Here is a 72,089-nt window from a genome sequence, read left to right as displayed (position 1 = left end):
ATAACCTCAAAGTGTTGCACACAAAAATTGAGGACAGCACACGTGCAATATTTGGGGTGCCCTTCCCCCCGTTCTCGACGCGTTTACACATCACCACCCTCTTCACTCTATCCATCCCGCCTCCCCAAATGAATCTAAACAACAGCGATTCCAGGATTCTTGCCTCCCTCCTACCTGGCGGGTACACATGCGAGGTAGTTGAGTTGGTAAAACCACCACCCTCACTACCAGAATCCTCCCTTCCATCGTGAGCTGTCTCCCGGCCCACTTGCCTAACTGTCCCTTTACCTGCTTTATCCTCCCGTCCCAGTTTCGTTCCGCCGACCTCTCTCGGAAAAAGGACACTCCCAAGACCTTGACTTCCTCCGTCTTTATCCCCAACTCAGGCGGCCGGCCCTCAAATAGTCTCGGGTCCCCGAAGGCCATCAATTCTCTCTTCCTCGCGTTCACCTTCAAGCCGGAGGCCAGGCCGAAGCGGTTTGTCTCCTTCATGGCCCCCCACACTAATGCCACGTCCCTACAGAGCACGACTACGTCATCCATATATAGCGCCACCTTCCCCTGTTCCTTATTCCCGGGGATGGTCACTCCCTTAATCTCCTCATTGTTTCTCATTGCCTGTGCAAGGGGTTCCATACACATTACAAATAGAACCGTGGACATCGGGCACCCCTGTCTCACCCCTGACTCTACTGGAATTGTCCCCGAGAGCTCCCCATTTATCAGTAGTCTGGTCTTGAGCCCTTGGTAAAGACGCCTCACCCAATCGACCAAGGGTCCCCTCACCCCTATTTTTTTCCAACACTGCGAACATATACTCGTGCGAGAGGCGGTCGAAAGCCTTCTCAAGATCTAGGCTAAGAAGCCCTAGGGGGCATCCCCTCTCTCCTTCTACCTCTATTGCCTCCCTTAATCAAATCATGGAGTCCGAAATCCTCCTTCCTGGCACCGCACACGTCTGGTCGGGTTCGACTACTCCCTCCACCACCTTCACCAGGCGCGTCGCAGCTATTTTTGCCATAATCTTGTAGTCCGAGTTCAGGAGTGTAACTGGACGCCAGTTTCCCAACTCTCTCCGGTCCCCCTTCTTATACATCAGTGTGATGAGCCCCTCACACATTTCTTCTGGCACCAGTCCGCCCTCCAGCATTTCCCTATACATCTGCAGCATGTCCCTTTTCATTAAATCCCAGAATGTAATATAGAATTCTGCTGGAATTCCATCCAGTCCTGGCGTCCTATTCCTATTCTGCCTCCTCCACTTCCTCCATCTGGATCCTCCCTCCCAGTACCTCTGGGTTCTTAACCTCATGTCTTAGCTCCCCTAGTAGTGCCTCCCTTATTCCCTTATCCGTTCCCTTCCTCCCATACAACTCCCCATAGTACTCCTCCGCTATCTCTATCATACCCTCTGTCGTCGCCTGCCTGCCTCTAACCGGACTCACCAATTCCCTAACTGTGTTGTCTCCTGCCTTGCATTTCTTAAAGAAGAATCTCGTACATTTCTCTCCCTGTTCCGTTGCCCTGACCCTTGCCCTGTATGCCATTTGTTTGACTCTTTTCTCCAATACCGAGGATAACCTTCCTTTCATTCTCTGTATATCCTCACCCACCGGGAATCCCAGCTCAAGTAACCTGTGCTTCTTCTCGATTCTAGCGTTTCACAGCTGCAGTTCCCTGTTTACACTCCTCCTTCTACTATGTGTCTGGAAGAGAGCCTTTATCCGGCCCTTCACCATGCTCCACCACTCCACCCTCGTGGCAAAGCATTTCTTTAGGGTCGTCCAGTCTTCGTACTTCCTTACAAAGTCTTCCACGACCCTTCTGTCTTCCAACAGGCTTACATTCATTTTCCAGGTTCCCTTCCCCATCTTCAGGCCACCTGGAATACCGAGCTTTGCCTTCACCAAATTGTGATCTGACAAGGGGAAGGGTTCCAGGTCTGCTCCATCCACCTTCACATTGGCAGACACAAAGATGAAATCTATTCGCGATTGTGTTCTACCGCCCTTATCCGACCACGTGTATCCCGGTCTCACCAGGTGTACCTTTCTGAAGGTGTCAGTCATTTCAAAATCCTCTATCAGCTCCTTCAACTTCCTAGAGGAAGGGTCGAGCCTCCTCCTCCCAGCCACCGATAATAGGTCTGCCAGGCACAACGGGCAGTTAAAATCACCCCCCATTATGACTTGCCGTCTCGTCACGAGCAGGGTCGCTACATTATTCCATAGGTCCACTCTTTCTGTGCACGTCGTGGGGGCGTAGACATTTATTAGTCTCAGGTCTGCCTCTCCATAAGACACGTCCACATAATGGAGGTGGCCCGGGATCACCTCTTGGGACCCGACTATCTGTATACCCCTCCTGCCTAGGAGGGTAACCACCCCCGTGCATCGATTTTCATTATTCCCGGACCAAAAGTAGCCATCCCAGCTCTCCAACAGCTCCTCCCGGCCCAGGGTGTATGGTAGGTGGCATTCTTGGAGGAAGACCAACCTCCCACTTGGAAGCCTGTAGTAGTTGTATTATTGCTCCTCTCCTTCCCTTTTCCTTCAAGCTTCTCACATTTACGGACGCCACGGAAAGTTCCATGTTGGGATGTGTCTCAGTCCGAAACGGCCTTCTCCGCTCGTCCTCCGTAACCGTCTTCATTCACCAGTTCCTGTAATTTCATTTTGCCCCTTGCTCTCAAGGGTTTCCCCCTGCGCCGGCTCCCCACCATTTCCTTCATCCCCTCCCTCGAGGCCTCTGTCCAGCGAGGAGTCCGAGGGTTCAGAGCTGTCTGAAGGGGCGATTCTTTTTAGAGCTCTCTGTATCCTCCTTTTTCTTCCGATTGGTCCCTCCCATTTCTCGCTATCGCCTTCCTCCTTTTGTCGTTCCCCTTTTTCTTCATCCTCCTCCACCACCTCCGCCCAGTCTTCTTGGTGATGCTTTCCATGCCGTCGCTCCCCTCCCCCGTCAGCCCCCCTTCCTGCTCGCTCGATGTTGATTCTGCTCTTTCTGCATGCCTCTCCCCTTCTCCCCCTCCGTCTGTCGCTGGTAGCTGCTGCTCGGTCACCTCCCCTCGTTCTTCCCTCACCAGTTCCTTATCCGGGTCCAGTTTGGTCCCACCCCCTTCCTCATCCCTCGCTCCTCCTACCCTATACGCCCTAACCTTGTTGGCGTACGACTCCGGACAATTTTTGTACAGATGTTCTCGGCTACCGCAGAGGTTACATTTGTGCCGGAACACTGCATTCTTCTACCTCGTGGTCCAGTGCCTTGCATCTATAGCAGACTTTTGTCTTGCACGCTGCGGCCAAGTGACCGCTTCCCCCACACCTCCTACACAGTTTAGGTTGTCCGACATACACAACATATCCCCGGTTGCCTCCTATGTTCAGGGCACTCGGGATGTGTCTCAAGGTCCCTCCCTCTGTTTTCAGCCGCACCCTCCATTGTCTTGCCCCTGTCCATATCCCCACTGAGTCCCTCGCCTTTTTACAGCCCGACAGTACCGGGCAGTGCTGTCTTAGCCAGACCTCCACGTCGTGGTCATGTAGGGCTTCATTGTATAGGAAAATAGTCACCACCTTCGTGTCCAGCTCTGATAACAGTTGTAGCTTCATTGATGTCAATGGCTTCTCCTCCGCCTTTTCCTAGAAGCGGGTCATAAATCTTTGTAGCAGGGGGCTTGAGTTGAAGCTTACATCAAACGCCCTCCCTCCCGGCAGAGTTATCAAACAGTACAAGTCTGTTGGCTCTTTGTAGCAATCCCATCATTATTGACCGTACAAAGATCGCTCGGTCGATGGTCACTTCTTCTGCTACCTCGTTCTTCATCACTACTCTGACGCAATTATGTCGTTTGACATGAGGTGGTGTCAGACTCACCCCTGCCCCGCCTCGCCATTTCCCGGCTCGTTCCCGGGGCCTCCCAGCTCCCACCGGTCCAGCGTCCACTGTCGCGTTCTCCCTCCGGGCCTCCCCCTGCCCCAGGGTTGCTGGCGTCTCCCTGGCTTCGTTCCCCACCCTCCACTCGGGGGCACCCGCCTCTCTGCTTCCGGACGCCATACCTTTTTCTCCTCGGCCTCCCTCACCCACTCAATCAGCTCCCGCCCTCCCATCCATTTCCTCCATCCTCTCCTTCTGCCGTGCCTCCGCCGCGTTCCTCTCCATCCGTCTCCGTGCCTCCTCCACGCTTCCCCCTGCTGCCGGCGGGTCGGTCTGGTTGCCCCAGTCCCCTCCGGCGGCGCAGGTGGTGTCGGTGGCCCTCTGCTTTCGCTGCGTCTTCTTCTTGTCTCCTGCACTCACCGTCTGGCCGACTCTGTCGTCCCAGGCTCCCTCAGCAGTGCAGGTGGCGTTCATTTCTCTTGGCGCTCTCCCTGCTTCCTTTTCATCTGCTGCGAGCATAAGCTGGGCGGCTCGGTCATCCCGGTCTCCTTCAGCAACTCGGGTGGCCCTCGTGGTCCTTGACTCTGGCCATTTCCCCTCTTCGTCTGTTGCAATTTCCGTCTCCATTCTCTAGCAGTCCCCGCTTCTTGGCAGCGTGGTCATCCCTGGCCACACGGTCAGGGTCCTCGCAGGCCTCGGGGCTGGTGGCTAGGTCTCACTTGAGATCCAGACGGGCTGGAAGGATCACCTCGGTGCTCCTGGTATTTAAGGTTTTTATTTCATTTCAATCAAGAGCAGGCCTCTGCCTTGTACAGCCAAAATAACAGAAAAAGACAGGAAAACACATGAACGTAACCGGAACAGGGGGTCTTTTTTTACAGCAGATGCACCGAGTACGCCGCGGTCGAGTTCCCCTCTTCCACACCCTTTACTCCGAAAAGGCAAGAAGTCACCGTCCCAACGGAGGGGGGGGGGGGGGTACTTTCATCCACCCATGCTCATCGAAAAGGGGGGGGGGGGGGGGGGGTCGTTCCGAATTCAGCCTATCCCGCACTTGGGTGGCGGCCATCGCCACTTCGCGTTTGTGGCATGCCTGCCCTTCGTCTCCCGCTCCACCTCCACCACCCTTTCCAACAGCCCCCTGGCTAGGCGGCATACCCCGTGGGGCGACATATAGATGCCTTTAACCAGCTTCTGGCGGCCCGTCCACAGGGCCTCTTTTATGGCGCCTATTACGGCCCACGCCTGAGTCCAAACCTCGCCCGCCCTCTGTCTGAACCTCCCCCAAATTATAGCAGACACCGTTGTCTTTACGGGGCAAAAATGGGACAGCAGAGGCCGGCATAACTCCCACACCTCCTGGGCAAATGGGCACTGTATGAGGGCGTGAGAAGTGTTCTCACTCAGGTTACAGCCTCTCGGGCAATCAGGAGAGCGGGCCATTCTACGGGAGCACAAACTGTCGGCATTCCAGCCTGTCCCATGCCGCCAGCCAGGATAAATCCCGCTGTCTTTTCGTCAGGGCTGCCGACGTTACGTTCTCCCAAATTTTCCGGTGCCCAGCGCCCCGTGCACCTGGCACCTCTGAACAGACCTCCTTTTTGGAGATTTCCGCCAGGACTTCCCTGGGGACCCAGGACCCCCGTGTCCTGACCGGCTCGTACTTCGTAACGTATTCATTCACCGCGGTGCACAACCACCCCTGGGGCCAAGCCAGAGGGGTGCCGCTCGGCAACGAAGCCATGCCTAGCCGCCGCAGGAGCCACGCCAGCCTGTACTGTACGAGATACGAGGCTTTCACTTGGAGGCCACTGGAGAAATACAGGCGCAGGGTATCGCAGACAAAAATCGTGTCCAGAATGCACGCGACGTTTGGGGCCCCCCTCCCACCGTTCTCGGCACGTTTATACATTATCCCCCGTCCAAGCCGGTCCATCCCATTCCCCCAGATGAACCTGAAGAACAGGCGCTCCATTCTTTTCGCCATCTGCACGCCCGGCGGGAAAACGTAGGCCAGGTAGATGAGCGCTGGGAGGATTTCCACCCTCAGGACCAATATTCTGCCTTCCATTAAGAGGCACCTGTCTGCCCAACCAGCCAGCCTGCCCCTCATCATGCTCTCCTTTCCCTTCCAATTTTTTGCCGCCGAGTCTTCCCTGTAAAATGTGACCCCCAGGATTTTGATCCCCTCCTCCTGGACTGTTATACCTGGGGGGTGACCCTCGAATAACCTGGGGTCTCCGAATATCATCATCTCGCTTTTTCTTACATTGACCTTAGATCCAGAGGCCAAGAAGAATTAATGCGCGAGCCCTAGGGTCGCCCATACCGAAGAGACGTCCCCACAGAAAATAACGACATCGTCCATATACATGGCGATTTTTGCTGGTTCAGTGCACCCTGGCATGCACACCCCTCTAATCTGCCGACTTCTTCTGACAGCCTGGGCGAAAGGCTCCATGCACAGTATGAAGAGCACTGGTGACATCGGACACCCTTGTCGTTGCCGGACCCAATTGGGAAGCCCTCCGATAGGACCCCATTAATTAGCAGGCTGGCTGCGAGGTTGTGGTATAGCTTCCTGATCCAATCGATCAGCCGTTGGCCCACCCCCATACGCTCCAGGACCGCGAACAAATAATCATGTGAGATGCTATCGAAGGCTTTTTCCTGATCTAAACTTAGCAGTCCCAATGAGTTACCCCTCTCCTGTGTGACTTCCACTATCTCCCTCAAGAGGACAAGGTTGTCAGATTCTCCTCCCCGGGACCGCGCACTTTTGGTCTGACCCAACCACCTCCCCCACCACCTTCCCCAGCCGCGCCGCAATAACCTTGGCTAGGATTTTGTAATCGGAGTTGAGCAAGGTGATGGGGCGCCAGCTCCCAAGGTCGCTGCGCTCCCCCTTGCCCTTGTATACAAGGGTTATCACTCCTCTTGTCATCGATTCTGGCACTGGGCCTTCCTCCAATATTTCTTTATACATGTGCCACATATCCTCTTGGATGGTACTCCAGAACGTGATATAAAAATCCGCTGGTATCCCATCCTCCCCTGGTGCCTTTTGCTGATGTAGCCCTCCTACCGCCTCTTCCAGTTCTGCCATCTGGATAGGCTTGTTCATCTTACCCGGAGCCTCGATTACCCTATCTACCTCCCCTAGCATGGTGTCTCGTGGCCCCACCTGTGACCGTCTACTCGTGTATATTTCCTTAAAGTAACCCCTCGCAGCCTCTACTATTTCCTCCATTTGCGTAAGCTTACCTCGGCTGGGTCTTATTAGTTTGCGAATTGTGTTGTCCTCTTTCCTGCATTTCTTGAAAAAGAATCTCGTGCATTGCTCACCTTCTTCCACCTCCATCACTCTTGCCCTAAAAGCGAGCTGCGCTGCGCGCCTCTGCAATAACCTGGAAACCTTATCTTTCAGCTGGCTTCTTTCCCCCATGACTGGAAATCCCACTTCCAGCAGTTTATAGGCTCCTTCCAATCTCCCATTCAATTTTCGCAGAGTACCCATCACACTCCTCCTCCTGCCCAGGATCTGGAAAAAGTCCCTAATTCGCACCTTTACCATCCCCCACCACTCGGCCATAGTGGAGAAGCAGCATTGTAGGCTTCTCCACTGCTCATTGACTGACGAATTCCCCCACAACCTTTTTGTCTGCCAACAGCCCCGTATTCAGTCTCCACATCCCTCTTCCCAATCTCAGGCCTCCTGGAATTCGGAGCCTCGCGGCAATCAACTTATGGTCAGAGAAGAAAAAGGGTTCAATCTCCACCCTCTCTGCCTTCACTTTAGCAGAGACGAAAAGATAGTCGAACCTCGAGTGTAAAGTGCCCAAACAGCTGGACCACGTGTAGCCCGGCCGTTTTGGGTGCTCCAACCGGTAAGTGTCTTTCACTTCGAAGTCACTAATCAGGGCAGCTAACCTCCTGGAAGAGGGGTCCAACCGCCGGCCTCCGGTGGCTGGCAACGTATCTGACAGAGACAAAGGGCAATTAAAATCTCCCCCCACAATTACGTGTCTTCTTGTTAGTAGCAAGGCAGCCACATTGTCCAGGAGCTCCACTCGTTCCGGGGAGCGTGTGGGGGCATACACGTTGATCAGACGGACCGCCACGCCATCGTATGAAGCGTCGATATATTGGAGTCGTCCCGGGACCACCTCTCGGGCCTCCTGTATTTCCACGTTCCTTCTTCCGAAGAGAATGACAACACCCGAGTTCTTATTAACGTTACTACCGACCAGAAGCATCGTCCATCCCATTCCCTGGCGAGCTCCTCCCGACCGAGGGAGTATGGCAATCCACACTCCTGCAGGAAATAGATGTCCTTTTTCAAGCCCTGTAGGTAGTTCAATACAGCCCTCCTCTTGGCCCTGCCCCTCATCCCCCTCACATTTACCGAGGCTAGGGAGAGGTCCATTCAGATTTGCCCCCCTGCCTACTCAGACACTTCGTCTAATATTTCGTAGCAGTTTTTATCTGCCAAGACCAACAGCTGCCCCGCAGTCTTGAGCTCCGGGGCCGACCTTCTCCCTTGGTTGGTCTTTGTCCTCACCCCTCCATCGTCCGACGACCTCGCGTCCGTCGAGGAGTCTGTTGCCTCCAGGTCCCGTTTGGGGGACGGCCTCGCTGGGCCACGTGGCGCTTTCCGCTTCCTTTTCATCACCTTCTTGAATTTCTCTTTCCTGGTGCTCTCCCTCTGCTGCTCCTCCCCATCCTCCCCCGCCTCCACCGCCTCTGCCCAGTCAACCACCGTTGGGTCGGGGGGTTTTCCCACGGGCTCCTCGTCCTTGTCCCCGGGGTGCTCCACCTGCTGGCCCGTGGGATCCGCGTCTTCCTCCGACATCTCCCCCTCCTCCCTCTCGTCCTGCAGTGGCGTACCCTGCCTGCCCTCCTCTCCACCCCCGTCCTCCATCTTCCCGCTGGGCTGCGTTGGCTTCAGCCCGTCCTCGGCCACCTCCCCTTCTCCATCCGCCACCCTGCTCCTATGTGCGCGGATCTTGTTTGCGTACGACAGCGGGCAGTCCCTGTACAGGTGGTCTTTATTCCCGCATAGGTTGCACAATGCCGGGGCGCAGCATTCTGTCACAACGTGGTCCCGTGCCTTGCATTGGAAACATATCCGTGCCTCGCACGCTGCAGCCAGATGACTGCTTCCCCCACATCGCCTGCAGAGCTTCGGCTGCCCCGCGTACACCACGTAGCCCCTATTGCCACCAATGTTCAGGGCGCTCGGGATGTGTTGCAGAGCCGCTTCTGCTGTTCTCAACCTCACTCACCATTGTCTGGCGCCCGTCCAGATCCCTAAAGAGTCCTTGACCCGTTTATTGTCCGAAAGCACCAGGCAGTGTTGCCTCAGCCACACCTCGACGTCGTGGTCTGGCAGAGCCTCGTTGTACAGAAATATGGTGACCACTTTTGTATCGAGCTCAGAGAGCAGTTGGAGCTTCAGCAGTGACAGTGGCCGTTCCCCCGCCTTCTCCTCGAACAAAGTCATAAAGCGTTGCAGCAAGTTACTTGTCTTGAAGCTCACGTCAAAAGCCCGGCCACCCGGCAGGGGAATCGAACAAAACAGATCCGCAGGATCCACTCGCAGAGTTTCTATCATCACAGACTGCACGAACCTCGGTCTGTCGATAGTGACTTCCTCTGGCACGTCCTCTTTGAAGGACATCCGTACACAATTGTGCCGCTTGGCGTGTATCGGGGTGAAGTTTCCCCCCCCCCCGATCCTCCGCGCCACCGCCCTGCGCGCTCCTGGGGCCGCCCTGCCCCCACAGGTCCAGGACTTGCCTGGACAGCGTCGCTTTGGGCACCTTGCGCCTGCAGGCCCGCCGAGCTCGGTGCTTCCTCCGCCTCCTCTCCTGGGCTGGCCGACACCATTCCACCCCTCGTCGGCTCCTCTCCCTTCCTCGCCCGCTGCCACCAGGCGTCCTCCTCCGCTCGCCTCGAGGTCGACGCTCGCGCCTCGTCCCTCTCCTCTGCGGGTCTCCCTCCTCCAGGCAGTCCCACCTCACCATCCTCCGCAGCAGCCAAACTGGCCCGCTCACCTTGGCTCACCACCCCAGAGCGCTTGGTCGCCATGCCCCCGAGGGCCTGCGAGGCTGCCACTGGCCAGGCAGCCAGGGAGCCGAGACTTGGCACGACACCAGCAGAGATACAGAGGCACCGCGATTTAAGGTTTTTATTTCCTTTCAAGCAGGAGCAGGCCTCTGCTTTGTACAGCCAAAAGGACCGGAAAAACCACACAAACGTAACGGGAACAGGGGATCCCCTTCACTGCCGACGCACCGAGCTACGCCGCGATCAAGTTCCCCTCTTTTACACCCTTCACTCAAAAAAACAAAAAATTCACCGTCGCAAAAAAAAAGGGGGGGGGTGCGTTCATCCACTCATTCTCGAAAGGGGGGGGGGGGTCGTTTCGAATTAGCCCATCCCGCACTTGGGCAGCGGCCACCGCCACTTCGCGCCCGTGGCTGCTCCGCCTGCTGTCGCCCGCTCCACCTCCACCACCCTCTCCAACAGCCCCCTGGCCAGTCGGCACACCTCGGGCGGCGACATATAGGCGCCCTTAATCAGTTTCTGGCGCGCCATCCACAGGGCCTCTTTTACGGCACCTATGACGGCCCATGCCTGAGCCCAGACCCCGCCCGCTCTCTGCCTGAACATCCCCCAAATCATATTAGGCGCTGTGGCCTTTACGGGGCAAAAATGGGACAGCAGGGGTCGGCTTAACTCCCACACCTCCTGGGCAAATGGGCACTGTACGAGGGCATGAGCAGCGCTCTCTCCCAGGCCGCAGCCTCTCGGGCAATCAGGTGAGCGGGCCAATCTGCGGGAGCACATAAATAGTCTGCACTCCAGCCTGTCCCATGCGGCCAGCCAGGATAAGTCCCGCTGCCTTTTTGTCAGGGCTGCCGATGCTACGTTTTCCCAAATTTGTCGTGCCCGGGTACCCCGAGCACCTGGCACCTCTGTGCAGACCTCCTTTTTCGACATTTCCGCCAGGACTTCCCTGGGAACCCACGACCCCCGCGTCCGGTCCAGCTCATACTTCGTGATGTATTCATTTACCGCGGTGCACAACCACCCTTGAGGCCAAGCCAGGGGGGTGCTGCGCGGCAACGACGCCATGCTTAGCCGTCTCAGGAGCCACGCCAGTCTATACCGAACATAATATGAGGCTTTCACCTGGAGCCCATTGGAGAAATATAGTCGCAGCGTATTACAGACAAAAATCGTGTTAAGGATACACACGACATTCGGGGCTCCCCTCCCACCGTTCTCAGCACGTTTGTACATTGTTTCTCTCTTCACTCGGTCCATCCCTCCCCCCCAGATGAACTTGAAAAACAGGCGCTCCAACCTTTTTGCCATTTGCGCCCCTGGCGGGAACACGTAAGCCAGGTAGATGAGTACCGGGAGGATTTCCACCCTCAAAACTAACACTCTACCTTCCATTGAAAGGCGCCTGTCTGCCCAACCAGCCAGCCTGCCTCTCACCATGCACTCTTTTCCCCGCCAATTCTTAGTCGCCGAGTCCTCCCTATAGAACGTGACTCCTAAGATTTTGATACCCTCCCCCTGGACCGTTATACCTGGCGGGCGGCCCTCAAATAACCTGGGGTCACCGAATATCAGCAGCTCACTTTTGCTTACATTCACCTTTAATCCTGAGGCCAAAAATAATCTATCCGCAAGTCTTAGGGCCTCCCATACTGAAGCAACATTCCCACAGAAAATGACAACATCGTCCATATACGTTGCAATTTTTGCTGGTTCCGCACACCCTGGCATGCTCACCCCTCTAATCAGCCGACTTCCCCTGACAGCCTGGGAAAAAGGCTCCACGCACATTATGAATAACACCGGCGACATCGGGCACCCCTGCCGCACACCGGACCCAATTGGAAACCCTTCCGAGAGGACTCCATTTATTAGCAGGCTACCTGTGAGCTTATGATATAGCTTCCCTATCCAGTCTATAAGCTGTTTCCCCACCCCCATTTGCCTCAAAACCGCGAACAAATAATCGTGCGAGATGCTATCAAATGCCTTCTCCTGATCCAAACTGAGTAGACCCAATGAATTACCCCTCTCCACAGTGGTTTCCACCACCTCCCTCAACAGAACGAGGGTATCGGATATCCGCCTGCCCGGAACCGCACACTTCTGGTCCGACCCCACCACCTCCCCCACCACCTTCCCCAGACGCGCCGCGATAACTTTGGCCAGAATTTTATAATCGGTGTTCAGCAGGGTGATCGGGCGCCAGCTCCCGAGGTCGCTGCGCTCCCCCTTCCCCTTGTATATAAGGGTTATGACCCCTCTAGTCATTGAATCTGGCACAGGGCCTTCCTCCGTAATTTCCTTATACATCTGCCACATGTCGTCCCTGAGGGTACTCCAAAACGTAACATAGAATTCGGCCGGTATCCCATCTAAACCTGGTGCACTGTGCCGACGTAATCCCCCCACCACCTCATCCAATTCTGCCCTCTGGATATGCTTGTTTATCTCCTCTGGAGCCTCAATAACCCTATCTACCCCCCCTAGCAGTGTGCTCCGCGCCCCCTCATCTGACGGCCTGCTCCTGTACAATTCCTTGTAGTAACCCCTGGCGGCCTCCGTTATCCCCTCTGTGTTCTTGAGTCTACCTAACCTGGGACAAACCAATTCTCGGATTGTGTTGTCTGCTTTCCTGCACTTCTTAAAGAAAAAACGCGTGCAACGCTCACCCTCCTCGACCGCCTTCACCCGAGCCCTGAATGCAAGTTGCGCGGCCTGCTTCTCCCACACCGCAGAGATCCTATCTTTTAGTTGCTTTATTTCTCCCATGACGGGGAATCCCAGTTCCATCAGTTTATATGCTCCCTCCAACCTCTCATTCAATCCCCGCAACTCAACCCCTACGCTCCTCCTTCTACTCTGGGACTGGAAAAAGGACTTAATTCGCCCCTTCACCATTCCCCACCATTCAGCTATCGTGCCAAAGCAGCACCGCAGGCTCCTCCATTCCTCGTACTGCCTGACAAATTCCTCCACCACCTTTTTGTCCTCCAGCAGTCCCGAGTTCATGCGCCAGATTCCCCTTCCCAACCTCAGCCCATCTGGGATTCTGAGCCCCCCCGCTATCATCTTATGGTCAGAAAAAGAGAAAGGTTCGTTTTCCACTCTCTCCACTTTAACCTTGGCAGAGACAAAGAGGAAATCAATCCTCGAGTGTGCGGTTCCCAAACAACTCGACCATGTGAACCCTGGTCGCTTTGGGTGTAACGACCGGTAAGCGTCAATCAAATCAAAATCTCCAACCAAAGCCCCCAGCCTCCTAGAGGAGGGGTCCAACTTTCGACATCCGGCGACTGGCCGCGTGTCCGCCAGGGTTAGAGGGCAATTAAAATCACCCCCATGACGATGTGTCTTCGTGTTAGCAGCAAGGCTGCCACGTTCTCTAGCAACTCCACTCGTTCCGGAGAGCCTGTGGGGGCGTACACATTGATCAGCCGGACCGCCGCCCCACCATATGCAACATCGACATAGTGGAGTCGTCCCGGGACCACTTCTCGGGCCTCCTGCACCTCTATGTTCTTTCTACCTAGGAGGATAACCACTCCTGAGCACCTATTAACATTGCTTCCGGACCAGAAGCAGTGTCCCTCCCAGTCCCTAGCCAGATCCTCTCGACCAAGGGAGTATGGCAAGTGGCACTCCTGTAAAAAGTAAACGTCCTTTTTCAGGGACCGTAGATAATGTAGAATGGCCCCCCTCCTAGCCCTGCCCCACATTCCCCTCACGTTTACTGATGCTACGGTAAGGTCCATACCCAGAATTGTCTCTCCCTACCCAGACCCGTCGTCCAATAGTTCATACAGGTTTGTGTCAGCCAATCCCTGCAATTGTTCCCCTCTCCTAGGCTCCTTGGGCAGCCCTCTTCCCTGGTTGGTCTTAGCCGCCACAGCACCATCTTCCGACGACCTCGCGTCTATCGAGGAGTCTGTTGCCTCCAGGTCCCGTTTGCGGGTCGACCTCGCTGGGCCACGCGGCGCTTTCTGCTTCCTTTTCACCACCCTCTTGAATTTCTCCCTCCTGGTGCTCTCCCTCTGCTGCTCCTCTCCGTCTTCCCCCGCCTCCACCGCCTCCGCCCAGTCAACCACCGTTGGGTCGGGGGGTTTTCCCACGGGCTCCTCGTCCTTGTCCCCAGGGTGCTCCACCTGCCGCCCCGTGGGATCCGCGTCTTCCTCCGATGTCATCTCCCCCTCCTCCCTCTCGTCCTGCAGTGGCGTACCCTGCCTGCCCACCTCTCCACCCCCGTCCTCCATCTTCCCGCCGGGCTGCGTTGGCTTCAGCCCGTCCTCGGCCACCTCCCCTTCTCCATCCGACACCCTGCTCCTATGTGCGCGGACCTTATTTGCGTATGACAGCGGGCAGTCCCTGTACAGGTGGTCTTTATTCCCACATAGGTTGCACAATGCCGGGGCGCAGCATTCTGCCACAACGTGGTCCCGTGCCTTGCATCGGTAACATCCGTGCCTCGCACGCTGCAGCCAGATGGCCACTCCCCCCACATCGCCTGCAGAGCTTCGGCTGCCCCGCATACACCACGTAGCCCCTATTGCCACCAATGTTCAGGGCGCTCGGGATGTGTTGCAGAGCCCCTTCTGCCGTTCCCAACCTCACTCGCCATTGCCTGGCGCCCGTCCAGATCCCTAACGAGTCTTGGACCCGCTTACTGTCCGAAAGCACCAGGCAGTGCTGCCTCAGCCACACCTCGACGTCGTGGTCTGGCAGAGCTTCGTTGTACAAAAATATGGTGACCACTTTTGTATCGAGCTCAGAGAGCAGTTGGAGCTTCAGCAGTGACAGTGGCCGTTCCCCCGCCTTCTCCTCGAACAAAGTCATAAAACGCTGCAGTAAGTTGCTTGTCTTAAAGCTCACGTCAAAAGCCCTGCCACCTGGCAAGGCTATCAAGCAAAACAGATCTGCCGGATCCACCTTCAGAGTTTCGACCATCACTGACCGCACGAACCTCGGTCTGTCGATCGTGACCTCCTCTGGCACGTCCTCCTTAAAGGACACCCGCACGCAGTTATGCCTCTTAGCGTGTAGCGGGGTGAAGTTCCCTGCCGAACCTCCGCGCCACCGCCCTGCGCGCTCCTGGGGCCGCCCTGCCCCCACAGGTCCAGGACTTGCCTGGACAGTGTCGCTTTGGGCACCTTGCGCCTGCAGGCCCGCCGAGCTCGGTGCTTCCTCCGCCTCCTCTCCTGGGCTGGCCGACACCATCCCACTCCCCGTCGGCTCCTCTCCCTTCCTCGCCCGCTGCCACCAGGCGTCCTCCTCCGCTCGCCTCGAGGTCGACGCTCGCGCCTCGTCCCTCTCCTCTGCGAGTCTCCCTCCTCCAGGCCGTCTCATCGCACCATCCTCCGCCTCTTGGCTCACCACCCCAGATCGCTTGGTCGCCATGGCCCTGAGGGCCTGCGAGGCTGCCACTGGCCAGGCAGCCAGGGAGCCGAGACTAGACACGACACCAGCAGAGACACAGTAGATACAAACCAGCCGCAGCCGTGGCCCTCCTCATCGGGCAATTCGCCAGAATGGTGAGGCTCTGCTCTTGCTCCCGGTCTTAAATAGAGCAGCAGCAGGAGTGACGTCATCATTTAACTCATCAGGTGCAACGCTTTGAGGCAGAGGGGGGCATTGTAATTATATACTGGATTAGTAATCAGGCAATTGTTACCATGTGAGTTGTAGATTAGTAATCAGTTGTAATGTGTGTTATTGTAATTATAAGCTACGTTAGTAATCAGTTAATTAGCATTTGTTTCCCCTAATAAGGAATTGTAATATGTATTATTTAATAATACGCTTCCAGGCTGCACAGCCTGTAGCTGTCAGAGCGATTAAATGTATTTCTGCTTCTCTCAATTTCAATAGATTTTCTAATTAGTCTTTGCCAGTAGTAATTCATTTTACACCACTTCAACGTTATCAAAATCAATTGAGTGTCCCTGTTGGCAGGCATGTTCTGCCACTGCCGACAGTTGTGTTTGAGAATATTTAATATTTATTTGGTGTTCTTACGCTGATGTTACGCCCCGTCTGTCCAATATAGCATTTGCCACATAAACAATTAGGTAATTCGTCTTTAGTGCAAGTTACTAGTTTTTGAATTTTGTGTACTGTACCAAATCTTACTGTAATGTTTTGCTTTTGCAAAACACAGCCTAATTTGTCAGTTACTCCTGAGATATATGGTATTTTAATTGATTTAGCAATCTGATCACTATCAGCAGTGTTGCTTTGCGATCGTAATTTGGCATTTAGTGCTCTGTTAATTTGAGCATCATTGTAGCCATTCTGTTGTAATGCTTCTTTAACATGTTTAATCTCTCACTAGACTTTCACCATCTAACACTGTTTTTGCTCGATGTATGAGCGTCTTGATAAGAGAGGATTTCTGACCTGGGTGATGCTGCAAATCTGCATTCAGATATGCATCGGTGTGCATTTGCTTTCTGTAAACGCTGTGTTATTTTACCATTTAGGCCATGTCGAAGTAAAATATCCAGGAACTGGGAGTGTGTTATTCACCTCTATTTCCATGGAGAACTGGATGGCCGGGTTTTGTGCATTGAGATGATTTAGAAAATCGTTAAGTGTATCTTTACCATGTGGCCAGACAACCAAAGTGTCATCCACATATCTAAACCAAAAGGATGGTTTTAATGTGCTCTAGGCAAGTGCTCTTGTTTCAAAGTTTTCCATGTGTAAGTAATAAAGGTCACGGAGGCAACTTCTGGAATCAGTGTTGTTTATTAGCTTTCTTCCACAGCTCTCATCGTACGGGCTCCTCTCCTATCTGACTCCTTCACGCTGTTGGCTGACAGCATGAGAGGGAGGGATAGAGAGTGAGAGAGATGACTGTCGCGGCCACGTGGCAGGCTCTGGACCCCGCGCTCCCGCGTGGCTTCCCCCTTCATTCGTTCCAGCTCTGACCACGTGTTGCCTGTCTCCACCCCTTTTAATCCCTGGGTCACGTGGTGCCTCTCAGCCAGTCCTGGGTAACCTCCCTGGAATCTTCCAGATCCCATCCTACGGTCCCAGGACCACGCCCCTATCTCGTCCCCCCATTGGCTGTGGCTGAAGCCAGCAGGCCCAATCCTCTCCTTCCAGGTGTCACCTTCGCATTACGTCAGGGCCACGACCCTACTCTCCCCATTGGTTATGGGCCTGGACCGGTAGAGTCGATCATTATCAATGAGGTGTGACCACTTAATCACCCAGGTGTACCCTCGCATTACACGTGTAAGTAGGTTCAATGAGACTTGGACGACGTAGTCGGAGGCACACTTATTTATTAAACGTTTCACTCAATACAGGCCAAGGTATACAACACTCGAAGGGGTATCGGCCCCTTCACCCGTCTAACAGGGAGATCCCACTAGCTCTGGCCAAGCTAGGATCACGGCACCCTTAGTCACCAGACCGGCTCTTACAAGAGCATAGGCTCTGGCTCTCGGGGTCACCCCACTGGCTTGCCCTGGTCGGTCCTTAGAAGGACAGCGATCCAGGGGAGTCCCAGGGCCTATCTAGCCGGTCTTCCTTTTTCACTGGCTTAAGCTAAACACTCAACCCCGAACCCACCGGCTCGCCACCTTTATATAGCAACTCCCGCCCCCCCCCCCCCCCCCCCGAGGGGTGGGGCCGTGGGGGATCACAGCGCCGTTTCAGCCCCTAGGCTAAACTATGCGGACGTGGATGTAAGCATCCTTCCGCGTGCGGGCATAACCACCCCTGGTGTGTTTGTTCGCCCTCCCGTAACACCTCTACACACGTGTAGTGGTGATACGCGCTGGGTGTATACGTCGTGTGCCAGCGCGTATGTACGGGTGTGTGTGTGGTGACGCGCGCTGACGGGGAGGAGCAGGCGTCAGTGCGCGGGTGGGGGTAGTGCTGCTGATTGGCTGTGTGCCGGTGACGCGCTGAGAGGGAGTGATCGGGTGGCAGCGCGGTGTGATTGGTCGGGGAGTGGAAACACGCGCTGGGCGGAAACGGATCGTAGAGATAGCGCGTGGTGATTGGGTAACTGAGGAGCGGTGCCGACGTTGAGGTCCGCATCCGCTCCGTCTCCCGGGAAGACGAGATATATAAGGTGATGCACAGAGGAGTAGGGGGCAGAAGTGGAACCATCTAAGAATGAAGACGAAGGTGCAGAGATAGAGCCCGGAGAGGAGAGTAATGGAGAGGAGAGGAGAGTAATGGAGAGTAGAGGAGAGGAAGGTATAAGTGTGTAGCCAGAGAGAGAGAACGGTCTACACGAGCTGAGTAATGTATAGTGTGTAGCCAGAGAGAGAGAACGGTCTACACGAGTTGAGTAATGTATAGTGTGTAGCCAGAGAGAGAGAAAGGTCTACACGAGCCGAGTATGCATACGGTGTAGCCAGAGAGAGAGAAGGTCTACACGAGCCGAGTATGCATACGGTATAGCCAGAGAGAGATGCAAAGTCTACACGAGGCGAGTGGAGAGTGTAGCAGAGGCGCAGAGTCTACACGAGACGAGAGAAGAGTGTAGCCGAGGCGCGGAGTCTACACGAGGCACAGAGAGCCAGCAGCACAGAATCTAAGAGAGTCAAGAGAAGCGTAGGGCGGAGAGAAGAGGTCACGAGTTGTACCGCTGTATGGTGACCGCATTGTGAAGAAGAGAGGCCACGCGTTGTATCGTTACAAGTCAAGATTTAATAAAAGAAGTGTGTTCCCGTCAAGGAGTTTCCTGCCGTCATTTTCCAATACTTCATCTGGCGTCAGAAGTGAAACGGGCTTCCAAGCATGGAGACAAGGAAGACCCGTAGGACCCACGGGATTGACCGCGAGGAAAACCTGGACGACTCGGGGCCGCTGGTGGCGGGGGGTGAGGAGGAGGACTTGCCCACGCTACAGGATCCGTCGACGGCGCCGGCCGAGCGACCGGGGACCGACGCCGGGCTTCGTGAGGCGCACTCCCGACTGGCGGAGCTGCTGCTCGCCGCCGCGTCCATCTTGGCGGAGATCAGCTCGTCGGGAGGAGCGGGGACGGTGGGGGACATTTTACAAGGTCGCCCCGCAGATTCCCGCCAAAACGAATGGGGGATTCCCGCCATTGCGCCTGGGCCTACTTTTGGCGGGAACGGCGAGCGCCACGTGGTGGTGGGTTCCCAAGCGCGCGCATCGACGTCATCAGCGCGCGAGGGGGTCCGCCATTTTACGTCTGCTGCTGGAGCCGCCATCTTACACACCGACGGAGAGGCGGAGAGGAACCACGAGGCGGATGACTTCATTTTTCAGCAGCGCCTGCCCACGTTGTCAGCCTTCAAGGCGGAAGGCGGAGACTGGGGCCAATTTCAGCGAAGGTTTTTGGCGCATCAAGAGATGTCAGCGTGGTCCGATGCTACGGCGCTGCGGGCGTTGCCCGCCATGCTGGACGACGATGCGCTCGCGGCCTTCAGGGCTGCACGGAAGTCGGACCGCTCCACGCTGAAGGATGCGCTGGGTTTGTTGGCCAGGGTCTACGGACCTCCCTCGGCGTGCCGCCATCATTTCTACGCAAGATGGAAAGCGGCCACGGAGACCGCGCTGGCCTATCGCACGGCGTTGCTGGCTCTTGCTGATGCTGCGTTCCCTCGGATGGACGAGGAGGGCCAAGACGCGATGGTTTTGGAGCAGCTGCTTAAGTTGGCGCAGGACCTGGGGGTCCCTATCAACACAGCTGACGAGATTGATATTTCTTCTTTGAGAGTCGCCACGAGTATTCAAGCGCACGAGGCCCTACAACGGAAACAAGGCGTTGGTTGCAACGCTGCTGTCGTCGCAGCCCCGGGTTTGGTGGTCGCCGAACCCCAAGTCGTCAGCCCACGAGAGGAGGCGTTCGCCACGGGACGACCAGGGGACTGGAGGCCGGGGGCCCGGTCGCCTCTGCGATCGGGCCGAAAGTCGGAGCAACCAAGATCTACTCCGACCCTCGTCACGTGCTATAACTGCGGCCTCCGGGGCCACGTGGCGTCCGGGTGCCGCGCTCCGCGGCAGCGCGCCATGGGAGCTCGGCTGGACGACGACCGAGAGCCCAAGTCATCTCTACAATCCCCGGCAAGTCGCGGCACCTCACACGCTCGGCCTGTTTATTCGGCACACATGGGACGCCGCGTTGCGGCGGAGGAGGGCCGGTTAAGGTTCGGGGATTCGGTTCGGCGAGGGGGGTTCGGCCGGGACCAGGGAGACATTGAATGGGCGGAATTGGGGCATAGAATTGTGGCTGCTTCGGCGGGTTCGTCCGTTGTTACGGGATCTATTGATGGGGTTGAGATTAGGGTGTTAGTGGACACGGGGGCATCGGCAACTATTATATCGGACCTCATTTATAATATTCTTCCAGTCCAATGTCGTCCGCTGCTTCCAGTGGATGTGCCATTTTACGCCGCTAATGGGGGATCGTTGGGCATTATCGGTCAGGTTAGGGCGTCCATTTGCATTGGAGATATCAAATTGTCGGGACCCGTTTTCGTTTCGTCTTCTTTGGCAGTTCCGTGTCTTTTGGGCACTGATTTTTTGGCTAAAATGCCTATTAAAATTCTTATCGATCAACGATGCATTGAACTGCCATCGGGTCGCCGGATTTCATTTTTGACGGGCCCTACTGACATTCGGACGGCGTGCGCTACGATACAAGCGGTGGCGACGCAGACCGTGCAAGTGCCCCCGGGTTCACAGATGTTGATTCCCCTCCGGTTGCGGAAACCATGGGTGAGGGAGGCTTCGGGACAAAGTATGCTTTTGGGTCCTTCTAACAAGGCTGTCGGGGGTCTTGATTTATCGGTGGCTCACACTTTGGTGCGGGCTGACAGGGATCCGTTTGTGATGGTTTTGAACGCGGGGTCGCGACCAGCTGTCATTCCGCAGGGCACCGTGCTGGCTCACGCGGCGCGGGTCCCTGTGGATGATGGGTTGGTTGCGCAGGTGGGCTCGAGCCCCGCGCGGAACGTTGAGCCAAGGGAAGACCTTGAGTGGGTCCATTCGCTATGCGCCGCCTCGGACGATTTGTCGGCGGCGCAGTTGGGTGCGCTGCGCGAGTTGCTCATTGAATTCTCTGATGTATTCAGTAAACATAAGTATGACATTGGGTGCACGGATTTGTTGCACCATCACATTGAAACGGGCGATGCGGCGCCGGTCAGGCTAAATCCCTTCCGACTGAGTCCCGTGGAGAAGGAACATGTTCAGTCGGCTGTTAACGAAATGCTAGAAGTCGATATTATTTCGCCCTCCTCTAGCCCGTGGGGAGCGCCTATTGTGCTGGTTAAGAAGCAGGACGGGTCCCTGCAATTCTGCGTTGATTTCCGTCGCCTGAATAAGATCTCTGTGGCTGACGCGTATCCGCTCCCCAGGATGGATGAGTCCCTCGATGCATTGTCTGGTGCGCGATATTTTTCGACTCTTGATTTGTTATCGGGGTTTTGGCAGTTGCCGCTCGACGAAGAGTCGAAACCTAAGACAGCATTTCGGACTCCAGGGGGGCTGTTCCAGTTTAACCGGTTACCCATGGGACTTCACTCCTCTCCAGCGACGTTTCAGCGACTTATGGAGCTGGTTTTGTCGGGCTTGCAGTGGGATACATGCTTGATTTATATGGACGATGTCATTGTTTTCAGTAAAACGTTTGAAGAACACCTCCAGCGATTGAGAGGGGTGTTCTTGCGAATGCGATCGGCTAAGTTGAAATTTAAACCGGCCAAATGTCACCTCCTTCGTAGGTCGGTTAGATACTTGGGTCACATTGTCGATTCTTCGGGGATCTCCACCGATCCCGCGAAGACGGATTGTGTCGGTTCGTGGCCGACACCTACGTCCGTTTCCGACGTGCGTAGTTTCATCGGGTTTGCTTCTTATTATCGGCGGTTCGTTGAGCACTTCGCCACTATTGCAAAACCCTTGCACGCTCTAACGGCGAAGGGAGTGAAGTTCAAATGGGGACCGGAGGAGGAGGCCGCGTTTCGCTCCCTCCGGGACGCCTTGGTGGGTGCCCCACCCTTGTGTTATCCCGATTTTGCCAGTCCCTTTTTGCTGGACACGGATGCTAGCAACACGGGCATTGGGGGGGTGCTATCCCAAGTCGTTGGGGGTGTCGAAAGAGTTGTCGCCTACGGTAGTAGGGTGTTGTCTCCGGCGGAGCAGCGCTACTGCGTCACCCGTCGCGAGCTGCTTGCCATTGTCTTTTTTGTGCAGCAGTTTAGGCCATATCTCTATGGTCGTCACTTTACGGTCCGAACGGACCACGCGGCGCTACAGTATTCATTGAGGGTCGCCCAGCCCTCGGGCCAGTTGTCGCGTTGGTTGGAAGTCCTCCAGGACTATCAGTTTACGACTACGTACCGTAAGGGGTTGCGACACACAAATGCCGATTGCTTGTCGCGGTTGTTGCCTTGTGATGAATGCGCGTGTTTGTCGGGATCGGCGTGCTGTAAACCGACGCTTGCGGGGGAGATGGGGGCACTGACTGCGACAGCGGGCGCACCGATCGTGGATGATTCCACTGCCTCTCAGGGTCGGGACTCGCTGCTCTCGCTGTCGCTCAGCGAATGGGGCCGCCTCCAGATGGCGGACAGCTCGCTGCTAGCATTGCGCCGCAAGGTTGGGGGTCCCGAGGGGGACCAGGAGCGTACCGGCTCCTATGTACTTGAGCAGGGCATGTTATTGAGATGGGACAGTTTGTCCCGGCGGAACGCACTCGTGGTGCCTTCCGCTGTGAGGGGGAGGGTTGTCTTGGCGGCACACGAACGCCTCTTGCACTTGGGAGTTAACAAGACACTTGCCCTGCTTCAGCGTGACTATTACTGGCCGGGAATGGGAAGTGATGTGGTAAATATTCTGAAGGGGTGCGTTGAGTGCGCCAGGCGTAAACCACCGCCCGTGGCAGCTAATCCACCGCTGCAATCTATTCAGGTCTCGCGTACCAACGAGCTCGTTGCACTCGATATTTTGGGGCCCTTCCCAGTCACGCCGAGAGGGAATAAATATTTGTTAGTGGGGGTCGAATACTTTACCCGATGGCCTATGGCGTGGCCTCTCGCTAACCAGTCGGCAGCGGCTGTGACGGATGCCTTCGTCCAGGGCTATGTCCTGGACAAGGGGGCTCCCGAACGCCTGCTGACCGACCAAGGTAAAAATTTTTCGAGTAAATTGTTGCAAGAGGTGTGCGATCTGTTGGGTACCAAGAAGGTGCGTACCTCCCCGTACCACCCGCAGACAGACGGGATGGTGGAGAGACTCCACAAAACTTTGACTTCCATGCTGTGCCAGCAGGTGTGCGAGGCACATGTAGATTGGGACCTGCAGGTCCCGGGAGTCCTTGCCGCGTATAGAATGGCCCCCCATGCAGCTACGGGGTTTTCCCCATTCTATTTGATGTACGGTCGGGAAGCTGACCCGCCAATGGAAACGCAACTTGGCCTGTCCGCTCCACGAACTAATTCTAATTTGGCAGAACATATTAAGTTTAATATTCACAAGCTGACAGAGGCGAGGGAGGCCGCACGGCTTAATTCGCGGGCTCGCCAAATTGCTAATGAACGGTTGCGGGCACGGAAGGTGTCCATGCACGAATGGAAACCAGGTGACAGGGCCTGGCTGCATTGCCCTCAGGCACCCTTGGCTACGTCGCCTAAATTGTTGAGACCGTGGAGGGGACCCGTGGAGGTCGTGCGCGTTGCACGGCCCCAGTGCGTTCAGATAAAGTGGGGAAAGCGCCGTTGGTACGTTCACCCCTCCCGACTGAAACCGTTCTCGCCTCCATATGGCCTCCCCTTGTGTCGTGATGGCCGGGCGTGTGACGTGACCGGCGACCCAGAGGGGGAAATGTCTCTGCCTGATCCACACGTATTTTCGCCTGATCTGCTCCCAGGTGTCTCGGAACTGACAGCTGCCGATCACCGGCGGCCGGATCTCCGCGGCGGGGCCGGCCCTTTCAGACCCGTTCCGCGCCGTCTGGAGCAGCCGGAACCGCCGGACGGTCGTCAGTGTCCCGCCCCATACGACGGACCAGCCAGACGGACTCGCGCCAGGTCGTGCTACTTTGCATGACCTGCCTCGTGAGGAGTCGGGGCAGTTGGAGCGCCTCGTCACTGCGTGTAGTCGCAGGGACGTGGGGCGCGTTCGTTTTTTGGAATTTGCTTGTATCGTGTTATTGTTGACTTTTCGTGTTCATTGTCAATCTGTACATAGTTATTCTTGTTGTTGTTGTTGTTATGTTACGGGGCACACTGGGGGGGTTACGGGTTTTTTTTTGTTGGTTGTCGTCTTATCGTTGCGGTTGGTTGTTGTTAGCAGCCGGGCCGGCTGCGAGCTATGTGGGAGGGGGTGATGTAGTGGTGATACGCGCTGGGTGTATACGTCGTGTGCCAGCGCGTATGTACGGGTGTGTGTGTGGTGACGCGCGCTGACGGGGAGGAGCAGGCGTCAGTGCGCGGGTGGGGGTAGTGCTGCTGATTGGCTGTGTGCCGGTGACGCGCTGAGAGGGAGTGATCGGGTGGCAGCGCGGTGTGATTGGTCGGGGAGTGGAAACACGCGCTGGGCGGAAACGGATCGTAGAGATAGCGCGTGGTGATTGGGTAACTGAGGAGCGGTGCCGACGTTGAGGTCCGCATCCGCTCCGTCTCCCGGGAAGAAGAGATATATAAGGTGATGCACAGAGGAGTAGGGGGCAGAAGTGGAACCATCTAAGAATGAAGACGAAGGTGCAGAGATAGAGCCCGGAGAGGAGAGTAATGGAGAGGAGAGGAGAGTAATGGAGAGTAGAGGAGAGTAAGGTATAAGTGTGTAGCCAGAGAGAGAGAACGGTCTACACGAGCTGAGTAATGTATAGTGTGTAGCCAGAGAGAGAGAACGGTCTACACGAGTTGAGTAATGTATAGTGTGTAGCCAGAGAGAGAGAAAGGTCTACACGAGCCGAGTATGCATACGGTGTAGCCAGAGAGAGAGAAGGTCTACACGAGCCGAGTATGCATACGGTGTAGCCAGAGAGAGATGCAAAGTCTACACGAGGCGAGTGGAGAGTGTAGCAGAGGCGCAGAGTCTACACGAGACGAGAGAAGAGTGTAGCCGAGGCGCGGAGTCTACACGAGGCACAGAGAGCCAGCAGCACAGAATCTAAGAGAGTCAAGAGAAGCGTAGGGCGGAGAGGAGAGGTCACGAGTTGTACCGCTGTATGGTGACCGCATTGTGAAGAAGAGAGGCCACGCGTTGTATCGTTACAAGTCAAGATTTAATAAAAGAAGTGTGTTCCCGTCAAGGAGTTTCCTGCCGTCATTTTCCAATACTTCACATGTACAGATTTGCTATAGCAGGAGATGAAGGAGAGCCTATTGCTGCTCCTTCCCTTTGTTTAAAGAAATCGCCTCTCCATAAGAAGTAAGTGTTATTTAAACAATGGTCAGCGAGTTTCGGAATATCTTTTGGTAAACCTGTATTCTTTAACAGTGTATCAAGTAATTTAAGCGACTCGCTCACTGGAACCTTAGTGAATAGCGAAATAACATCAAAACTCACCAAAAGATCATTAGGGTTACGTTTAATATATGTAATCACATTCACAAGATGTTCTGAATTTCTTATGAATGAAGATGTCATACCGATGTAGGTCTGTATTTGTTTAGTTATATATTTAGCTAATTTATATGTGGCAGAGCCAATTGTACTGACTATGGGTCATAATGGGATGCCGATTTTATTAATCTTTGGTAGCCCATACAGTCTAGGTGTTTTTGAAGCCCTTGGCTTAATTAGGAATTGCTCATTCTTCGGGATTAATGAATTTACAATGATTGTAGTAGTCTTGCGTTCCAAAGTATTAGTTGGATCTCGTTTAATTTTAATGTAGGTACTTTCCTGTAATAAATCTTTAATTTAATTATCATAATCGGCTCGGGACATCACTACAGAAGTGCGGCCCTTCCTCATCTGCCAGGATTTGAATATCTTTATTTAAACGGAGCTCTCTTAAGGCTTTTGCCTCGTTCGAGCTAATATTTACTTTTGGTACTTTACTATTCTCAATTATTTTGGCAACCTCGTGTCTAGTCATCTCTGCCTCATTATGTGGAAGGAGTCTTACTGCTGATTCTATCTCAGTAATGATCTCATCCACTGGAATTGTGCGTGGGGTAACGGCAAAGTTAAGGCCTGTAGAAAGGACAGAAATTATGTCACTGGTTAAATCAGTGTTAGTCAAGTTCATTACCGTTTTCTTTTTAAATTGTTCGTTTTTAGTAGGGATTTGTTTATTTTTCGATTTAAAGCTTTCGTGACTGCAGGGATTCATCTTCTTGGTTCTTTCGGTAAAGTCACGTCGAAGGGAAATAATAAAATACAAATAATAAAACATAATACAATAATTCTCACGACGTTTCGACCACAACGCAAACAGCCGTCCTCAGGTGAAGAATGAAACGCCACCAAGCTTGGAGCGTATATTTAAGCTGGGTTGGAGGGGGAAGAAGAGCGCCTTGACAAAATAATTTGCATATCAATAGGAATTTAGCATATTTATGGGAAATGCGTAGGAGGTGGGCGGGGGGTTTCAAAGTCATATTATGCCCGTGCATTATGCAGGTTTAGCAGCATCAAAGGGAGGGGATAGGGGTTAGCATTAACAAAGGGAAGGAATGTTAATAGTATGTAGCTGCAGTTACTAAACCACCACGTAAAAAAAACTCAAGTAGAAATAAGCTGAGCTATTAACAGTAAGTAATACATTACAATTCTATGTCGCTAAAAATATAATATGCTTCCAGCTAAACGTTTTTCTCTTACATCACACGGGTCTACCCCGTACTATATACAGTGATCCCTCGTTTATCGTGGTTAATGGGGACCGGAACCCCTCGCAATAGGTGAAAATCCGCGAAGTAGGATTGGCCCCCCTAGGAATTTCCGTATATGTGTGTGTGGGTACCAGAATGTTTAAAATATGTATATGTATACTTTATATATGCCAGCCAACCTCAGGCACATTCTCACAGAGTGTAAAACAAGCCTCACCCAAGGACGCTACACTTGGCGTCACAACCAAGTCCTTAAAAACCTTGCGTCCGCCCTGGAGGATAAGCGAGCTGCCACCAACTCCCTACCACCCCCAGCAGCATCACACCCCTTACCGACGACCTTTGTCCGCGAAGGGGCTAAACCACCGAAGAGCGGCTCTACAACATTAGAGCGAGACCAGCTGCGCTTGGCCCGCGACTGGAAAATGCTAGCTGACATTGGCCGGCAACTTGTGTTTCCTCCGGAGATCGCAACCACCACCCTAAGACCTGACATGGTGCTCTGGTCCCGTTCGCTCAAGAAGGTCTTCATCATTGAGCTCACAGTACCCTGGGAGGACTCAGTAGATGAGGCTTATGAGCGAAAACATCTGCGCTATGCCGATCTAGCAGCCGAAGCACGGTATCATGGCTGGAACACAGAAGTCCGACCAGTGGAGGTGGGCTGCAGAGGTTTTGTGGCAACATCTACAACCAGACTGCTTAGAGACCTGGGAATTAAGGGCCAGAGCCAGCGTTCGGCAATCAGAGCTGTATCGGAGGTGGCAGAAGGCAGCAGTCAGTGGCTCTGGATGAAGAGGAAAGACCCCAGCTGGGCCCCAAAGTGAGAGGGCCAGGAGGTATGCAGTCAACAATGCTTGACTCAGGGAGGAGGACGCCCCTGCCATGCATAGTCCCATGGGATGTTGACTATCACAACAACGCAACTCCTATGACTAATTGAGAATGGGACGCAAGCATAGGATTGATCACCCTGTCGCTGGCCGCCTTTGGGGAAGGTGTATAGTATGAAAGGCCGAAACACCCTAGGAACCAAAGGTTCACTACTGACGATGCGCTCCCCAAATTTCACCAAGCTCACTGTTCATGAACTCTTGGAAGTGCTTGCACAAAGGATAGTAACATCTCATCCTGTGTTCTTTGGAATCTTCCACGAAGAACTTGATAACAACAATCATTATGTCTACTTATAACATAACTACAATAATAAGTTGATACTTATAACGTGAACAAGCAGGCCTCGAGGTGCGAGGAACCACGAATAATCAGGATGGAAGCCATGTGGTGAGCTGGCACCATCGATTGCCCAAGCTCTGTGGCCCTATTGTTAAGTTGTTATTGACCAGATAGCGAGCGTTACGTTGGGGGGGAAACCGGAGCTCCCGGAGTAACCCCACAAGTGCCAGTAGGCAACACTCTACCCCATGCACGTGGAACAAGTGAAGTCCACATTTTCTTGCCACACTGTATTCCCCTCCCTGTCTATGGTTCCTCGCAGCCCATTCCCATTACAAGATCACATTATTATAAATTTTAACATTTTAATAATCTTATTCCATGATTACAACTCCCCCCCCATCCGCCCACTTTGGTGCCTCCATGGTCCAATAGTTGGTCTTCTTGGCGCCATGGTCCCAGGCCCCTAAAAGTTCTTCATGGAGCGAATCACGGCTGGGTCATTGCCTTGTCAGGGCTCATTCGCTGCTCCGGATCCCACATGAAAATGCCAGGCACAGACCCCCACATAATTAAAGCCACCTTCTGAATGATGCCATGGGTGCATTGATCCTAGACAATTCTAACTAATCAACTTTTTTTTACTCTTACCAGGCAAGGCCCACTCAGTTATACAACTCTCTTTACGAAGCAGAAATAATTACAGCTCAACAACTCGCACGAACCAGTGGTCAATAACCCTCCCAATGACCCAAATGGCACGAGGAAGCTTTCATTCAGCAGTGGGTTGGGAAAATACTTCTTCTTCCTCGTATGGCTGATGCAGGCAGACAGCCACAACTATTGTTTTACAATGAGGCAGTTAAACATTGAGGTAGTTAAACACTCACTCCCCCAACCATCCACTCAGCCACATACCCATTCACCTACTCACACTTGCCCACTCACTCAAAAACCTATCCACTAACTTAACAACCCACCCACCAAATCACCGCCCACTCACCGACTAAATCACTCACCCACTCACTCAAAACATGCAACCACTCACCCACTCACTCAGCTCAATCAAATCCCACTCATTAACCCACCTACTCACCCACCCACTCTCTCACCCCGATAATTCACACCCAACCCACCCACAGCCTCACTCACCAACCCGCTTACTCATCCACACACTTACCCACTTAAACTAGCACACTCACCCACCCACTCACCAACCCACCCTTTCATCCAACCATTCAATAACCCATCCAAACACCCACTCAACATCTCTCACCCCTACGCTCACCCACTCAATCACACAACCACCCACTCAATCTCTAACCTGCCCACCCATCCACCTACGCACTCACTCCCTCAATCACCAACCCACCCAGTCATCCAAAAATCCACTCACCCATCCACTCACCCCCTCAAACTCCTACACTCATCTACTCACCCACACACGAAAGAACTCAATGACACACACCCACTAACTCACTCACCCAACCATCCACTCAGTCACGCACCCATTCACCCACTTGTTCACCCCATGTACTCAACAATTCACCTACTCACTTAAAATCCATCCACTCACTCAACCCACCCACTCACTCACTCTCGAACCCACCCTCTCTCCACCCAATCACCATCCACTCAGACGATCTACGCAACCTCTCGATCTCTCACTCATTGAACCCACTTCCCACCCAATCATCGACGACCCACGCAATGAATCACCCACTCACCGACCCACCCAATCGCTAACGGACACACCCACTCACTCACGCACACACCCACACCCTCACTAACTCACCCATTCACTCACACAATCCCTCACTCACACACTCAACCTACCACACTCATCCACTCACCCACCCACTAACTCAGCCACACACAACCACTCAATAACTCACCCCTCTGCTCACCGACTCAAATCACACAACCATCCACGCAATCTCTAACACACCCGCTCACTGACGAGCATAGCAAACCACCCATCCACTAACTCAATCTTGAACCAAATAACTCACACACGCACAAACTCACCCACTCACTCACCCGCCCAGCCAGCCAGTCACTCAGTCACCCACTCAATCACCTTAATCATTAACTCGCCCACTGAACAACCCATCCACTCGCTCAACAACCCACTCACCCGCGCAACCACTACCTCACTCCCCCACCGACCCAACCACCCACACATTCACTCACTCACTCACACCCACACACATTCAGCCACACTCACCCATCCATTCACCCCCACCTCCCACTCATCCATATACCCATCCAATAACTCAAAACCCCACCGAGTCGCCAGCATACCCACTGTTGTATATATTGGGTCTTTAAAAATGTATACAAAATAATAACAATTAAATGAAAATTGTAAAATGTGTAATTATCCCAAATTATGCTGTGTGATTATGCAAATAACTCATGTTAATTAGGAAGGTGTACTTGTATTACGTTATGCAAGTATATGTAATTATGCTAATGTATGTTATTATAAATTTTAATAACATTTTAATAATCTTATTCCATGATTACACCCCTCCCCCCATCCGCCCACTTTGGTGCTTTTATGGTCCAATAGTTGGTTGTTATTGTTTGACTTGCATCACACTGGGATTTTGACACGCAGCTTTTTTTTTGAAGATTTGCTGGTTTATCCAGGATGTTTCTGTTGCGCGTCGTTGCTTGAAGATGTTCTCCGTTCATATTTTGTTTATTGCGGTTGCACCCGAATTAAGAGCCGCATGACTCACAGGGCTATACCAAATAAATTAAACTTGAAACTTGAGAGGACTTGCCGATGACTGGTACCAGCGGTGTCAAGATCGGCCTCTGTGAAGGAGGCTCATGAAGGACGCTACTGGGCAGTTGGAGGCAGTCGCCTTCCAACAACAACAGAGGGCAGAGGAGCGACGCTCACAACAACGAGCGGAGCACCGGGTGGCTAAAGCACAGAAAGTTGGCACAGTAGGGGGCACAGGTGGTGCATCAGCCAGTCATCTCAGTCATCTGTCAGTCGACCCGTGGCACCTGGGTCTGCCCCGTGACCTGCCAGCGGGCATTCGACACTTGACGTGGCCTAAAGGTGCACATGGCTTGGCACAAGCATCATGGTGACGTCACCGCCACTTAGTGGCAAATGGCGGTTGTTGTTTTAAGTCCCTGAGTGTCTTAGTCGATGTGTCTTTGTAAGTCCATATGTGTGTGTGTGTGTGTAGGTTCATGTGTGTGTCAGTCTATGTACCATCGGACACTCCACCCCCACAACTCCCAATTGGTGATGGAGCAGTTGTGGAGAGAGTGGAGAGTTTCCCATACATTGCCAGTGTGCTAATGACCAGCTCCGGTTTAACAGCAGAGGTCTCACTCCGAATAAGTCGAGCGGACCATTATCTTTTCATCGGTCGCGTAACGCTGTGTGGAAGCTACCTGGTCCATCACTCCGCACAAAGCTTCAGGTCTTCTCGGCCACGGTCATTCCCTCCCTTCACTACGCTCGCAAAACTTGGACCCTCTTAATGGAACATCTTCGCCGGTTAGAAACATTTAGGCTGGCCTGCCTACGATCCATCCTGAGTTTAACCAGGCTGGATTGTGTGAGGAGCTCACAAATCCTTGAAAGATGTGGACAAAGTCCCATCGGTGAGCTCCTCCAGCAGGCAAGTCTGCGTTGGCTGGGTCATGTAGCCCGCATGCCCAGCCACCGCATGCCTAAACAGCTTTTGTTTGGCCAGATCCAGGGGGCTAAAGAGGCACAACATGGGATAGAGAAGAGATGGAGTGATGTGGTACAGGAGGACGTGGAGCTGAGTGGACTTGCCGATGACTGGTACCAACAGTGTCAAGATCGGCCTCTGTGGAGGAGGCTCGTGAAGGATGCTACTGGGCAGTTGGAGGCAGTCGCCCTCCAACAACAACGGAGGGCGGAGGAGCGACGCTCACAATGAGCAGAGCGCCGGGTGGCTAAAGCACAGCAAGTTGGCACAGTAGGAGGCACAGGTGGTGCATTAACCAGTCATCTCAGTCAGTCGACCTGTGGCATCTCGCTCTGCCCCGTGACCTGCCAGCGGGCGTTCGACACTTCACGTGGCCTCAAGGTGCACAAAGCCTCCCACAAGCGTTGTGGTGACGTCACCGCCACTTAGTGGCGAATGGCGGTTGTTGTTGTATGTATGTGTGAGTCGAAATGTGTGTGTAACTACATGTGTGTCTAAAGTCGATGTCTGTGTGTGTGTAAGTCGATGTGTTTTAATGTGTGTGGGTCGATGTCTGTGTGTAAGTCCATGTGTGTCTGCCTTTTTCGCCCGGGCAATGCCGGGTATTTACCTCTAATATATATGTAGGGCTTGAGAAACACGCGTCACGCACTGAGGTGAGATGCGTACACGTGGCGAACAGTGAGGGCAAACGGGGACACAGGGCGATGAGCGACTTACTGTTGTCATTGTACCAATTAAGGTGGCATGATAGTTAAGGGGGGCTGCAGGTGGCCGGGGGTAATTGAGGACGCAGGCCGGTGATTGGACGAGAGGTATGGGTGTCTGGAATTGGTGCCGCGGTTTCTACAACAACGCCACGTGGCACTGGGGGCTGGGGGCCAGTGGCGAAGCGGGGGATGATCCAATTAATTAAGGGGAATTGGTTCAGGGATAAAGGCGGAGAGCGTGAAGAGAAATGGGAGATGGTGCCTGGGACGAGTGACAAACGGATGGAGGAACGGAGCAGCGGATAGAGGGGGTATAGTATAAGGTAGCAGTGGAAAAAGATAATACAGTGTACGGTAGCAGTGGACAAAGAGAATACAGTGTACGATAGCAGTGGATAGAGAGAATACAGATAGAGTAGCAATGGAAGGAGCGAGTACAGCGTAGGATAGCAGCGGAGTAACGGACCTTGGTGGAGAGAGCTACGACGGAGTGGGATGACAGTTAACAAAGAGCGACCGAGCTGGAGAGAGAGCAGAGAGGAGGGTCGCTGGAGGAGCAGAAGAAGAGCGAGCGAAGCCAGCGGAGCGGAGCGAGCTAGCGAGCGGAGGGACATTGAGTGATGTTGATGGGGAGTTGTGAGTTGAAGTGTACGGAGGGACATTGAGTGATGCCGACAGAGATGTGAAACTATGAGTTAATAAAGAACCGAGAAAGACAAGAAGCTGTCGCGTCAGTACGAGTCCTACATATAAAAGGGAAATGTGTGGATACGTGTGTCTGTTCGAAATGTTTAGCATACTTCCCAACATGCTACACACTTGAAATTTGGCATGTAGGTTCCATACTGTACACAATGTAAAAAGTATAAAAATAGACTTCTGTATTTGGGCGGGGGGGGGGGGGAAGAAATGACCATGAAGTGTGTGCCATTAACCCGCAACACACCTTAGTTAAGCGCTCTGCAATACTTAGAGCTGTTAACAGCGTGACGGAAGATTTTAGGTGGCGCTTCGCTACTGGCCGATGAAGCCATTGGCTTCTCGGAGTTTCAATACGTATCTGTGCGAAGAACGGGTACAACTGCTATCTTAAATATGAAGCAGAAATTACATCTGTTTGTTTGTGTAAAGCAGCAAAACCTCTCCAACGCTGAGCTCTGGCGTCAGAGTGAACATCGCCATGCATCCAGAGTGAACACCGCCACACATCTAGAATGAACACCGCCACGCGTTGTCATTCACAACGCACGGGTCATTGCATGTTGTTGTCACGGTCAAAATTAGGGTAATTCCAAACATTATCCAGAAACTACACAACGGAGATGGCGCATCAATGATCGCCCCCTACTGACAGACTCCTGTCCATGTGCAGGCCGGTGCAGGGCCACCCTGTGGCACACAGCGCCAGCTGCCACTGTCACGTTGCCTAATCAGGACTGATGGTTGGGGTGTATCGCGCTGTGCTGGTGTTCGACCACTCAGAGCCCTGGCTGTTAGGGATGTCAGCTTTTTATTACTCCCCAAGCTGACACCGACCACCCCAGGCAGAGGAGTTATAGCCATGGAGCAGACTACCACAAAGAAAATCAACCAAATAAGAATCAACACAGGATCACCCACACACCCACGGTCCCTACCGCTTTCCCGAGACACACACAGAAGCTTTTGGGGGGGTGGGGAGAAAAAGGGGGGTCGTCCACCTCCCCTACGCAACTCTGCTTCAGAGTTCCCATGTTCCTCCCTCAGGGGTTTTCCTCTCCCCTATGCAACTCTGCTTCGCAGAGTACTCCTCTTCCAGGGTTTCCAGCTCCCCTATGCAACTCTGCTTCATAGAGTTCCCGTCCTTGGACAGTGAGAGATGTCCACGGGCAGCCCAAGCGGCCACCCTGGTAACCCGATGGCACCCGACTTCGCTCTCGGCCAGTGCCAGGCTGCAGCTCACTTGCTTCCCTGCGCCTGACGCTCCTGGCATGCCTCTTGGGGGTCTCAGACGTCCCACCGGCCCTGGTTCACTCCCCAGGTCGGCCGCTGGAAACATAACAATAATCATACTGCCACCTAATGTTTCCGATATCTATTCTATCGAGTTGGGGACAGCACTCAGCTCCTACTTACAGAGACGATCCCCTGGTCCTCACTCGTGTTGCGCCTTCAGGGTGGGAGCTCGCCCAGCCACTCCTGCTGCCGCCGCTACCGCTGCTGCTGCTTCTGAGTTGCGCGCCCCCACACTGCCTATTCGGCTCTCCTTTTATAGGGCTGCGCAGCCCATTGTTCGGTCCCTGGGCCAATCTCGTGAGAGGGGTCCGTCGATAAATAGCCTATGTTGCCTTAGAACTGGTTGGCCTGTTCTCTCCCAAAAACCGTTCCAACACTGGTCTGACCACACTCTCTCCAGCTCACGGGGTAGGCTTCACACACTATGCCACACCCGCTTTGGTGGAAAGTAAAGGTGCGGTACGGCAATATTTAAATGATGGGTGATGTTCCCACGAATGTAACAAAACGATATACGAAATGCAAATGGGATGTAGCTAAGAAAGTCCAACGTATTTAGCAGTATAACATATTAATCAGCATCACAGTACTACGTATCAGTAAATAGCGTGATGTGCGCAATCGAAACAATAGAAATTAATGGAAAAAATAAGCCGAAATAAGTGTAAATTAAAGAGCAGCAGTACGCACAGGTAAATTGAGAAGCAGGCTACAGTCTAGATTATAGATTGCCAGTACGCCGACTCAATGACATAAGCATTGCAACAGTCGACATAAAAAGCTGGTAATACGGTCAGCAGCTGAAAAAGCAGGATACAGTCGACATGAAAGGCTGGCTGTACACTGAGTGATGTAAAGAAGCAGGCAACAGATTATAAACTGGCATACACTAAATGCCCAAAAGCAAAATTAGCAGTATAGATAACAGAGTGCCAGTGCACTGACGTTAATTAATGAGCAGGCAGCAGGCAACAGCACAGACTGGCAGTACACCATCTTGGCGTCATAAAAACAAAGCTAAAAAAAAAAATTAGCAACCAAATCATGAAATATTCGTTTTCTACACACAAACATTATTGTAATATTTGCCAACTTATTTGTTTCATAATAGTTCTTAGCAAAAGATTAAATAAAATTGTACTTCACATTGCTGTGGTGAGGCCTAGTCCCATGCAGAGCCCAGCCGGAGGTGACATATTGCCAGGCTGTGGGCTGGGCCGCTCTCCCCACCCGCGCTGCAATAATGCTAAGGGCTCTAATATTACTATCTACGAACTTTATAGCAGTAACTGCACGCATTGGGGTGGGGGGGACGTAAGACTGTAAAGAATGAACCTCAGCGTTGTGTGTATATTCTTTAAGCATTGTTAATGCGAATGAAATTTTTCAGCGATCGTGTGTGGGTTGCTAGGTGCGCAGTTGTGTGCTGTGTCCCGTGGCAGGTGGCAAAACTACATAAATAAATAACGAAATATCGCAAAAAATCGCTAATTAAACTAATTTAAAGGTGATAGATGTGAAAAAGGAATAGTGCTTTCCAACCGCGGGGCTTACGGCGTGGTACCTGGCAATTTTTTTTGACGTAAACCCCACCGTTAGAGAGACAAATCCCTCGCAAGCGCGTGAACACACAGACAGACAAAAATTACCTTTATATATAACGCACTACTTTATCTATCTGTGATGAACGCTGAACTTTCCGTCGTTTTTATGCAGGGGGCGCTGTAAACCTACGTGCCCCCTGCATGAACGATGGAGGCGTAGGGACAGATGTTCGATCACGTTGGAATCGATCTGCAGATGGCGGTCTTCTGGCACGGCCAGCTCTATGTCGCCTTATCTCGATCCCGCGATCCCAACCAGGTGAAAGTCCGCATCGAACCGAATCCCTGGCAAGGCCATCTACTTCACGACGAGAGAAAATTCACACGACATGTCGTTTTCAATGAAGTCTTCCAGATGTTAAATGATATGAAGAAATACAATTATCTAATTCAACACATAATACAATTCACAGTTGTTTAATTTTCAAACTTCAAAACGGAGCATCGGAAGCTTGAGTGGATGCGTCGTTCGTGTGCAATTTTTTCGTGACTTTCCTGGCCCAAGGCCGTAAATGGTTGTGAGGGGCACCGCAGGCTGTCAGCCTTGCGTGAACATCCAGACGTTAATCAGCAAGGAGCATTTCTAGTCCTAGATCGACAAAATTTATGTCAACACGTAATATAAAATTAGAATTAATGTTGTAGAGAATGTACCTCCTATACGTGTAACTTTTGAGTGGTATGCCTTGTAACTGATGAATGATCCGAGTGTGCTCCCTATTTCAAAGACAATGAGTTGCTCCAGAGGCAGACGCTTCCTGAAAACACTAAAATACCCTTTGACCTGTATCACAAGAACAACGTGTCTCACCCGAGTTATCTGTACAGGTTACTCCCAAAACACACTTTGTCCTAACATCACGTATCCAATGTTTGACCCTTATAGACACAATGTTACATGTACGTACACAATCAGGCAAGTATTCATTCTAATTATTGACGATAATTTTTACTAAATTAAATAAAATTTCGATTTAAAGTTTTCGTTACTGCAGGGATTCATATTATTGGTTCGTTCGGTAAAGTCACGTAGAAAGGAAATAATAAAAGAATACAAATAAAACAATGAAATTATCACGACGTTTCGGCCACAACGCAAGCAGCCGTCCTCAGGTGAAGAAACAGAGCTGCTAAGCTTGGCAGCGTATTTTAAGCTGGGTGGGAGGAGGAGAGCGCCTTGACAAAGGAGTTTACATATCAACAGAGGAATTTAGCATATTGATGACAAATGCAGATATGGGATTAGTCACTCCTTGTGGAATGTGTAGGCGGTGGGGGGATCGCAGTCATATTATGCTAGTGTATTATGTAGGATTAGCAGTAATAAAGGGAGGGAAATTTTAATAAAGAACTGCAACAGCCCAAACCACCGCGTATCAAGCTAGTGCATTATGTGGAAAACAAAAAAGGAGTTTCTAAAGAAATACACATACCCTACTACCATACAATAAACCGATGTGAAAAAACTAAATATAAACTACATCAATATAATCAATGTACTCAATATACTCTCCAATAAGCTGAGATACTAACAATAAGTCATTATACATTACACTTCTATGTCGAAAAAAGTGGCGGTTGTTTTCTTTAACATTAGCACCACCACGGAAAGCGGCGAGCGTTGTTCAGACGGACGAGTCCATCTATGCTCGGAACGGAGGAGGGAGGAGATAGAGTGAAACAACCACGGTGCGCTACTCTGTCCTGTGCTGCGTTATAACTATGCTATAAACTAGACTACTATACATTACAATATTATACCTTCCAATGTAAACTGCACTGTATGATATCGTATACACAGCCCAACATTATGCATTATATTGATATGCCTCCAACTAAATTTTTTTTTCTGGCTCAGCAATCATTGGAAGGACGTGATAAACCATTTCGGGTCTTGATTGATTGTGTTCACGTTCACGGTCTTTCAGACCACATTCCATTCGCTGGGAGTTGACTATATAGCTTTTTTATTCTCTTCACGGATCGGAGTCTGCTCCACTGCAAGTTTCCTGCTACCACTCTCCCACTGACATATTTATTTGCTTGCTCTTAGTACCTTTCACGTGACAGTCAATGGTATGGTGTATAGTATAATAATAAATAGTATAATAGTGTAATGTTTAATATAATCTATAATATAATATATAGTATCGTAATTGTAAGAGTGAATATACAGCAGTGTGGTATACAGTAGTGTTTATAGAATAATACATAGTGTAATATTACAATGTATAGTCTAAGGTGTATAGTAACGCAGTGTATAATTCAATGTTGGGGTTTGTTTATGGCAGTGTATATGTACGGTGTATAGTCGTGTGATGTAACAAAAAAAGTTTAGTTGGAGGCATATCAATATAATGCATAATGTTAGAGCTTATATTGGGCTGTGTATACGATATCATACAGTGTAGTTTAGATTGGAAGGTATAATATTGTAATGTATAGTAGTCTAGTTTATAGCATAGTTATAACGCAGCGCAGGACAGAGTAACGCACCGTGGTTGTTTCTCTCTATTAGGACGCTGCCTTTCCGACAGCTGTTTCTTCACCTGAGGACGGCTGCTTGCGTTGTGGCCGAAATGTCATGAGAATTTTATTTTATTTTTTATTTGTATTATTTTATTATTTCCCTTCTACGTGACTTTACCGAAAGAACCAATAATATATATTAAATTACTGCAGTGAAATATACGGAATCAGGTTACATCGTATTAACAAGAATCTATAAAAAAAAATATGCACCGTCTGCTTAACAGTGCGTGTACAACATACTATTGTGTCATTCAAAACAAGTAGGCCATTGCATGCTGGCGTCTGGGTCAAAATTGATTAAATACTATACATTACCTACAAACTCCACAACTGAGATGCCACATCAAACATCGCCCCCTACTTGACCGGCTCTTGTCCACATGCAGGCCGGTGCAGGGCCACCACCTTGTGCCACAAAGGGGCAGCTGCTACTTGGGGATGCTCTTCGAGTCTTTGAGACGAGATACAATACAAAACTCGGAATTGCCAGAGGCGATTAAGCAAGCACCATATAAATGCAATTGTTAACATAGCGAATGCTTGAGAGCTTATTGGCTCTCGCTCCTGGTTAGAGATCTACCCAACCCACAGGTCCATAAAGACTGGCCACTCTTACCCTGCAGGTTGAACCTAGGAATTGAGTGTTCAACTTCATATTATTGTCATTAAAGGCCTGTGACAAAGGTGAATCTATTGGAGCGACATCGTCTCTGGCTTACACATCTAACGGGTCTCCATTTGACTTTGTATTGTCTCGGAGGAAGTCCACCCACACCTCCACTTCCACAAACTGCTGGGAGTTGCCTCGCTCTGCCTCACAGTCAGAATTCTCCTGCTTCACGTTGCCTCCATCGATGTGAAAGTCCCATTTTGGAGTTGAATCCTCTTCACATTTTACCTCCACTTCTTCGCTCTTCACCATCACTTCTTCACATTTCACCTTCACCTCTTCAAATTTCACCTCGATACCTTTAAAAGTGTCCAAGCTGGGATTTTCTTCCGGTTCTTGTTTCATGAGGGATGGGCTCATTGCGGCACTTTGACTTTCACAAGCTGATTTCAGACTCCACTCCTTGGGGATCTTCTGATGCTTGTGTGTTCTCTGGTGTCTTTGAAGATTTGGTGAACGTGCAAACGCCTTCCCACACACAATGCACTTGAAGGGTTTCTCTCCTGTGTGTGTTCTCTGGTGTTTTGCAAGAGTAGATGAATGTGCAAATGCCTTTCCACACACACTGCACTTGAAGGGTTTCTCTCCCGTGTGTGTTCTCTGGTGACTTCGAAGATGTGTTGACCGTGCAAACGCCTTCCCACACACAATGCACTTGAAGGATTTCTCTCCCGTGTGTGTTCTCTGGTGTTTTACAAGAGTAGATGAATGTGTAAACGCCTTCCCACACACACTGCACTTGAATGGTTTCTCTCCCGTGTGTGTTCTCTGGTGTTTTTTAAGAGTAGATGAATGTGCCAACGCCTTCCCACACACACTGCACTTGAAGGGTTTCTCTCCTGTGTGAGTTCTCTGGTGCCGTGTCAAATGTCCAGGACGATTCGTGCTGTATGGACAAAGGTCGCATTGTTGCCTTGTTGTACCGAGCTGCGCCAAGTGTCTTTGCTCCATCAGACCAATTCTGCAGAGGAAGCGACAAAGGAAGCGACAGCTGCAGACAGAAAAAACTTACATCCACACCATCTACACATCAGTATCGAGGCACAGAGGAATGCATATACACAGTCACACGTGACTTACACGTCTATACTTATTCATATATTCATGATATAGTGGAAAAGTTTCCCAACTTCATCACACAGGCTGTTATGGCACACAATGAGAGGGCGAATGGCCACAATATGCCTGGAAGCCCTAGTATCTTCAAAATGAATGTTAACCCAAAACTCCGAGCACACAATTTCGGCTGTCTGGCTACAGAAGGGATATTTATAAAAGTTAAATTCAGTTGACATAGCAAGGTGTTGAAAATAATACTATTTGTGTTATGCAGAAATGAATAAATGAATGTTCAATCACAACTTAGTTGTGTGAAGCCAGCCAGGCACACAATGTCCTTGAATGCTGGGATGAACAGATCTGACTTCAGCTGCATGTGTGCGCTGTGTTAACTTCTTGACTGTTTCCATTATTACAAAGAGTTCCACAGGAAAACAAAACAAAATATTGTTTTGATATAACCTCCGTTTTCAATAGAGTTAATAGACTATACTGCAAACACAAACTTTACACTGTCACACACTGGCATGGTTAACAGGTGGTGGTGTGTCCAGACTCATGCCTGGCCACCTTCATCCGCTCAGTATCAATGCTTCCTTACTCCACCAAGTAATTCATTGAGGATGAATCAACATCCCCGAGGCTGCGTGTCTCTCTCTATCTCCCCGTGGTGAGATGTTAACTACCTCTCCTGGCATACAGGATGTCGTGGGTTCGATCCCGACCCTGACGCCTGCTGTATATTTGGAGTTTGCGTGTCTCTCTCTCTCCCCGTGGTCGCGTGGATTTCCCTCCAGATGGCCCGGTTGTCCCCACTCCACATGCAGAGAGTGAACACCGCCACGTGTTCAGAGCGAACGCCGCCACGCGTCCAGAGAGTGAACACCGCCACGCGTCCATAGAGTGAACACCGCCACACATCCAGAGAGTGAACAGCGCCACACGTCCAGAGCGAACACCGCCACGCATCCAGAGAGTGAACACCGCCACGCGTCCAGAGCGAACACCGCCACGCGTCCAGAGAGTGAACACCGCCACGCGTCCAGAGCGAACACCGCCACGCGTCCAGATCGAACACCGCCACGTGTCCAGAGACTGAACACCGCCACGCATCCAGAGAGTGAACACCACCACGCGTCCAGAGAGTGAACATCGCCACGCCTCCAAAGCGAACACCGCCACGGGTCTGGAGCAAACACCGACACGCGTCCAGAGCGAACACCGCCACGCGTCCAGAGAGTGAACACCGCCACGCGTCCAGAGTGAACACCGCCACGCGTCCAGAGCGAACACCGCCACGTGTCCAGAGAGTGAACACCGCCATGCGTCCGGAGCAAACACCGCCACGCGTCCAGAAGGAACACTGCCACGCGTCTAGAGCGAACACCGCTACGCATCCAGAGCGAACACCGCTACGCGTCCGGAGCGAACACCGCCACGCGTCCGGAGCGAACACCGCCACGCGTCCGGAGCGAACACCGCCACGCGTCCAGAGCAAACACCGCCACGCGTCCAGAGCGAACACCGCCACGCGTCCAAAGCGAACACCGCCACGTGTCCAGAGACTGAACACCGCCACGCATCCAGAGAGTGAACACCGCCACGCGTCCCGAGTGAACACCGCCACACGTTCAGAGCGAACAGCGCCACGCGTCCAGAGAGTGAACACCGCCACGCGTCCAGAGTGAACACCGCCACGCGTCCAGAGCGAACACCGCCACGGGTCTAGAGCAAACACCGCCACGCGTCCAGAGTGAACACCGCCACGCGTCCAGAGCGAACACCACCACGTGTCCAGAGTGAACGCCGCCACGCGTCCAGAGAGTGAACACCGCCACGCGTTCAGAGCGAAAGCTGCCACGCGTCTAGAGTGAACACCGCCACGCGACCAGAGCGAACACCGCCACGCGTCCAGAGCGATCACCGCCACCGTCCAGAGCGAACACCGCCATGTGTCCAGAGACTGAACACCGCCACGCCTAAAAAGTGAAAACCGCCACGGGTCTGGAGCAAACACCGCCACGCGTCCAGAGCGAACACTGCCACGCGTCCAGAGCGAACACCGCCACGCGTCCAGAGAGTGAACACCGCCACGCGTCCAGAGCGAACACCGCCACGTGTCCAGAGAGTGAACACCGCCACGCGTCTGGAGCGAACACCGCCACGCATCCAGAGGAAACACCGCCACGCGTCTAGAGCGAACACCGCTACGCGTCCAGAGCGAACACCGCTACGCGTCCAGAGCGAACACCGCTACGCGTCCAGAGCGAACACCGCCACGCGTCCGGAGCGAATACCGCCACACGTCCGGAGCGAACACCGCCACGCGTCCAGAGCGAACACCACCACGCGTCCAGAGCGAACACCGCCACGTGTTCAGAGCGAACGCCGCCACGCGTCCAGATACTGAACACCGCCACGCATCCAGAGAGTGAACACCATCACGCGTCTAGAGTGAACACCGCCACGCGTCAAAAGAGTGAACACCGCCACGCGTCCAAAGAGTGAACAGCACCACGCATCCAGAGCGAACACCGCCACGCGTCCAGAGTGAACACCGCCACACGTTCAGAGCAAACACCGCCACGCGTCCGGAGCGAACACCGCCACGCGTCCGGAGCGAACACGGCCACGCGTCCAGAGTGAACACCGCCACGAGTCTGGAGCGAACACCGCCACGCGTCCAGAGCGAACACCGCCACGTGTTCAGAGCGAACGCCGCCACGCGTCCAGAGACTGAACACCGCCACGCATCCAGAGAGTGAACACCATCACGCGTCCAGAGAGTGAACACCGCCACGCGTCAAGAGAGTGAACACCGCCACGTGTCCAGAGCGAACACCGCCACGTGTCCAGAGAGTGAACACCGCCATGCGTCCGGAGCGAACACCGCCACGCGTCCAGAGCGAACACCGCCACACGTCCAGAGCGAACACCGCCACGCGTCCAGAGCGAACGCCGCCACGTGTTCAGAGCGAACGCCGCCACGCGTCCAGAGACTGAACACCGCCACGCATCCAGAGAGTGAACACCACGCGTCCAGAGAGTGAACACCGCCACGCGTCCAGAGAGTGAACACCGCCACGCGTCCAGAGAGTGTACAGCACCACGGGTCCAGAGCGAACACCGCCACGTGTCCGGAGTGAACACCGCCACGCGTCCGGAGTGAACACCGCCACGCGTCCGGAGTGAACACCGCCACGCGTCCTGAGCGAACACCGCCACGCGTCCGGAGCGAACACCGCCACGCGTCCGGAGTGAACACCGCCACGCATCCAGAGCGAACACCGCCACGCGTTCAGAGCGAACACCGCCAAGCGTCCGGAGAGTGAAAACCACCACACATCTAGAGTGAACACCGCCACGCGTCTGGAGTGAACACCGCAACGCGTTCAGAGCGAACACTGCCACGCATCCGGCGTGAACACCGCTACGTGTTCAGAGCGAATGCCGCCACGCGTCCAGAGAGTGAACACCGCCACGCGTTCAGAGCGAACGCTGCCACGCGTCTAGAGTGAACACTGCCACGCGTGCAGAGAGTGAACACCGCCACGCGTCTAGAGTGAACACCGCCACGTGTACAGAGTGAACACCGCCATGCGTCTTGACTGTTTCCATTCTTACAAAGAGTTCCACAGGAAAACAAAAACAAACTATTGTTTTGATATAACCTACGTTTTCAATAGAGTTAATAGACTATACTGCAAACACAAACTTTACACTGTCACACACTGGTATAGTTAACAGGTGGTGGTGTGTCCAGACCCATGCCTGGCCACCTTCATCCGCTCAGTATCAATGCTTCCTTACTCCACCAAATAATTCAATGAGGATGAATTAACATCGCCGAGGCTGCGGGTCTCTCTCTCTCTTCCCGTGGTCGCGTGGATTTCCCTCCAGATGGCCCGTTATCCCCACTCCACATGCAGAGAGTGGACACCACCACGAGTCCAGAGAGTGAACACCGCCACGCGTCCAAAGCGAACACCGCCACGGGTCCGGAGCGAACACCGCCACGCGTCCAGAGCGAACACCGCCACCGTCCAGAGTGAACACCGCCAAGCGTCCAGAGAGTGAACACCGCCACGCGTCCAGAGCGAACACCGCCACGCGTCCGGAGTGAACACCGCAACGCGTTTAGAGCGAACACCGCCACGCGTCCGGAGTGAACACCGCTACGTGTTCAGAGCGAACGCCGCCACACGTCTAGAGCGTACACCGCCACATGTCCAGAGAGTGAACACCGCCACGCGTCCAGAGCGAACACCGCCACGCGTCCAGATTGAACACCGCCACGTGTCCAGAGACTGAACACCGCCACGCATCCAGAGAGTGAACACCACCACGCGTCCAGAGAGTGAACATCGCCACGCCTCCAAAGCGAACACCGCCACGGGTCTGGAGCAAACACCGCCACGCGTCCAGAGCGAACACCGCCACGCGTCCAGAGAGTGAACACCGCCACGCGTCCAGAGTGAACACCGCCACGCGTCCAGAGCGAACACCGCCACGTGTCCAGAGAGTGAACACCGCGATGCGTCCGGAGCGAACACCGCTACGCATCCAGAGCGAACACCGCTACGCGTCCAGAGCGAACACCGCCACGCGTCCAGAGCGAACACCGCCACGTGTCCAGAGACTGAACACCGCCACGCATCCAGAGAGTGAACACCACCACGCGTCCAGAGAGTGAACAGCACCACGCGTCCAGAGCGAACACCGCCACGCGTCCTGAGTGAACACCGCCACACGTTCAGAGCGAACAGCGCCACGCGTCCAGAGAGTGAACACCGCCACGCGTCCAGAGTGAACACCGCCACGCGTCCAGAGCGAACACCGCCACGGGTCTAGAGCAAACACCGCCACGCGTCCAGAGAGCGAACACCGCCACGCGTCCAGAGTGAACACCGCCACGCGTCCAGAGCGAACACCACCACGTGTCCAGAGCGAACGCCGCCACGCGTCCAGAGAGTGAACACCGCCACGCGTTCAGAGCGAAAGCTGCCACGCGTCTAGAGTGAACACCGCCACGCGACCAGAGCGAACACCGCCACGCGTCCAGAGCGATCACCGCCACCGTCCAGAGCGAACACCGCCATGTGTCCAGAGACTGAACACCGCCACGCCTAAAAAGTGAAAACCGCCACGGGTCTGGAGCAAACACCGCCACGCGTCCAGAGCGAACACTGCCACGCGTCCAGAGCGAACACCGCCACGCGTCCAGAGAGTGAACACCGCCACGCGTCCAGAGCGAACACCGCCACGTGTCCAGAGAGTGAACACCGCCACGCGTCTGGAGCGAACACCGCCACGCATCCAGAGGGAACACCGCCACCCGTCTAGAGCGAACACCGCTACGCGTCCAGAGCGAACACCGCTACGCGTCCAGAGCGAACACCGCCACGCGTCCGGAGCGAATACCGCCACACGTCCGGAGCGAACACCGCCACGCGTCCAGAGCGAACACCACCACGCGTCCAGAGCGAACACCGCCACGTGTTCAGAGCGAACGCCGCCACGCGTCCAGATACTGAACACCGCCACGCATCCAGAGAGTGAACACCATCACGCGTCTAGAGTGAACACCGCCACGCGTCAAAAGAGTGAACACCGCCACGCGTCCAAAGAGTGAACAGCACCACGCATCCAGAGCGAACACCGCCACGCGTCCAGAGTGAACACCGCCACACGTTCAGAGCAAACACCGCCACGCGTCCGGAGCGAACACCGCCACGCGTCCGGAGCGAACACGGCCACGCGTCTAGAGTGAACACCGCCACGCGTCCAGAGTGAACACCGCCACGAGTCTGGAGCGAACACCGCCACGCGTCCAGAGCGAACACGGCCACGCGTCCAGAGCGAACACCGCCACGTGTTCAGAGCGAACGCCGCCACGCGTCCAGAGACTGAACACCGCCACGCATCCAGAGAGTGAACACCATCACGCGTCCAGAGAGTGAACACCGCCACGCGTCAAGAGAGTGAACACCGCCACGTGTCCAGAGCGAACACCGCCACGTGTCCAGAGAGTGAACACCGCCATGCGTCCGGAGCGAACACCGCCACGCGTCCAGAGCGAACACCGCCACACGTCCAGAGCGAACACCGCCACGCGTCCAGAGCGAACGCCGCCACGTGTTCAGAGCGAACGCCGCCAGGCGTCCAGAGACTGAACACCGCCACGCATCCAGAGAGTGAACACCACCACGCGTCCAGAGAGTGAACACCGCCACGCGTCCAGAGAGTGAACACCGCCACGCGTCCAGAGAGTGTACAGCACCACGGGTCCAGAGCGAACACCGCCACGTGTCCGGAGTGAACACCGCCACGCGTCCGGAGTGAACACCGCCACGCGTCCGGAGTGAACACCGCCACGCGTCCTGAGCGAACACCGCCACGCGTCCGGAGTGAACACCGCCACGCGTCCGGAGTGAACACCGCCACGCATCCAGAGCGAACACCGCCACGCGTTCAGAGCGAACACCGCCAAGCGTCCGGAGAGTGAACACCACCACACATCTAGAGTGAACACCGCCACGCGTCTGGAGTGAACACCGCAACGCGTTCAGAGCGAACACTGCCACGCATCCGGCGTGAACACCGCTACGTGTTCAGAGCGAATGCCGCCACGCGTCCAGAGAGTGAACACCGCCACGCGTTCAGAGCGAACGCTGCCACGCGTCTAGAGTGAACACTGCCACGCGTGCAGAGAGTGAACACCGCCACGCGTCCAGAGAGTGAACACCGCCACACGTCTAGAGTGAACACCGCCACGTGTACAGAGTGAACACCGCCATGCGTCTTGACTGTTTCCATTCTTACAAAGAGTTCCACAGGAAAACAAAAACAAACTATTGTTTTGATATAACCTACGTTTTCAATAGAGTTAATAGACTATACTGCAAACACAAACTTTACACTGTCACACACTGGTATAGTTAACAGGTGGTGGTGTGTCCAGACCCATGCCTGGCCACCTTCATCCGCTCAGTATCAATGCTTCCTTACTCCACCAAATAATTCAATGAGGATGAATTAACATCGCCGAGGCTGCGGGTCTCTCTCTCTCTTCCCGTAGTCGCGTGGATTTCCCTCCAGATGGCCCGTTATCCCCACTCCACATGCAGAGAGTGGACACCACCACGAGTCCAGAGAGTGAACACCGCCACGCGTCCAAAGCGAACACCGCCACGGGTCCGGAGCGAACACCGCCACGCGTCCAGAGCGAACACCGCCACCGTCCAGAGTGAACACCGCCAAGCGTCCAGAGAGTGAACACCGCCACGCGTCCAGAGCGAACACCGCCACCGTCCAGAGTGAACACCGCCACGCGTCCGGAGTGAACACCGCAACGCGTTTAGAGCGAACACCGCCACGCGTCCGGAGTGAACACCGCTACGTGTTCAGAGCGAACGCCGCCACACGTCTAGAGCGTACACCGCCACGTGTCCAGAGAGTGAACACCGCCACGCGTCCGGAGCGAACACCGCCACGCGTCCAGAGCGAACACCGCCACGCGTCCAGAGCGAACGCCGCCACGTGTCCAGAGCGAACGCCGCCACGTGTTCAGAGCGAACGCCGCCACGCGTCCAGAGACTGAACACCGCCACGCGTCCAGAGAGTGAACACCGCCACGCGTCAAAAGAGTGAACACCGCCACGCGTCCAAAGAGTGAACAGCACCACGCATCCAGAGCGAACACCGCCACGCGTCCAGAGTGAACACCGCCACACGTTCAGAGCAAACACCGCCACGCGTCCGGAGCGAACACCGCCACGCGTCCGGAGCGAACACGGCCACGCGTCTAGAGTGAACACCGCCATGCGTCCAGAGTGAACACCACCACGCGTCCGGAGCGAACACCACCACGCGTCCAGAGCGAACACGGCCACGCGTCCAGAGCGAACACCGCCACGTGTTCAGAGCGAACGCCGCCACGCGTCCAGAGACTGAACACCGCCACGCATCCAGAGAGTGAACACCATCACGCGTCCAGAGAGTGAACACCGCCACGCGTCAAGAGAGTGAACACCGCCACGTGTCCAGAGCGAACACCGCCACGTGTCCGGAGCGAACACCGCCACGCGTCCAGAGCGAACACCGCCACACGTCCAGAGCGAACACCGCCACGCGTCCAGAGCGAACGCCGCCACGCGTCCAGAGACTGAACACCACCACGCGTCCAGAGAGTGAACACCGCCACGCGTCCAGAGAGTGAACAGCACCACGGGTCCAGAGCGAACACCGCCACGTGTCCGGAGTGAACACCGCCACACGTCCGGAGTGAACACCGCCACGCGTCCAGAGCGAACACCGCCACGCGTCCGGAGTGAACACCGCCACGCGTCCGGAGTGAACACCGCCACGCATCCAGAGCGAACATCGCCACGCGTTCAGAGCGAACACCGCCAAGCGTCCGGAGAGTGAACACCGCCACACATCTAGAGTGAACACCGCCACGCGTCTGGAGTGAACACCGCCACGCGTCCAGAGAGTGTACAGCACCACGGGTCCAGAGCGAACACCGCCACGTGTCCGGAGTGAACACCGCCACGCGTCCGGAGTGAACACCGCCACGCATCCAGAGCGAACACCGCCACGCGTCCGGAGTGAACACCGCCACGCGTCCGGAGTGAACACCGCCACGCATCCAGAGCGAACACCGCCACGCGTCCGGAGTGAACACCGCCACGTGTCCAGAGCGAACACCGCCACGCGTCCGGAATGAACACCGCCACGCGTCCGGAGTGAACACCGCCACGCATCCAGAGCGAACACCGCCACGCGTTCAGAGCGAACACCGCCAAGCGTCCGGAGAGTGAACACCGCCACACATCTAGAGTGAACACCGCCACGCGTCTGGAGTGAACACCGCAACGCGTTCAGAGCGAACACTGCCACGCATCCGGCGTGAACACCGCTACGTGTTCAGAGCGAATGCCGCCACGCGTCCAGAGAGTGAACACCGCCACGCGTCCGGAGTGAACACCGCCACGCATCCAGAGCGAACACCGCCACGCGTTCAGAGCGAACACCGCCAAGCGTCCGGAGAGTGAACACCGCCACACATCTAAAGTGAACACCGCCACGCGTCTGGAGTGAACACCGCAACGCGTTCAGAGCGAACACTGCCACGCGTCCGGCGTGAACACCACTACGTGTTCAGAGCGAATGCCGCCACGTGTCCAGAGAGTGAACACCGCCACACATCTAGAGTGAACACCGCCACGCGTCTGGAGTGAACACCGCAACGCGTTCAGAGCGAACACTGCCACGCGTCCGGCGTGAACACCGCTACGTGTTCAGAGTGAACACCGCCACGCGTGCAGAGAGTGAACACCGCCACGCGTCCAGAGAGTGAACACCGCCACACGTCTAGAGTGAACACCGCCACGTGTACAGAGTGAACACCGCCATGCGTCTTGACTGTTTCCATTCTTACAAAGAGTTCCACAGGAAAACAAAAACAAACTATTGTTTTGATATAACCTACGTTTTCAATAGAGTTAATAGACTATACTGCAAACACAAACTTTACACTGTCACACACTGGTATAGTTAACAGGTGGTGGTGTGTCCAGACCCATGCCTGGCCACCTTCATCCGCTCAGTATCAATGCTTCCTTACTCCACCAAATAATTCAATGAGGACGAATTAACATCGCCGAGGCTGCGGGTCTCTCTCTCTCTTCCCGTGGTCGCGTGGATTTCCCTCCAGATGGCCCGTTGTCCCCACTCCACATGCAGAGAGTGGACACCACCACGAGTCCAGAGAGTGAACACCGCCACGCGTCCAAAGCGAACACCGCCACGGGTCCGGAGCGAACACCGCCACGCGTCCAGAGCGAACACCGCCACCGTCCAGAGTGAACACCGCCAAGCGTCCAGAGAGTGAACACCGCCACGCGTCCAGAGCGAACACCGCCACCGTCCAGAGTGAACACCGCCACGCGTCCGGAGCGAACACCGCCACGCGTTCAGAGCGAACACCGCCACGCGTCCGGAGAGTGAACTCCGCCACACATCTAGAGTGAACACCGCCACGCGTCCGGAGTGAACACCGCTAGGTGTTCAGAGCGAACGCCGCCACGCGTCTAGAGCGAACACCGCCACGTGTCCAGAGAGTGAACACCGCCACGCGTCCGGAGCGAACACCGCCACGCGTCCAGAGCGAACACCGCCACGCGTCCAGAGCGAACGCCGCCACGTGTCCAGAGCGAACGCCGCCACGTGTTCAGAGCGAACGCCGCCACGCGTCCAGAGACTGAACACCACTACGCGTCCAGAGAGTGAACACCGCCACGCGTCAAAAGAGTGAACACCGCCACGCGTCCAAAGAGTGAACAGCACCACGCATCCAGAGCGAACACCGCCACGCGTCCAGAGTGAACACCGCCACACATCTAGAGTGAACACCGCCACCGTCCAGAGTGAACACCGCCACGCGTCCAGAGAGTGAACACCGCCACGCGTCCAGAGCGAACACCGCCACCGTCCAGAGTGAACACCGCCACGCGTCCGGAGCGAACACCGCCACGCGTTCAGAGCGAACACCGCCACGCGTCCGGAGAGTGAACTCCGCCACACATCTAGAGTGAACACCGCAACGCGTTTAGAGCGAACACCGCCACGCGTCCGGAGTGAACACCGCTACGTGTTCAGAGCGAACGCCGCCACGCGTCTAGAGTGAACACCGCCACGCATCCAGAGCGAACACCGCCACGCGTCCGGAGTGAACACCGCCACGCATCCAGAGCGAACACCGCCACGCGTCCAGAGCGAACACCGCCACGCATCCAGAGCGAACACCGCCACGCGTCCAGAGTGAACACCGCCACGCGTCCGGAGTGAACACCGCCACGCATCCAGAGCGAACACCGCCACGCGTTCAGAGCGAACACCGCCACGCGTCCGGAGAGTGAACACCGCCACACATCTCGAGTGAACACCGCCACGCGTCCGGAGTGAACACCGCAACGCGTTCAGAGCGAACACTGCCACGCGTCCGGCGTGAACACCGCTACGTGTTCAGAGCGAATGCCGCCACGCGTCCAGAGAGTGAACACCGCCATGCGTGCAGAGAGTGAACACCGCCACGCGTCCAGAGAGTGAACACCGCCACACGTCTAGAGTGAACACCGCCACATGTACAGAGTGAACACCGCCATGCGTCTTGACTGTTTCCATTCTTACAAAGAGTTCCACAGGAAAACAAAAACAAACTATTGTTTTGATATAACCTACGTTTTCAATAGAGTTAATAGACTATACTGCAAACACAAACTTTACACTGTCACACACTGGTATAGTTAACAGGTGGTGGTGTGTCCAGACCCATGCCTGGCCACCTTCATCCGCTCAGTATCAATGCTTCCTTACTCCACCAAATAATTCAATGAGGACGAATTAACATCGCCGAGGCTGCGGGTCTCTCTCTCTCTTCCCGTGGTCGCATGGATTTCCCTCCAGATGGCCCGTTGTCCCCACTCCACATGCAGAGAGCGAACACCACCACGCGTCCAGAGCGAACACGGCCACGCGTCCAGAGCGAACACCGCCACGTGTTCAGAGCGAACGCCGCCACGCGTCCAGAGACTGAACACCGCCACGCATCCAGAGAGTGAACACCATCACGCGTCCAGAGAGTGAACACCGCCACGCGTCAAGAGAGTGAACACCGCCACGTGTCCAGAGCGAACACCGCCACGTGTCCAGAGAGTGAACACCGCCACGCGTCCGGAGCGAACACCGCCACGCGTCCAGAGTGAACACCGCCACACGTCCAGAGCGAACACCGCCACGCGTCCAGAGCGAACGCCGCCACGTGTTCAGAGCGAACGCCGCCACGCGTCCAGAGACTGAACACCGCCACGCATCCAGAGAGTGAACACCACCACGTGTCCAGAGAGTGAACACCGCCACGCGTCCAGAGAGTGAACAGCACCACGGGTCCAGAGCGAACACCGCCACGTGTCCGGAGTGAACACCGCCACACGTCCGGAGTGAACACAGCCACGCGTCCAGAGCGAACACCGCCACGCGTCCGGAGTGAACACCGCCACGCGTCCGAGGTGAACACCGCCACGCATCCAGAGCGAACACCGCCACGCGTTCAGACCGAACACCACCAAGCGTCCGGAGAGTGAACACCGCCACACATCTAGAGTGAACACCGCCACGCGTCTGGAGTGAACACCGCAACGCGTTCAGAGCGAACACTGCCACGCGTCCGGCGTGAACACCGCTACGTGTTCAGAGTGAACACCGCCACGCGTGCAGAGAGTGAACACCGCCACGCGTCCAGAGAGTGAACACCGCCACGCGTCCAGAGCGAACACCGCCACCGTCCAGAGTGAACACCGCCACGCGTTCAGAGCGAACACCGCCACGCGTCTGGAGAGTGAACTCCGCCACACATCTAGAGTGAACACCGCAACGCGTTTAGAGCGAACACCGCCACGCGTCCGGAGTGAACACCGCTACGTGTTCAGAGCGAACGCCGCCACGCGTCTAGAGTGAACACCGCCACGCATCCAGAGAGTGAACACCACCACGCGTCCAGAGAGTGAACACCGCCACACGACCAGAGCGAACACCGCCACGCTTCCAGAGCGAACACAGACACCATCCAGAGCGAACACCGCCACGTGTCCAGAGACTGAACACCGCCACGCCTCCAAAGTGAAAACCGCCACGGGTCTGGAGCAAACACCGCCACGCGTCCAGAACGAACACTGCCACGCGTCCAGAGCGAACACCGCCACGCGTCCAGATAGTGAACACCGCCACGCTTCCAGAGCGTGAACACCGCCACGCGTCCAGAGACTGAACACCGCCACGCGTCCAGAGAGTGAACACCATCACGCGACCAGAGAGTGAACACCGCCACGCGTCAAGAGAGTGAACACCGCCACACGTCCAGAGCGAACACCGCCACGCGTCCAGAGCGAACACCGCCACGTGTTCAGAGCGAACGCCGCCACGTGTTCAGAGCGAACGCCGCCAAGCGTCCAGAGACTGAACACCACCACGCGTCCAGAGAGTGAACACCGCCACGCGTCCAGAGATTGAACAGCACCACGGGTCCAGAGCGAACACCGCCACGCGTCCGGAGTGAACACCGCCACGCGTCAAAAGAGTGAACACCGCCACGCGTCCAAAGAGTGAACAGCACCACGCATCCAGAGCGAACACCGCCACGCGTCCAGAGTGAACACCGCCACACATCTAGAGTGAACACCGCCACCGTCCAGAGTGAACACCGCCACGCGTCCAGAGAGTGAACACCGCCACGCGTCCAGAGCGAACACCGCCACCGTCCAGAGTGAACACCGCCACGCGTCCGGAGCGAACACCGCCACGCGTTCAGAGCGAACACCGCCACGCGTCCGGAGAGTGAACTCCGCCACACATCTAGAGTGAACACCGCAACGCGTTTAGAGCGAACACCGCCACGCGTCCGGAGTGAACACCGCTACGTGTTCAGAGCGAACGCCGCCACGCGTCTAGAGTGAACACCACCACGCGTCCAGAGAGTGAACACCGCCACACGACCAGAGCGAACACCGCCACGCGTCCAGAGCGAACACTGCCACGCGTCCAGAGAGTGAACACCGCCACGCGTCCAGAGCGTGAACACCGCCACGCGTCCAGAGACTGAACACCGCCACGCGTCCAGAGAGTGAACACCATCACGCGTCCAGAGAGTGAACACCGCCACGCGTCAAGAGAGTGAACACCGCCACGCGTCCAGAGCGAACACCGCCACGTGTCCAGAGAGTGAACACCGCCACGCGTCCGGAGCGAACACCGCCACGCGTCCAGAGCGAACACCGCCACACGTCCAGAGCGAACACCGCCACGCGTCCAGAGCGAACACTGCCACGCGTCCAGAGCGAACAGCGCCACGTTTCCAGAGCGAACGCCGCCACGTGTTCAGAGCGAACGCCGCCACGCGTCCAGAGACTGAACACCACCACGCGTCCAGAGAGTGAACACCGCCACGCGTCCAGAGAGTGAACACCGCCACGCGTCCAGAGATTGAACAGCACCACGGGTCCAGAGCGAACACCGCCACGCTTCCGGAGTGAACACCGCCACGCGTCCGGACTGAACACCGTCACGCGTCCGGAGTGAACACCGCCACGCATCCAGAGCGAACACCGCCACGCGTCCGGAGTGAACACCGCAACGCGTCCGGAGTGAACACCGCCACGCATCCAGAGCGAACACCGCCACGCGTCCAGAGTGAACACCACCACGCATCCAGAGCGAACAACGCCACGCATTCAGAGTGAACACCGCCACGCGTCCGGAGTGAACACCGCAACGCGTTCAGAGCGAACACTGCCACGCGTCCGGCGTGAACACCGCTACGTGTTCAGAGCGAATGCCGCCACGCGTCCAGAGAGTGAACACCGCCACGCGTTCAGAGCGAACGCTGCCACGCGTCTAGAGTGAACACCGCCATGCGTGCAGAGAGTGAACACCGCCACGCGTCCAGAGAGTGAACACCGCCACACGTCTAGAGTGAACACCGCCACGTGTACAGAGTGAACACCGCCATGCGTCTTGACTGTTTCCATTCTTACAAAGAGTTCCACAGGAAAACAAAAACAAACTATTGTTTTGATATAACCTACGTTTTCAATAGAGTTAATAGACTATACTGCAAACACAAACTTTACACTGTCACACACTGGTATAGTTAACAGGTGGTGGTGTGTCCAGACCCATGCCTGGCCACCTTCATCCGCTCAGTATCAATGCTTCCTTACTCCACCAAATAATTCAATGAGGATGAATTAACATCGCAGAGGCTGCGGGTCTCTCTCTCTCTTCCCGTGGTCGTGTGGATTTCCCTCCAGATGGCCCGTTGTCCCCACTCCACATGCAGAGAGTGGACACCACCACGAGTCCTGAGACTGAACACCGCCAAGCATCCAGAGAGTGAACACCGCCACGCGTCCAAAGCGAACACCGCCACCGTCCAGAGTGAACACCGCCACGCGTCCGGAGCGAACACCGCCACCGTCCAGAGTGAACACCGCCACGCGTCCGGAGCGAACACCGCCACGCGTTCAGAGCGAACACCGCCACCGTCCAGAGTGAACACCGCCACCGTCCAGAGTGAACACCGCCACGCGTCCGGAGCGAACACCGCCACCGTCCAGAGTGAACACCGCCACGCGTCCGGAGAGTGAACTCCGCCACACATCTAGAGTGAACACCGCAACGCGTTTAGAGCGAACACCGCCACGCGTCCGGAGTGAACACCGCTACGTGTTTAGAGCGAACGCCGCCACGCGTCCAGAGAGTGAACACTGCCACGCGTTCAGAGCGAATGCTGCCACGCGTCCAGAGATTGAACACCATCACGCGTCCAGAGAGTGAACACCGCCACGCGCCAAGAGAGTGAACACCGCCACGCGTCCAGAGAGTGAACAGCACCACGCATCCAGAGCAAACACCGCCAAGCGTCCAGAGTGAACACCGCCACACGTTCAGAGCAAACACCGCCACGCGTCCGGAGCGAACACCGCCACGCGTCCGGAGCGAACACGGCCACGGGTCTAGAGTGAACACCGCCACGCGTCCAGAGTGAACACCGCCACGCGTCTGGAGCGAACACCGCCACGCGTCCAGAGCGAACATGGCCACGCGTCCAGAGCGAACATGGCCACGCGTCCAGAGCGAACACCGCCACGTGTTCAGAGCGAAAGCCGCCACGCGTCCAGAGACTGAACACCATCACGCGTCCAGAGAGTGAACACCGCCACGTGTCAAGAGAGTGAACACCGCCACGCGTCCAGAGCGAACACCGCCACGTGTCCAGAGTGAACACCGCCACGCGTCCAGAGCGAACACCGCCACGCATCCAGAGCGAACACCGCCACGCGTCCAGAGCGAACGCCGCAACGCGTCCAGAGCGAACACTGCCACGCGTCCAGAGCGAACGCCGCCACGCGTTCAGAGCGAACGCCGCCACGCGTCCAGAGACTGAACACCGCCACGCATCCAGAGAGTGAACACCACCACGCGTCCAGAGAATGAACACCGCCACGCGTCCAGAGAGTGAACACCGCCACATGTCTAGAGTGAACACCGCCACGTGTACAGAGTGAACACCGCCACGCGTCTTGACTGTTTCCATTCTTACAAAGAGTTCCACAGGAAAACAAAAACACACTATTGTTTTGATATAACCTCCGTTTTCAATAGAGTTAATAGACTATACTGCAAACACAAACTTTACACTGTCACACACTGGTATAGTTAACAGGTGGCGGTGTGTCCAGACCCATGCCTGGCCACCTTCATCCGCTCAGTACCAATGTTTCCTTACTCCACCAAATAATTCAATGAGGATGAATTAACATCGCCGAGGCTGCGGGTCTCTCTCTCTCCCCGTGGTCGCGTGGATTTCCCTCCAGATGGCCCGTTGTCCCCACTCCACATGCAGAGAGTGGACACCGCCACGAGTCCAGAGACTGAACACCGCCACGCGTCCAGAGAGTGAACACCGCCACATGTCTAGAGTGAACACCGCCACGTGTACAGAGTGAACACCGCCACGCGTCTTGACTGTTTCCATTCTTACAAAGAGTTCCACAGGAAAACAAAAACACACTATTGTTTTGATATAACCTCCGTTTTCAATAGAGTTAATAGACTATACTGCAAACACAAACTTTACACTGTCACACACTGGTATAGTTAACAGGTGGCGGTGTGTCCAGACCCATGCCTGGCCACCTTCATCCGCTCAGTACCAATGTTTCCTTACTCCACCAAATAATTCAATGAGGATGAATTAACATCGCCGAGGCTGCGGGTCTCTCTCTCTCCCCGTGGTCGCGTGGATTTCCCTCCAGATCGCCCGTTGTCCCCACTCCACATGCAGAGAGTGGACACCACCACGAGTCCAGAGACTGTACACCGCCACGCATCCAGAGAGTGAACACCACCACGCGTCCAGAGAGTGAACACCGCCACACGTCCAAAGCGAACACCGCCACGCGTCCGGAGTGAACACCGCCACGCGTCCAGGGAGTGAACACCGCCACACGTCCAGAGAGTGAACAACACCACGCATCCAGAATGTGACACCGCTACGCGTCCAGAGCGAACACCGCCACGGGTCTGGAGCAAACACCGCCACGCGTCCGGAATGAACACCGCCACTCCGGAATGAACACCGCCACGCGTCCAGAGCAAACAACACCACGCATCCAGAGTGAACACCGCTACGCGTCCAGAGCGAACACCGCCACGGGTCTGGAGAAAACACCGCCATGCGTCTGGAGCAAACACCGCCACGCGGCCAGAGTAAACAACGCCACGCGTCCAGAGTGAACGCCACCACGTGTCTAGATTGAACACCGCCACACGTCCAGAGTGAAAAACGCTATGCATCCAGAGTGAACACCGCCACGCGTCCAGAGTGAACGCCGCCACGCGTCCGGAGCGAACACCGCCACGCATCTAGAGCGAACACCGCCACGCGTCCAGAGTGAACGCCGCCACGCGTATAGAGTGAACACCCCCACGCATCTAAAGTGAACAGCGCCACGCATCTAGAGTGAACACCGCCTCACGTCTAGAGTGAACACCACCACGTGTTTAGAGAGAACACCGCCACGCTGTTGACAAGCCTTACCTTGTTGTTTTTGTGGGCAGGTCGCTTCTGAAAACTAGAGCAGTATAGCAGCTCAAGCGCACTTGGCCTGGTAAAATTTTTTAATACAAACTGTACGAATATTTAAAGTAAAACAAAGTTACAAAGTGGTGAGCCGTGTGAAGACAAATTAAACTTACGCGAGAGAATTGAAGCAAACGCGATCAGGTGAGGACAGGAAGCAAGGCCCCGCATTGCTAGGCCCCGCGTTGTAAAGTTCCAACCAGGACATCGCTTCCATGCTCGCTGCTACTCAATTGACATCCCTACGAGAGAGAGAGCGAGGCTCTACCTTGGTAAACAACAACCACAACCACCACTACCACCACAACCACCGCCACAACAACCACCACCACCACTACAACCACCACCACAACCACCACAACCACCACCACTACCACTACAACCACCACCACCACAACCACCACCAACAACAACCACTACGATGTAATGCTTTCGTGACTGCAGGGATTCATCTTCTTGGTTCTTTCGGTAAAGTCACGGAGAATGGAAATAATAAAATAATAAAAAATAAAACATTATAAAATAATTCTCACGACATTTCGGCCACAACGCAAGCAGCCGTTCTCAAGTGTAGAACAGGTCTGTCGAGAAAACAGAGTCTGAATGACACGCCCCAGGCTTGGAGCGACTATTTAAGCTGGGATGGAGGGGCGAAGAGCGTCTTGACAAAATAATATGCATATCAAGGGGAATTTAGCATATTTATGGGAAATGCAGATATGCGATTAGTACTACTTGTGAAATGCGTAGGAGGTTGGCGAGGGGTAATAATGCATAATGCACGGGCATAATGACTTTAAACCCCTCGCCAAACCTCCTACGCATTTCACAAGTAGTACTAATCGCATATCTGCATTTCCCATAAATATGCTAAATTCCCCTTGATATGCATATTATTTTGTCAAGACGCTCTTCGCCCCTCCATCCCAGCTTAAATAGTCGCTCCAAGCCTGGGGCGTGTCATTCAGACTCTGTCTTCTCGACAGACCTGTTCTACACCTGAGGGCGGCTGCTTGCGTTGTGGCCGAAACGTCGTGAGAATTATTTTATTTTTTATTATTTTATTATTTCCATTCTACGTGACTTTACCGAAAGAACCAAAAAGAACAACAACAACCACAACCACCACCACCACAACTACCACAACCACCACCACAACCACCACCGCAACAACCACCACAACCACAACCACCATTACAACAACCACCACAACCACCACCACAACAACCACCACCACCACAACCACCACCACAACAACCACCACAACCACCACAATCACCACAAGCACCACCACCACAACCACCACAACCACCACAACCACCACCACAACCACCACCACAACCACCACCACAACCACCACCAAAACCCCCACCGTCACAACCACCACCATCACAACCACCACCACCACCACCACAACCACCACCACCACAACCACCACCACAACAACCACCACAACCACCACCACAACAACCACCACCACAACAACCACCACCACAACCACCACCACTACCACAACCACCACCACTACCACAACAACCACCACAACAACCACCACCACCACAACCATGACAACCATGACAACCATCACAACCATCACAACCATCACAACCACCACCATCACAACCATCACAACCACCACCACAACAACAACCACCATCACAACCACCACCACTACCACCACCACTACCACAACCACCACAACCACCACCACAACCACCACCACAACCACCACCACAACAACCACCACAACCACCACCACAACAACCACCACCACAACCACCACCACAACCACCACCACAACAACCACCACCACAACCACAACAACCACCACCACCACCATCACCACAACCATCACAAACACAACCATCACAACCACCACAACAACAACAACCACCACCACAACAACCACCACAACCACCACCACAACAACCCACACCATCACAACCAACACCACCACAACAACCACCACCAACAACAACCAAAACCACCGCCATCACTACAACCACCACCGCCATCACTACAACCACCACAACCACCACCACAACCACCACCACCACAACCACCACCACAACAACCACCACCACCAGTACAACCACCACCAGTACAACCACCACTACCACCACAACCACCACCACTACCACAACCACCACTACCACAACCAAAACCACCACAACCACCACCACTACCACAACACCACCACAACCACCACCACCACAACAACCACCACAACAACCACCACCACAACAACCACCACCACAACCATCACAAACACCACCATCACAACCACCACCACAACAACCACCACCACAACAACCACCACAACCACAACCACAACAACCACCACCACTACCATCACCACAACCATCACAAACACAACCATCACAACCACCACCACAACAACAACCACCACAACAACCACCACAACCACCACCACAACCACCACCACAACCACCACCACAACAACCCACACCATCACAACCAACACCACCACAACAACCACCACCAACAACAACCACAACCAAAACCACCGCCATCACTACAACCACCACCACCAGCACAACCACCACCACAACCACCACAACAACCACCACCACCACAACCACCACCACCACAACCACCACTACCACCACAACCACCACAACCACCACTACCACCACAACCACCACCACAACCACCACTACCACAACCACCACCACCACCACTACACCACCACAACCACCACCACCACCACAACAACCACCACAACAACCACCACAACCACAACCACCACCACCACCACAACAACCACCACAACAACCACCACAACCACAACAACCACCACCACTACCACCACCACAACCATCACAAACACCACCATCACAACCATCACAACCACCACCACAACAACAACCACCACCACAACAACCACTACAACCACCACAACCACCACCACCACAACCACCACCACAACCACCACTACCACAACCACCACAACCACCACAACCACCACAATCACCACCACAACAACCACCACAACCACGATGAGAATTTCTCACCTAGGATTTTAGTGCACGGGCGGAACGGCCGCTTCCTGTTATCTCGTGACGTCACGCGGCAGCAGGAGGTGACATGACGTCACTTGCGGGGTACGATAATACTCCCTCCCACAACTGTGACTTAAATAAATTATGGTAATGAGCCCGGCCCAAACGTGCAGGGATGGGGCGTAGGTGCCATACCCCTTCGCAAGAAACTCGCGACGGTTTTCACGAACACATTATGTTAATGAGCCGCCAGTCACTGGCGTGACTTTGCCCAAATAAGGATTGTATTTATTCTAGATTTGAAGCTTTCGTGACTGCAACCATTCATATTCTTAGGTTTTTTCGGTAAAGTCACGTAGGTAAAATATTAAAATTAATAAAAGTAAAATAAAATAAAAATCACGACGTTTCGGAGGCAATTCAAGCTTCCGTCTTCAGGTGGAACCGTCACAGCACGATTGCTGATACAGCTGTGACGGTTCCACCTGAAGACGGAAGCTTGTGTTGCCTCCGAAACGTCGTGATTTTTATTTTATTTTTACTAATTTAATTTTTTACCTACGTGACTTTACCGAAAAAACCTAAGAATATGAATATAAGGATTGTACTTGAACAGATATCGGCAGTGGCCCAGGCAAAGGTGACGTCACGCTAAAGGGCGCGGTGTGGACGGGGTGGGGTGAATACCTTGGTGACATGACGTCACTAGGGGTACACCTCCCCCTGGCGTTTCACACCGATGAGGTATGGCTGAGTGGTGACGTCACAGAGCGGGGTTGGAGTTTAAGTTGATTTAGATCCATTTTCCATTGCTCCCTCCCTTGAACAGAGACCCCTTGGGAGCGTGAGCTCAGCAACAACGTGGTAATTATTGTGTACACAGTGTGTGTGTGTACACACTGCACGTCGAGAGATGCCTGGGTGTCTGATGCGTACCAACTTGCCTGCCCGAGGTTGCGGCCTGTCGACGGAGGAGCTGGAGCTGGAGCCGGAGCTGCGAGAGGCGCCGGAGAACGAGGGTGAATCCGGCAATCCCGGGCGAAGTGGCCCAAGTGGCCACACTTGAAGCACGTAACAGGAGCCTGCCGAGCAGCCCCCTAGTCGCCCCCGCGCGAACCGTAGGACCCCCAGCGACGTGAATCAGGCCCCCGCCGTGAGTCCCAGCGAGGAACGGCGGCCGTCAGATCCCCGTCCCCCGCGTCGTTTGGAATGTGGACGACCTTTAACGGCGACTATCCTTTAGGCTCACCGTCACGAGCCGGGTCTCCCGTCCAAGCAGCCATCTGCGCCCAATGCTGTAAGTTGTCTTGCGCGTTCAGGCACCTGGCAGCCCACCAGGACGTCAGTGGCTCATGACCACACACCGGCAGCGTAACCCCCATGTCCTTTGCCAACTCCAGCATCTTACCCAAGATGAGAGGATCGAGCGTTTCAGGCTTGGCGTCGGGATAAGCAGCCACCGCCAGCGCAAGCTCATTACACCCGCGCCTATGCATGAACTTCCGCTGGGTATCCGAAGACAGCTCATAAACCTCTGCCATCTCGGCATACACGTCCTTCAATGTCTTCTTCTTGTCCGGAGGAATCGAGCGAAACACCGCTAGTGCCTCGTCATCGAGCATGGTCAGTAATGCACCCAAGGCCTCCTCTTCTGTCCATCACACTGAACGGAATGCCGACTCAAACAGCCATGTCAAAGCACTCGTCGCCGCCTACCGTGACAAATTCCTTGATCTGAGGAAGACGGTGGCTGCACCCCACTTGCTCTTGTCCCACCACATTGATGCCGGGGAGACTGAATTCACACCGTTTGAGCCCCTCAAAGAGGGATCATGTGCGCTGCGCAGTGGATGAGATGCTGGCCGCTGACATAATCTCTCCATATAATAGCCCCTGGGGAGCACCTGTTGTTATTGTTAAGAAAAAAGATGGTTACCCCTCCGGTTTTGTGTTGTCCGCAGTGGCAGATTCCGTAGAGCATGCAGCCCGGGGTCGGCTGACGGTGCGTTGCACTTGCCGCGCTCGGTATGGGTACGCGAGCAACGATTAGACGACTCGTTGGTTTAGTTGCGGTGTCGGGCTGATGGGTCGCATGAGTCCTCAACGAAGGATGACTCACCGCAAGCGCCCTTCCAGGACGGTCTGCTGATGTGGAGAGACGATCTGTTGGGCCGTTGGCGTGTGGTGGTTCCCGTCACGCTTCGGCACGAATTGATTCGGGTGAGAAATTATTACACCTGGGCGAGCAGAAAACCTTTCTCACAATACAGAGAGATTATTTTTGGCCTGGCATGACGGCCGATGTCGCTAATGCTACAGTGAGGGGAAAAAGTATTTGATCCCCTGCTGATTTTGTACGTTTGCCCACCGAAAAAGAAATGATCAGTCTATAATTTTAATCGTAAGTCTATTTGAACAGTGAGAGACAGAATGACAACAACAAAATCCAGAAAAACGCATGTCAAAAATGTTAGAAATTGATTTGCATTTTAATGAGGGAAATAAGTATTTGGCCCCCTCTCAATCAGAAAGATTTCTGGCTCCCAGGTGTCTTTTATACAGGTAACCAGCTGAGATTAGGAGCACACTCTTAAAGGGAGTGCTCCTAATCTCAGCTTTGTTACCTGTATAAAAGACACCTGTTCACAGAAGCAATCAATCAGATTTCAAACTCTCCACTATGGCCAAGACCAAAGCGCTCTCCAAGGATGTCAGGGACAAGATTGTAGACCTACACAAGGCTGGAATGGGCTACAAGACCATCGCCAAGCAGCTTGGTGAGAAGGTGACAACAGTTGGTGCGATTATTCGCAAATGGAAGAAACACAAAAGAACTGTCAATCTCCCTCGGCCTGGGGCTCCATGCAAGATCTCACCTCGTGGAGTTACAATGATCATGAGAACGGTGAGGAATCAGCCCAGAACTACACGGGAGGATCTTGTCAATGATCTCAAGGCAGCTGGGACCATAGTCACCAAGAAAACAGTTGGTAACACACTACGCCGTGAAGGAATGAAATCCTGCAGCGGCCCGCAAGGTCCCCTTGCTCAAGAAAGCACATATACATGCCCGTCTGAAGTTTGCCAATGAACATCTGAATGATTCAGAGACAACTAGGTGAAAGTGTTGTGGTCAAATGAGACCAAAATGGAGCTCTTTGGCATCAACTCAACTCGCCGTGTTTGGAGGAGGAGGAATGCTGCCTATGACCCCAAGAACACCATCCCCACCGTCAAACATGGAGGTGGAAACATTATGCTTTGGGGGTGTTTTTCTGCTAATGGGAAGGACAACTTCACCACATCAAAGGGACGATGGACAGGGCCATGTACCGTCAAATCTTGGGTGAGAACCTCCTTCCCTCAGCCAGAGCATTGAAAATGGGTCGTGGATGGGTATTCCAGCATGACAATGACACAAAACACACGGCCAAGGCAACAAAGGAGTGGCTCAAGAAGAAGCAAATTAAGGTCCTGGAGTGGCCTAGCCAGTCTCCAAACCTTAATCCCATAGGAAATCTGTGGAGGGAGCTGAAGGTTCGAGTTGCTAAACGTCAGCCTCAAAACCTTAATGACTTGGAGAAGATCTGCAAAGAGGAGTGGGACAAAATCCCTCCTGAGATGTGTGCAAACCTGGTGGCCAACTACAAGAAACGTCTGACCTCTGTGATTGCCAACAAGGGTTTTGCCACCAAGTACTAAGTCATGTTTTGCAGAGGGGTCAAATACTTATTTCCCTCATTAAAATGAAAATCAAGTTATAACATTTATGACATACGTTTTTCTGGATTTTGTTGTTATTATTCTGTCTTTCACTGTTCAAATAAACCTTGCATTAAAATTATAGACTGATCATTTCTTTGTCAGTGGGCAAACGTACAAAATCAGCAGGGGATCAAATACTTTTTTCGCTCACTGTAAACCCAAAACCCTATAAACCCCTTTATCCTTAAACCGCTTTACCCTGAAAACTCTAACCCTCTAAAACCCTAAACCTCTAAACCCTTCACCCTTTAAACCCCCTATACCCCAAATAGCCTAATCATCTAAACACCTAACCCTCTAAACCCCGTTACCCTTAAAACCCTAACCCTCTAAACCCCTAACTCTTGAATCCCCTCAACCCCTAACACTCTCAACCCCTAAACCCTATAACCCTCGAAATCCCTAAACCCCTTATACCTGAAATAACCCGAAACCTCTAAAACCTTAACTTTATAAATCCCTAACCCTCTAAACCCCTAACCCTTTGTGTGGAATGTGGTGGGGGTGGGATCATGGGGTGGGTGGGTGCAGGGTGTGTGTTGTGTGCGGTGGGTGGTGGGTATCACAGGGGGGTGAATGGGTGCAGGGTGTGTGTGGTGGGTATGGTGATAGTGGTCGTGGTTCACAACGATCCGTGACCACCACCACCACCTCTACTGTGTGGTGGACCGGCCACCACACAGCAGCACGCGTCGGAGGAGTGAACGGATGGTTCTCCCTATGCGGGCCAGACTCCCTCGCTTCCTCTTCTCCTCCTGCATCATCATCACCTGATCCTCTTTCCTTGTCATCTCCTTCTCCACCATCTTCTCCACCAATGTCTCCTCCACCTGCACCACCATCTCCTGCACCACCATCTCATCCTCCTGCTCCTTCGTCCATTCCTCCTCTGTCTCCCCCCTCATCTCCTCTTCTTCCTGCACCACCAGCTCCTCCACCAGGGTCTCCTCCTCCTGCACCACCAGCGTCTCCTCCTCTTGCACCACCAGCTCCTCCACCAGGGTCTCCTCCTCCTGCACCACCAGCTCCTCCACCAGGGTCTCCTCCTCCTGCACCACCAGCTCCTCCACCAGGGTCTCCTCCTCCTGCACCACTAGCTCCTCCACCAGGGTCTCCTCCTCCTGCACCACCAGCTCCTCCACCGGAGTCTCCTCTTCCTCCACAACAACCGTCAGCCATTTAGAGGCCTGGGCGAGCGCGGAGGATGGGGGCAGCGCCGGCTCCGCTCTGTAAAGAGATGCGCACAACACCGTTCCAACTTCCTGCTACAGCAGAGATCGCACTCCCCCCCCAACCATCGTGCGGAGATAGATTAACCAGGTTAATAACGATGCTGCAGTAACGCAGCATACCTTTGCCCATCGTGGGTCTGGTTACAAAATGGGCATTAGTCTTGCGATATCACACTGGATGAAAGGCTACATGGCAAAGATATGGCTGCTACATTATTTGTCCTCACACAGAAACCAATTCTAAAAATACATACGTATATAACCAAATGTACACGTGGTGTTTGAACTGTACATGTGTTCGTTTGCAGGCGGCAGGGCTGGAACTCACAGTCAGAAGGACCTGGGTTTGATGCCCAAACTTGGGCCACTTTCTCCGTGTGGAATGTGGAGTGTGTTCTACCCCCCCCCGTTTTATCCTGCATTGGTTTCCAAAATCAGAATAAATTATTTATACTGAATGAAGAGGAATCCGATAAGCTATGAAAGCTCTTCTTTCACAGATATGCAGTCGAGGCACAGGGTCAGCAAGTTACAACAACAAACAAAAGAAAATGAGTGCAACGTGTAAAAATGTAAGCAAGTCACAAAATAATTGAGCATATAAGCACAAAGTACGTAAAATCCTGCCAGTTTTTTAACACTAAATACAAACTTGGGCAAGGCAGCAAAACATCAACAAAAACAGCCCCAGACCTCACCAAGACAACACAGTCCCTCAATAAAATTGTACATTAAAATGTAACTTTCATTCCTTGGGGTTTGGCATTTTCCTCCACGTAACCGAACCCTGACACACACGCCACACAACCAGTGTTGGATGGACATCCTCGGCAGTGTTAGAAATTGAACCCCCAAATCACTCAATAGGAATCGCATAGCAGCAGTAGCAAAAGCAAATTTGTTCTGTACTGCAAACAACTTGGCAGGACTCTAATTAAAAAGAGTCTTGAGACTGAGTGAGGCTCATGCTGGCTAAATAAGGGTAGTAGTAATCAATATAGAGCCGGGTACGGTGTACTGGGGAAACCGCCCCGGGCACCGTGCTTCTGGCGGCCCTGTGCTTCGATGTCACGGTGTCAGACGTAATGTCTTTTTAACACGTAGGCTTTCATACCAGATTGGCTCACAAATGATGACATCACATGTGTAATAACAGCTATAGTGGGTTCACGTGGGGGATTGGCTTGCCGGTCCTGCTTGTAGCCAATAAGGGTCGAGATAGGGAGCGTGGGGCCGGCGTGATCACGGCATGTCATCAGGGGTGATTGGCCCAGCCATTGGGGCCCCAGCTAATGGGGATCCGGATAAGAGGCGTGGTCCCGGGAGTGACAGGGAACCATCGAGAACGGTCGAGATTGCCCATGGAGGATTGGCTGGGGGGACCACGTGACGAAGGGATTAAGAGGGAGGAGAGAGGGATGATCGAGAGGAGACGGGGAACTGAACGGGGTGAGAGCCACGCGCGAAGGGGGCTCCGGGTGCCACGTGCGCGGTGGGAGTTGTGGGAGTCTGCCGCTCTCCGTTGTCTGCCAGCAACGGAGCGTGTGGGAACAAGTGTACCGTGAAGTGAAAATAAAGAAGACCGATTCCGAATCCGTCTCCGGAGAATTATTACATTGGTGTCAGAAGTACTTCTGCGACTGTTTGGACGATCGTCAAGATGTCCAAGCACCCCAGAAAAAAGAACCTACCTGTGCCTCTATCGGAGGAGGAGGTCGAGACGGATGAAGATGAGCTGTTGGGAGCTACAGCCCCTATGCCGCCTGCTGAAAATGTACTTCTCGACGTCTCTCAGCGTCGACCGACGGAAGATGCGTCTGCTGCAGGAACAAAAGGCGAGTGGCGGCTGATGGCGGAGCAGATCGAGTCATTACGCGCCATTCTGCTTAGTCTGGTGACCGCGGTGGCATCCTCACCAGCCGCGGGCCGCCAGATTGCCGATCAACTGGACGCCGCGGGAAGGAGTCCGGTGAAAGAACCTGCGTCCGCCATTCCTTCTGCTACGCGGGAGGACGCCGTCATTCTGGGTGGAGCGGCTGCGCCGGAGCCGTCGGCCGCCATTTTGGGCGCGCCTACCGCCACGCGGCCGCCGGCCGCCATTTTGCCTGATACGGGTGGAGAGCGGGAACGTCAGTCGGAGACGCCCGCGGCGCGCGCTTGCCACCGCGGGCATCGCCTTCCACAAATCAAAGAATTCATCGCCGGGGGTGATTGGAGTGCTTTCACATGGCGCTTTGAATCGGCTTTTAGATCCGTCAATTGGACGGAGGATGAAGCGCTGGGAGCGCTACCTACACTGCTCGACGATGTTTCTCTGGGGGTCTTCCGTTCCATCCCGGCGGCCAAGAAGAAGACACTGCGGGACGCGTTCGCGGAGATGGCGGAATTCTATGACCCACCGACATCGGCCACCAGAAAATTTATGTTACGTCGCCGACCATCGGAGGAATCGCCGTTGGCCTATCGTGGGGCGTTGATGGCGCTGGCCATGGCTGCCTACCCCGACGCGACGGCCGACCATTTGGATCCTCTCATCCTCTCCCGTATGCTGGAGTTGGCTCAGGAACTCAAGATTTCGCTGCCAGTTTGCGGCCACGAACCACTTACATCGCGATGGGTGGCGCGCTGCCTGGACGCAAAATTTAATATCAGGCGTTGGGACCAGATGGCGGCGTGGACGGGGAAACCAGAGATCGACGGGCCACCTTTGGGGTGGTCTCCACGACTGGTGGTCCACTGCTCCGACGACTCGGGCGACGACGACATGCTGGCTGCTGCTGTTTCGCACGGGATTCCGGGACGGCGGCTGCGTGACCAGCGTGGCAACTACATGGGCCGTCCGCGTGCAAGGGCCGGGTCGTCCGACCGCCGGCCGACGTCGGCGGCGTGCTTCAAGTGCGGCAGACGGGGCCATTTCGCCCGTGACTGCCGCTGTCGACCTCTACTGTCGCCTCCTCCGACGAGGGGACCTCCATCTCCTCCACCTACTGCGGAGCCGCAACAACCTCGGGCGAGTCGGCACACATCGGACACCCGGCAGGTCCTGTCACATCACCCATCCATTCGCACTCATTCTCACACTCCTCAGGAAAAATTTACTTCCCCCGCTACAGTTACGCGCTCTGCTACGCAGTGGAAAAAATTGGCTCGCAGGGTTGTAGCTGCGGCTTCGGGCTCGTCGACGGTACGCGGTACCATCGACGGCGTTGATGTGCGCATCTTGGTGGACACGGGCACGTCGGCCACCATCATTTCTGATGTTATTTTTCATTTGTTGTCCATCCCTGCGTCGCAGATACGCAAGGTTAATGATGCGTGTGTCGCCGCGAATGGGGGAAGCATGGGTATCTGTGGCCAGGCAGATGTGAGCATCACTATCGGGAATATTACCACCGCAGGACCTGTATTGATCTCTCGCTCGCTAGCTGTTCCATGCTTACTCGGTACTGATTTCCTGCGTCGGATGCCGCTGAAAATACGAGTCGACCAGGACTGTTTGGAAATGCCGGGGGGTCGTCGAATGGCGTTCCTGCCTTCCTTGCTGGCCAGCGCGCCTGCAAGTAACGCAGTTACTGCCGTTGTTGCTGCTACGGTAGAAGTACCACCGGGAGCACAGATGCTAATACCGTTGCGTTATCGTAAACCCCTTCGAATGGGGAAGGGTGCAGAAGGCGTGCTGCTATCCCCATCGAATTCGGCATCTAAATCCTTTTCTTTAGCGGCGGCACAAACGATCGTGCGACCGGTCAAGCACCTTTTATACAGGTGTTAAATGGGGGACCTGACCGCGTTATTGTTCCGGAGGGGTCGGTGTTGGCTCACGCCACTACCGACTTCGCCTCTTGCAACGCAGCGCCGCGCGCACGAATGCCCGCTGGTAGGCCCCCACACGATCGCTCTCAAGAACGTTGGATCGCTGATTTGTGCGGAGAAAATTCTTCCTTGTCGAACGAACAAAGGAACGCCCTGCGTTCATTATTGATACAGTACACTGATGTTTTCAGTAAAAATGATTTGGACCTCGGCCGCACGTCGCTTTTGTCGCACCATATTGACACCGGTGCGACGCCTCCCATCTGTATGCACCCTCATCGCATGAGCCCAGCGGAAAGGGATCACGTGCGCGGAGCGGTAAATGAATTGTTGGCGGCGGACATCATTTCGCCGTCCAACAGCCCTTGGGCCGCGCCCGTCGTTCTGGTAAAGAAGAAAGATGGTGGTACAAGATTTTGTGTTGATTTCCGCCGGTTAAACAAAGTTTCGGTGGCAGATGCATACCCCTTACCGAGGATGGATGATTCGTTGGACGCTTTATCGGGTGCTAAGTTTTTTTCCACCCTTGACCTGTCCTCGGGGTTCTGGCAGCTTCCCCTCGACGATGAGTCGAAGGCGAAAACGGCGTTCCGCACGCCGCAAGGTCTCTTTGAATTTAATCGGTTGCCTATGGGCTTGAATGCGGCACCGGCGACGTTTCAGCGGCTCATGGAATTGGTGTTGACGGGACTGCAGTGGGAAACGTGCCTCATATATCTTGACGATATAATTGTTTTCAGCCGCACGTTCGAAGAACACCTCCAACGTCTAGAGGCGGTTTTTCAAAGAATGCGTACGGCTGACCTTAAATTTAAACCTAAAAAATGCCACCTTCTGCAACACTCTGTCCGTTACTTGGGTCATATTGTCAGTTCGGTCGGCGTATCCTCTGACCCTCTGAAAACGAAATGTGTACGAGAGTGGCCCACACCCACTTCGGTGGGAGATGTTCGGCGGTTTATTGGGTTCGCTTCCTATTATCGCCGCTTCGTTAAAAATTTTGCGACGTTGGCAAAGCCATTACACGTTCTGACTGGCAAAAATCAAAGGTTTAAATGGGGAGCGGAAGAGGAAAAATCTTTTATGGCACTTCGGGACCACCTCGCCACGGCGCCAACGCTGGATTACCCAGATTTCTCACAGCCGTTCATCCTCGATACGGATGCTAGTGATATCGGCATTGGGGCCGTTTTGTCGCAACGTAAGGACGGGGTAGAGCGAGTAGTGGCGTACGGCAGCCGGGTTTTGTCCCCTGCGGAAACACGCTATTGTGTGACAAGACGGGAACTTTTGGCAATTGTTCACTTTGTCCGATTGTACCGGCCGTACCTGTATGGACGGAAATTCCTAGTTCGCTCAGATCATGCGGCTTTACAATACTCCTTGAAATTAGATCAACCGTCAGGCCAATTGGCTAGGTGGTTGGAATCGCTACAGGAATTTTCCTTTGATATTACATACAGGAAGGGGACCCGTCACACGAACGCTGACGCGCTCTCACGGCTGCCGCCCCTTCCTCAGTGCACTTGCCTGACGGGCACGCACCGCTGTGCGGCACCAGCCACCTCGCCTTGTCCGGTTATGGGGGCGATAGCGGATGAGGATGCAGGGGCGAAAGCGAAGGAGGACGACCAGCAAGGGTCGGTGGACACGGATGATATCTTACGGCTACCACACGCGGTCTGGCTACGTGAGCAGGAGGCTGATGCCTCGCTGTCTCCGCTACGGAAATTGATAGGGAAACAAAAATCTCAATTGGCGGGTTGGAAATGGCAGATGTTCCGAGGCAAGTCGGGATTGTTAATGTGTACTGACGGGTTGTCTGACCGACCACGCTTGGTGGTGCCTACTTCGCTTCGCTACGACCTGCTTCGTGCTCTGCACGCTGATAAGTTGATGCACCTCGGTGTCCAAAAGACTTTGGCCGCGCTGCAGAAGGATTTCTTTTGGGCCGGTATGACGGCAGACGTCAAGGACTTTATTCGCTCATGCCAGGACTGTGCAAAGAGGAAGCCGCCTCGGAACCCCTATGTACCACCGTTACGTTCCATTGAGGTGTCCCGCATTAACGAATTGGTTGCTCTCGATATTCTGGGCCCGTTTCCCCCGTCGGCGAGGGGCAATAAATACCTTCTCGTCGGGGTGGAATATTTTTCTCGATGGCCGATGGCCTGGCCTCTGCCCGACCAGACGGCAGCATCCATTACCGACGCTTTCTTGAACGGGTATGTCATGGACAAGGGGGCACCTGAGAGGCTGCTCACAGATCAAGGGCGGAATTTCTCTTCCAAATTGCTTAAGGAAGTTTGTGACGCGTTGGGTACGAAGAAAATTCGCACTTCTCCTTACCACCCACAAACAGATGGTATGGTGGAACGA

At 54.2% G+C, this 72,089-nt stretch overlaps 1 protein-coding gene across 3 annotated transcripts; it reads right to left on the bottom strand.

Annotated features, from left to right (window-relative positions):
- Positions 1-35,130: 35,130 nt before the first annotated feature.
- On the bottom strand, positions 35,131-60,962 carry LOC144953535 (uncharacterized). Of its 3 annotated transcripts, XM_078884074.1 has the most exons (3): positions 60,913-60,962; positions 57,994-58,119; positions 35,132-40,078 (listed from the first exon to the last, which is right to left on the bottom strand). In XM_078884074.1, the coding sequence occupies exons 2-3, from the start codon at positions 58,092-58,094 to the stop codon at positions 39,163-39,165; spliced, it is 1,017 nt and encodes a 338-aa protein (XP_078740200.1). In that variant the 5' UTR covers positions 58,095-58,119; positions 60,913-60,962; the 3' UTR covers positions 35,132-39,162. The 3 variants fall into 3 exon arrangements, with proteins under 3 accessions (XP_078740201.1, XP_078740202.1, XP_078740200.1); XM_078884075.1 differs by lacking the exon at positions 57,994-58,119 and having other exon boundaries at positions 35,131-40,078; positions 60,913-60,950; XM_078884076.1 differs by lacking the exons at positions 57,994-58,119; positions 60,913-60,962 and adding an exon at positions 57,836-57,957 and having other exon boundaries at positions 35,131-40,078.
- Between the last annotated feature and the right edge of the window lie 11,127 nt (positions 60,963-72,089).

This window comes from Lampetra fluviatilis, chromosome 78 (assembly GCF_964198595.1).
Source record: "Lampetra fluviatilis chromosome 78, kcLamFluv1.1, whole genome shotgun sequence".
In the NCBI taxonomy this organism is placed as follows: domain Eukaryota; kingdom Metazoa; phylum Chordata; class Hyperoartia; order Petromyzontiformes; family Petromyzontidae; genus Lampetra; species Lampetra fluviatilis.
This window is presented reverse-complemented; position numbering and strand designations above follow the sequence as displayed.

What these genes read in the sequence shown, in the direction of transcription:
- LOC144953535 (XM_078884074.1), bottom strand. Translation starts at nt 58,094, where the DNA reads ATGGAAGCGATGTCCTGGTTGGAACTTTACAACGCGGGGCCTAGCAAT. An exon ending in GTTTGCTTCAATTCTCTCGC is followed by an intron (nt 40,079 to 57,993) that starts GTAAGTTTAATT and finishes CTTCCTCTGCAG; the next exon opens with AATTGGTCTGATGGAGCAAA.